General features: G+C 37.2%; 3 protein-coding genes across 3 annotated transcripts; 1 reads left to right on the top strand and 2 right to left on the bottom strand.

Annotated features, from left to right (window-relative positions):
- Nucleotides 1–21,894: 21,894 nt before the first annotated feature.
- Nucleotides 21,895–29,739, bottom strand: LOC129808614 (uncharacterized protein K02A2.6-like). The gene is made up of 3 exons (XM_055858400.1): nt 28,566–29,739; nt 27,672–28,475; nt 21,895–23,960 (listed from the first exon to the last, which is right to left on the bottom strand). Exons 1-3 carry the CDS (start codon nt 29,737–29,739, stop codon nt 21,895–21,897), a joined length of 4,044 nt encoding a protein of 1,347 aa, XP_055714375.1.
- A 10,209-nt stretch (nt 29,740–39,948) lies between these two features.
- Nucleotides 39,949–45,333, top strand: LOC129808613 (uncharacterized). Its single transcript, XM_055858399.1, has 2 exons — nt 39,949–41,056; nt 41,339–45,333. The coding sequence occupies exons 1-2, from the start codon at nt 39,949–39,951 to the stop codon at nt 45,331–45,333; spliced, it is 5,103 nt and encodes a 1,700-aa protein (XP_055714374.1).
- Nucleotides 45,334–46,148: 815 nt separating this feature from the next.
- LOC129808612 (actin-binding protein WASF2-like) lies at nt 46,149–58,491 on the bottom strand. Its single transcript, XM_055858396.1, has 3 exons — nt 57,860–58,491; nt 56,548–56,668; nt 46,149–46,174 (listed from the first exon to the last, which is right to left on the bottom strand). The coding sequence occupies exons 1-3, from the start codon at nt 58,487–58,489 to the stop codon at nt 46,149–46,151; spliced, it is 777 nt and encodes a 258-aa protein (XP_055714371.1). The 5' UTR covers nt 58,490–58,491.
- Between the last annotated feature and the right edge of the window lie 13,598 nt (nt 58,492–72,089).

Below are 72,089 nucleotides of genomic sequence, written 5' to 3'. Positions count from 1 at the left end.
GGTTTGGTGTCCGTTTAAGCCAATCTGGGCCATACCACCATAATGCTGAACTTGCAACTTCTTCTCCAGACATTCCTCTTGAAGGCAAATCAGCTGGATTATCGTTTGATGAAACATGTTGCCATTTCGCTTGTGGTATTGCATTATGTATCTTTGTCACTCTCGTGCCTACATAGGAGTCCCAGGTATAAGGATCTTTCTTCAACCATGCCAAAACAATTTCAGAGTCTGTCCATGCGAAAAGGTCAATATCATCAATTTCCAGACTCAAGGAAGCTATGAGTTCTGCAAGAAGTGTGGCTGCGCACAGTTCTAAACGAGGAAGAGTAACTTTACTTTTTAGTGGCGTCACGCGAGTTTTTGCTGTCAATTGATATATTTGAATTTTTTCTCCGGAACATACTCGAGCATATATTACTGCTGCGTATGCTTTTTCAGATGCGTCACAAAAACCATGTATTTGTATTTTAAGTCCCTCGTAAGTATTTATCCATCGTGGAATCTTGACCTCATTTACAGCTTTTAAATCGCTGTTGAAATTTCTCCATTGGATTTCCATGTTTTCTGGAGCCTTTTGATCCCACGTGATCCCTTCTTTCCAGAGGTGCTGCATAAATAGCTTGGCATTTATCATTATTGGTGCCAACCATCCTAGTGGATCGAAGATTGAGGCCACTGAGGATAAAATTTGACGTTTTGTGACTGTCTCATTATCATCAATTTGAATTCGAAAGGTAAAACTGTCAGTAGTAAGGGTGAAGCAGAGTACTGTTTTGTGGGCGTGGCTTTCCATGGAGCACGAGACTGTATTGTGACGCCACATCGATAACTCTGGTGGGTGGGCTACCTGCAGGTCGGTTTCCCCGCCCCCGCTCCCCCCTTCCTGGTCCTCTTTTGTGTTTAGGTTAATTATTTTAACTGAATATAGAGCACGATACTGATTTATGGGCTTGGCGTGTCCGTGGATATGAAGCACAATACTATTGCACGGAGCATTTTGATTGGTTATGAAGCACGATACTGTTTTGGGGCGTGGCTTGTCTGTGGATATGGAGTACAATACTGTTGCAGGAAGCATTTTGATTGGTTATGAAGCACGATACTGTTGACGGACGCATTTTCATTGGCTATGGAGCACGATACTGCTGAAGGAAGCATTTTCATTGGCTATGGAATACGATACTGTTGTTTGAATGTGAATCGTTTCAGTCGCCATATTGGACTTTTTAATCTGTGAACTTTAGACGGCCATCTTGAACTTTTTGGAACTTTGAACTTTTTGATATTGCGCGCGCTTTTTGATGGTCATTTTGAATATTTGAATTAACGGAAATTGCTTTGGTGGACTCTTTCTCATGTTTTTTTTTCTCCCTATATAATTTATATGAGAAAAGATCTGCCATCCATGGGAATTGATCACGGGGCCTCTCGGTTGCGAGTCCAATACCTTATCCATTACACCACTCGGGGGCATGATAGAAGGTTTGCCAGAAGTCTTTCCTATGCAGTAAGCGGGATTCTCTCTAGTCTCTGGCTTATATGCACTGTCCAAGTGTGGAAAAATGCAAATGCAATTTGAGACCTTTTCGCGCGCTCGAGACCATATGGGAGAGACTATTTATATGAGTCTTTGCGCGACAATTTGATTCCTTCAAATGAATGAAGCAACATGGAAAAAATGTCTTGCAGTGCGCAATATAATTGTAAAATTGAGTGGAATTTCGCAATATTCACTAATTTTACTGGCGATAAGAACTATTGATAATTTTCATTGGTTATTGAACAGCATGATGTTGATGCCGTCATGCAATTTAAACCATTTTCATTGGATATTGATCAATAGATATTGAAACGTCATTGAGTTGAGATTTGCATGTAAACAGTTTTTTTTTCAAAGCATGCAACTTTTGAGCTTGCGTATTTCAAAATTGTTTGCAATATTTGTCTTTTTTATTTAAATTGTAACATAAATTACCGAAAAATATCATACTTTTCCACTTACATGATTGTATCTCACATCATTCACATCTCTTGATGATATGATCAAACGATTTTTATGCAATTTGTCTAAAAAAATATTTTTCGTTCAGTGATTTCAGATTAGAAGTGATAAATTTCGTGAAATTGATTGAATTTCTGCTTATTGCAGATGGTGACTCCCATGAAATTTCAAGAATCTTTGTTTCAGATCCTCAATTTTCAAATAAACAAACTGATGATCAAAGATGTTGCTATGCATTTTTATGCAGTTGTGCGGGATTATTCGAAATTTGCACTCCTGTATCATGCATAAAATAAAAGAATTAAAAGATGAATGAAAAAATGTCAATGTGGGCAAAATTTCTTGTCTTGTGTATGAATCATTTAACTCTCTTGATCGCAAGTGGGAAAGTATGTAAAAAAATGTTAGATTTCTCATAACTTTGTATTACAATGTTCTTTTTCTCTGACATTAGAGAATTTTTACAACATTACAGAACAAAATTATTCAAAGTGAATTATTGATTTGTGTTTTCTCTTATTATAATTTAGCAAATATGAAAAAATCTGTAAATATATGTATAATATTTACCTAAGAATTTGATTATGTGGAGAAATGGCAGCAGAGTAAAATAAAATAGGAACCAACTTTTCATACAAAATTGATTTTTATGAATGAAATGTTGTATACACTTCTATAATTCGGTACCTGGGATGCTGAATTAACTTATGCATTTTTCATTGATGACTCATTATCAAATTTATGTATATTTCTGTGACACATATCACAAAATAGAAGATGAAATCCTCTTTCTTTAGTAGAAGATCATTTTTTTTTAAGATGACTCTCAGTAGAATAGGCATAAAAAATAAAATTCAAGCGATACTCACGAAGATAAAGTCAAACATTTGTGTTCTTACACTGATAAAATAAATTTAGCTTTGCACTCACTAGCACTTCATCACCGAATACTATTAATTTTAGTTCTTGACCGTAAAGCTTCATCCTCCCCTGAATAATTGTTAACAAAATTTTATTTATTATATTGAAAAACAATTTAAAAAAAGTAACTTCACTTGTTATTTAGAAAAATGTTCTATTTGCCCCTCGCATCCTACCTCTAGACTTTATTCTGAGATATGAACATGACATGACATGTCCAAACATGTTTCATCGTGTATGAAACAAACATTTTGCATACGTTTGCATAATTTTCTCGGGAAATTTCGTCAGTACGATCAAAAGATCCTAAAATATTTTATAGGAATTTGAACATTGGAAAAAAAGTCTCATTTGTATCCCTGATTTATTGATGAGTGGAAGGCATTTTCTTAGTGAAAAGTGATAAATCACAAAATAACTTATCTGAAAATATGGAGACAAAAGAAAGATCACATCAAGTTCCAAATGTAATGAAGGCAAAGCAGCACTTCAACAAATATAATCCTGATCCTGCTGAGGATCTTCGAAAGGATGAGGAACAACATGCAAGAAATCGACAACAAAATACAACTCCTGAACTACTGAATGCATACACCTACTTTCTAAATCGAACATGTACATTGTTTATCACGATCGGGTTTTCTCCAGAGAATTTTTCACCAGTTGCTAAAATATGTGCCGTAAGCTACTGGGATGGAATTGACGCTGTAGAATTCACCCAAAATACATGGACAACGTTCTGTGCCAATGAACAAACTTTAAGGAAATTATTGGGAGAGGATGCTGGAAAGGATGATGCCAACATGAAACTGGAGTTGCTGAATATTCAACTTGACAACTGCGTGAACATTCATAGTTACTGTGCTGTGGAAAATTCTGAACTACTTATTCTCAGTCAAAATAATGGAATTGATCGTTTATCTCTAAATATTGCAGAATTTGAGAAATTAATGTTACTTTCTGAATTTATAAATGCAACTTTGATTTACAATAGTTCTGTACAGTGGTATGTACAAGAATATTTTGAGAGATACAGCAATGTTTGTAAATCTTTAGGTGTGCAAAGATTGGAAAATTCTAATTTTTCAAACAGCAATACTTTTGATCCACCAATCAATTACTTTCGCTTGTTTCATGAAATCCCTTTTGTAGCAAGTAAGCCAAATATTTCTTAAAGTGTAGCACGCGTATAAAAATCATATGCTGTCAAATAAAAAAATATGAGAAGACATAAATGTCTGTTGTTTTAATCTTGTACATTTGGAACCTGAAACCTCTTAAGTTAAGAAGAATGAAGAAAAGCTGGAAGACCAATTACATAAAGTTATGCATTATGCATTTAACTATACGAACATTTTTTTTTCATCTCATCATATTTGTTATGGGAGATATTTGCTATTTAAGATCAATTCTTTCTACATCACAAAATGTTTCATCTATGCATCAAGAAAAGTGTTTCAGTTACGATAATGTTTCAATGATGCATCATGAAAAAATCAATATGCAAATGCATCATACATCAGTGAAAAAAACAAAACTGAAATTTTTAGCAACACAAAAAAATCTTCAAACTGAGATCACAACTTTTTTATAATCTTGCGATTTTTTTCTTGCAACCAAATACTTTCTTCATGTGAAAAAATTCTTCAAAGTGATGTCTGCATTTTTTTCTCAACATCTTTTGAGTCTTTTGCCCTAGACACACTTACGACTTAAGCCGAGAGACGACTTAGTGGAAAATGATGGAAATTATGTCGAGTATAATAACGTTAAGCCGTCTCTCGGCTAATCCTCAGGTATGTCAAGGCCCTTTTTTACTTCGCAGCAAAATATTTTACTAAATTTTTTTATCAGTATGGTTTTATTTTATAGCACAATCAAAATTGATTGTATCGAATTTCTTTATCAAAATCTACTCGATTGCATGCAACTACCTTTAAACAATATAAAACTCATTTAATTGTTTTACAATTAATTTTATTTAAAAGTTAATCAGTTGTGGTTTTCCATTACATAAAATATTTATCTTGAGACTCTTTTACGAAAAATATATTCTCGTAGTTTCGACGTATGGCTCTCGGCATATAGGACAATGCCTTGTTTTTGAAGCACATCCTTGACATGCAGCAACGTGTCCACATGGAATGAAGACAGTATCGTAGTCATTGGTGTAGCACATTTTGCAGATTTTATCTGGATGTTGTACAATATCGTATTCACCTTCTCCAGGATCCAGAATTTGATCGTCAAAGAATATCTCGAACAAATTTTCAAGAGTATTTTCGTCATTGGTGTTAAAGAATTTTACCAACAATTGTTTTTTTCTCAAAAATAGTTATGCCATATAGTGCCATCAAGACTTGTTCAAAACATGTCCTAGTGCACACAAAGAAGGAAAATCTCAAATTTCATCTTTTTATTGCGTATGGTGTTTTTCCGGTAAAATATTGCACAATTTTGAAATTTTTATGAGACATTTTTCATTGCACGAGTGAAAAATCATATTTCAATTTTCCATTATTGAATAATTTTATAAATGATACATAACTTGAACAGTATATTCCAGCCAAGTGTGTAAAATTATTGTTATTCTACAATCGTCAGTCAAACTAATAAGTTTGTTTTACAACAGTTAGATCAGGCTAATCCACGGAGAGTACATATTTCATCTCAGCTGATACACAATAAAATGGTGAGTTCCATATTTTTTAATAAAAAAAATGCATTAGAATTATATTTGATGTAAACTATTTCGCAGTTTTTGGTAAATCATAATCCTACAAAAGAAGAAGCTGAGAAAATTTTGGAAAGATTTACGCGAAAAAGACCACATTTAGATGAGTCACCATCTTGGATAGAAGAAAATTTAAATAAATTGAAACGTGATATAGTTTCTGAGAAGTTACAGAAATTTTCAAAGGAGTGAGGTAGAGGAGTCTAACAAAAAAGTTGAAGATCAACTATGTGTAAAAGAAAAGATAAACTTACAGAAAAATACTTTGAAAAACAGGAGAAAACCCTTTACCTTGTAGAATATATGACTGATTCAGAAGGAGATCAAGTACCTGCAGAAGATTTTTATCTGATTTTGAGGAACACACGTTGTATTATTCGAGGAAACCTGCTTTGGAGCATGTACATTCATCTGACAATTCTAATAATGATGTATAATTTTCTATATCATTTGCAATAAATAGTTAAAAGTATCAATTTAGAGTGTTTTTCACTTAATCAGTGTTAGGGCACGCCCCCCCTCCCTTTCTTTTTCTCTTTCGTTGAAAATTATTCACCACAAAAAAAACATTTCATATTTATTTAACATGATGCATCTTAAAAAAGGAATCAGAAGAAATCTTCATCGCCATGAGTACGTACAGCTTGAGACAATTAGCCGAAGCTTTGGCAAAAGATAAATCAGAGTCTGATTTGGTGCACCTCATTTTGCATAAAAGCATCGAACAGACTGGGCCATTGCTCTATTAATCGATTTTCAAAGAAGCAATGGAGAAGTGAATATGACACCTTCATTGTTTTCGATTAAATAATTCGCTGAGAACAGCGCCATCCAGTGTAAGTAAAATGTCCAAGGCGGGAAATATTTTCAATTGTTCAAAACAATGTAGTTCACATTATTCACATGTATTTTATACTCAACTTTAATTTTACTAAGCCTAGACTCATTTTAAATGTATTTCAAAGATTTTCACAAGAGTTTTATGAGTAAAATATCCTTTGTTTTGATTTTTCCTGGCATCAGCTGATTTCGATGGTGGTCGATGAAATTTCGAACAATGAATTCAAATAGAGAATGTTAACGGACTATGTGATATGGAATTGTCAAGAATAAGCAATTGACCGGGCAATTGCTCTTTGCTTTTTGTTCAAGTTATTTAAATTTGGCTAATTTTACTAAAATATCATTTTCTTTTAACAGAATATTGTCTCAGAGAATGGAAAAAGATCAAATTGATGCAAAAATTGGTTTGATGCCGCAATTTTCTGAATATTTTTTCCACGTGTAAAAAAGCAATGAAGGAGTAAAAAAGCAATGACCATGTAAAAAAGCCCAGTCTGTTCGATGTGAAAAAGTCAATTTCCCAAATGATCGAACTGATTCATGAAAACAACAATGAGATTTTACGTCGTGGTGTACTGGAGAAAATTTTGAGAAAGATGAAAAGCGGAAAAGGCATAACTATTTTTGAGAAAAAACAATTGTTGGTAAAATTCTTTAACACCAATGACGAAAATACTCTTGAAAATTTGTTCGAGATATTCTTTGACGATCAAATTCTGGATCCTGGAGAAGGTGAATACGATATTGTACAACATCCAGATAAAATCTGCAAAATGTGCTACACCAATGACTACGATACTGTCTTCATTCCATGTGGACACGTTGCTGCATGTCAAGGATGTGCTTCAAAAACAAGGCATTGTCCTATATGCCGAGAGCCATACGTCGAAACTACGAGAATATATTTTTCGTAAAAGAGTCTCAAGATAAATATTTTATGTAATGGAAAACCACAACTGATTAACTTTTAAATAAAATTAATTGTAAAACAATTAAATGAGTTTTATATTGTTTAAAGGTAGTTGCATGCAATCGAGTAGATTTTGATAAAGAAATTCGATACAATCAATTTTGATTGTGCTATAAAATAAAACCATACTGATAAAAAAATTTAGTAAAATATTTTGCTGCGAAGTAAAAAAGGGCCTTGACATACCTGAGGATTAGCCGAGAGACGGCTTAACGTTATTATACTCGACATAATTTCCATCATTTTCCACTAAGTCGTCTCTCGGCTTAAGTCGTAAGTGTGTCTAGGGCAAAAGACTCAAAAGATGTTGAGAAAAAAATGCAGACATCACTTTGAAGAATTTTTTCACATGAAGAAAGTATTTGGTTGCAAGAAAAAAATCGCAAGATTATAAAAAAGTTGTGATCTCAGTTTGAAGATTTTTTTGTGTTGCTAAAAATTTCAGTTTTGTTTTTTTCACTGATGTATGATGCATTTGCATATTGATTTTTTCATGATGCATCATTGAAACATTATCGTAACTGAAACATTTTTCTTGATGCATAGATGAAACATTTTGTGATGTAGAAAGCATTGATCTTAAATAGCAAATATCTCCCATAACAAATATGATGAGATGAAAAAAAAATGTTCGTATAGTTAAATGCATAATGCATAACTTTATGTAATTGGTCTTCCAGCTTTTCTTCATTCTTCTTAACTTAAGAGGTTTCAGGTTCCAAATGTACAAGATTAAAACAACAGACATTTATGTCTTCTCATATTTTTTTATTTGACAGCATATGATTTTTATACGCGTGCTACACTTTAAGAAATATTTGGCTTACTTGCTACAAAAGGGATTTCATGAAACAAGCGAAAGTAATTGATTGGTGGATCAAAAGTATTGCTGTTTGAAAAATTAGAATTTTCCAATCTTTGCACACCTAAAGATTTACAAACATTGCTGTATCTCTCAAAATATTCTTGTACATACCACTGTACAGAACTATTGTAAATCAAAGTTGCATTTATAAATTCAGAAAGTAACATTAATTTCTCAAATTCTGCAATATTTAGAGATAAACGATCAATTCCATTATTTTGACTGAGAATAAGTAGTTCAGAATTTTCCACAGCACAGTAACTATGAATGTTCACGCAGTTGTCAAGTTGAATATTCAGCAACTCCAGTTTCATGTTGGCATCATCCTTTCCAGCATCCTCTCCCAATAATTTCCTTAAAGTTTGTTCATTGGCACAGAACGTTGTCCATGTATTTTGGGTGAATTCTACAGCGTCAATTCCATCCCAGTAGCTTACGGCACATATTTTAGCAACTGGTGAAAAATTCTCTGGAGAAAACCCGATCGTGATAAACAATGTACATGTTCGATTTAGAAAGTAGGTGTATGCATTCAGTAGTTCAGGAGTTGTATTTTGTTGTCGATTTCTTGCATATTGTTCCTCATCCTTTCGAAGATCCTCAGCAGGATCAGGATTATATTTGTTGAAGTGCTGCTTTGCCTTCATTACATTTGGAACTTGATGTGATCTTTCTTTTGTCTCCATATTTTCAGATAAGTTATTTTGTGATTTATCACTTTTCACTAAGAAAATGCCTTCCACTCATCAATAAATCAGGGATACAAATGAGACTTTTTTTCCAATGTTCAAATTCCTATAAAATATTTTAGGATCTTTTGATCGTACTGACGAAATTTCCCGAGAAAATTATGCAAACGTATGCAAAATGTTTGTTTCATACACGATGAAACATGTTTGGACATGTCATGTCATGTTCATATCTCAGAATAAAGTCTAGAGGTAGGATGCGAGGGGCAAATAGAACATTTTTCTAAATAACAAGTGAAGTTACTTTTTTTAAATTGTTTTTCAATATAATAAATAAAATTTTGTTAACAATTATTCAGGGGAGGATGAAGCTTTACGGTCAAGAACTAAAATTAATAGTATTCGGTGATGAAGTGCTAGTGAGTGCAAAGCTAAATTTATTTTATCAGTGTAAGAACACAAATGTTTGACTTTATCTTCGTGAGTATCGCTTGAATTTTATTTTTTATGCCTATTCTACTGAGAGTCATCTTAAAAAAAATGATCTTCTACTAAAGAAAGAGGATTTCATCTTCTATTTTGTGATATGTGTCACAGAAATATACATAAATTTGATAATGAGTCATCAATGAAAAATGCATAAGTTAATTCAGCATCCCAGGTACCGAATTATAGAAGTGTATACAACATTTCATTCATAAAAATCAATTTTGTATGAAAAGTTGGTTCCTATTTTATTTTACTCTGCTGCCATTTCTCCACATAATCAAATTCTTAGGTAAATATTGTACATATATTTACAGATTTTTTCATATTTGCTAAATTATAATAAGAGAAAACACAAATCAATAATTCACTTTGAATAATTTTGTTCTGTAATGTTGTAAAAATTCTCTAATGTCAGAGAAAAAGAACATTGTAATACAAAGTTATGAGAAATCTAACATTTTTTTACATACTTTCCCACTTGCGATCAAGAGAGTTAAATGATTCATACACAAGACAAGAAATTTTGCCCACATTGACATTTTTTTCATTCATCTTTAAATTCTTTTATTTTATGCATGATACAGGAGTGCAAATTTCGAATAATCCCGCACAACTGCATAAAAATGCATAGCAACATCTTTGATCATCAGTTTGTTTATTTGAAAATTGAGGATCTGAAACAAAGATTCTTGAAATTTCATGGCAGTCACCATCTGAAATAAGCAGAAATTCAATCAATTTCACGAAATTTATCACTTCTAATCTGAAATCACTGAACGAAAAATATTTTTTTAGACAAATTGCATAAAAATCGTTTGATCATATCATCAAGAGATGTGAATGATGTGAGATACAATCATGTAAGTGGAAAAGTATGATATTTTTCGGTAATTTATGTTACAATTTAAATAAAAAAGACAAATATTGCAAACAATTTTGAAATACGCAAGCTCAAAAGTTGCATGCTTTGAAAAAAAAAACTGTTTACATGCAAATCTCAACTCAATGACGTTTCAATGTGTATTGATCAATATCCAATGAAAATGGTTTAAATTGCATGACGGCATCAACATCATGCTGTTCAATAACCAATGAAAATTATCAATAGTTCTTATCGCCAGTAAAATTAGTGAATATTGCGAAATTCCACTCAATTTTACAATTATATTGCGCACTGCAAGACATTTTTTCCATGTTGCTTCATTCATTTGAAGGAATCAAATTGTCGCGCAAAGACTCATATAAATAGTCTCTCCCATATGGTCTCGAGCGCGCGAAAAGGTCTCAAATTGCATTTGCATTTTTCCACACTTGGACAGTGCATATAAGCCAGAGACTAGAGAGAATCCCGCTTACTGCATAGGAAAGACTTCTGGCAAACCTTCTATCATGCCCCCGAGTGGTGTAATGGATAAGGTATTGGACTCGCAACCGAGAGGCCCCGTGATCAATTCCCATGGATGGCAGATCTTTTCTCATATAAATTATATAGGGAGAAAAAAAAAACATGAGAAAGAGTCCACCAAAGCAATTTCCGTTAATTCAAATATTCAAAATTACCATCAAAAAGCGCGCGCAATATCAAAAAGTTCAAAGTTCCAAAAAGTTCAAGATGGCCGTCTAAAGTTCACAGATTAAAAAGTCCAATATGGCGACTGAAACGATTCACATTCAAACAACAGTATCGTATTCCATAGCCAATGAAAATGCTTCCTTCAGCAGTATCGTGCTCCATAGCCAATGAAAATGCGTCCGTCAACAGTATCGTGCTTCATAACCAATCAAAATGCTTCCTGCAACAGTATTGTACTCCATATCCACAGACAAGCCACGCCCCAAAACAGTATCGTGCTTCATAACCAATCAAAATGCTCCGTGCAATAGTATTGTGCTTCATATCCACGGACAAGCCAAGCCCATAAATCAGTATCGTGCTCTATATTCAGTTAAAATAATTAACCTAAACACAAAAGAGGACCAGGAAGGGGGGAGCGGGGGCGGGGAAACCGACCTGCAGGTAGCCCACCCACCAGAGTTATCGATGTGGCGTCACAATACAGTCTCGTGCTCCATGGAAAGCCACGCCCACAAAACAGTACTCTGCTTCACCCTTACTACTACTGTCAATATGAGTGTTCCATCGAATTCCAAGGGTTTTGATAAAATTATTTTCAGAAAAATCAACATAATTTGTATTGATCATTTGTCTCGGAAGTTCTTTTAACATTTTATAATAGTTTGAGGCCTATATTCTTAAGTTAAAACCTCCCAGCTTTAATAATTCATTTAGCTGTATCCTTGCTTGGATTGCTTCTTCCACCGTATCTAAACCACTGAGTAAGTCATCAACATAAAAATCCCTAGTAAGGATCTTTTGTGCTAGAGGATATTTAATGCCTTCGTCTTCGGCCAATTGATGAAGTGCTCTGACTGATAAATACGTTGCTGCTGCTGTACCGTATGTCACAGTGTTAAGCACATACTCTTGGACTGGTTCAGATTCATTGAAATGCCATAGTATTCGTTGGTAATCCCTGTCTTCTTCTCTGACAAGAATTTGTCTAAACATTTTCTCAATATCTGCGGTGAAAGCGACCTTGTATTTGCGCCATCTGGTAAGGATTTTCGTTAAATCTTCTTGCAACTTAGGTCCAACGCATAGTAAGTCATTCAGAGATTTTCCATTTGTAGTTTTGCATGAGCCATCGAAAACTACTCGTGTTTTCGTTGTTGTACTATCTTCCTTCTTAACTGCGTGATGGGGAAGATAATATTTTCCATGTCCCTCTTTGGCTAGAGACATATGACCCAATGTTAAGTATTCTCTCATAAATCGATGATAATCTTCCCTTAGTTCGGGGTCCTGTTTAAATTTCTTTTCCATGTTTAAAAATCTGGCCATTGCCTTACGTCTGGAGTCTCCCAGAACAGGATTTTCCTCTTTGAATGGCAGGGCTACCACATATCTGCCATCCCAATTTCTCGTAAATGTTTTGCTTACATGTTTCTCACAAAAGTCATCAGTTAATTGTCTTTCCAGTGGTTGTGTATCCATTTCCCAGAATCTTCTGAGATTGGTGTCAATCTCTGCCATTGTTACCATGCTTGTAACATAGGCTTGAGGAGAGTCATGTTTATGATCTCCGAAAATTATCCACCCTAGCTGTGTCTTTTGTAGGGTTAAATCATTTATCTTCTTAATGCCATTTGTAATGACATTTCTATACACACCAACCCCTAGAATCAAGTCGATTTCTGAAGCTTTATTGAAGTTTGGATCCGCCAAGATCAAGTTAGATGGAATCAAGCCATCATCTAGCTTGAGATCTTGTGACGGAAGTAATCCAGTTAGTTTTGGGAGCACATACGCATTTGCTTGAATAGTGTATTGATCTGAGAAATGTGATTTTAGGCATATGTCTACAATGAAATTTGATGTATTGTTTTGTACATCTCCAATGCCTTTTATTGATGCTCTTATTCTCTGCTTCGGAAGTTTCAACATTTGAGCTACTCTACCGGTGATGAAATTGTCTCCAGCGCCAGAATCTAATAATACTCTAAAGACATACCATTTTCCATCATCTGCCTGAACCCTTACCGAAGCGGTTGGAAAAATATGGGCTACACTGTTTGTATGGAGAACGTGTACTTGGCCCGCGGAGTTATTATTTGAAGCCTCTGAATTTGTTTTTCCAGTATTATTCTTGACCTGGGTTACCAGACTTGTGGATTGTGCTGAATTGGAGTCCTTCTTTGGGGCATGCATAATACTATGATGCTTCTTTTTGCACGTTTTACAGCAATATTTACTGGTGCAATCTTTGGAATTATGCTTTCCAAAGCAATTAAAACACAATGAATTATTTTTGACGAATTTCTTTTTCTCGTCATAGGTCATTGATTTAAATTTTTCACACTTTGATAGCCAGTGTGATTCATTGCAAGCTGGGCATGATAGTGTCTCAACTGCAGTGCTGTGGTAGCTTGTCTTTTTTGCAGACTTGGACTTTTGTTTTGTTTTATACTCCAATTTTTTTTCTTGCGTAAGAACTTGGAATCTGGCTTCCAGAAAATCTAGCAAAGTATCGATAGTAGGCATTTCCCGTGCATTTTTCACGTTTTGTTCGAAAATGCGTGTGCTCTCTGAGTCTAATTTACGCAGAGCAAATGCTGTAATAAAGCTGTGTGGGCAAATATTTTTTATGCCATCCAAAGCTGTCACACATTCCTCCAGCACATCATGCAATTTGATTATATCTGCTGCACTCCTGTGTTCAACAGTTTTGAGATCTAAAATCGCATTGATGTATGATGATACGATTCTTCGGTCATTATTATATCTTTTTATAATCAGATCGTGCGCAACTTTGTAATTTCTCGCTGTTAGCGCCAAGCGTCCAATTACCCTCTTTGGTTCTGGGCCCAAATATGACAAAAGGTATTGGAATTTTTCAATTTTGGAGAGGGATTTATTCTTATGGATTATGCTCATATACAATTGTATGAATGTCTTCCATTCCTTTGGCTCTCCCGTGAAGGTTGATATTGTGATGGGCTCGAGTTTTGGTGGCCTTCGCTTTGCATGCATTTTGCTTCGCGTTCTTCTTGCTGAATCGGCATTATCATCCTCCTCGCTTGACTCTGAGTCAGAGTCGCTGGAATTGTCGTCAGTGTCTGTTTCATCGTCAGTGAGAAGTGAATGAATTTGTGCGTCATCAACAGGAATTTTGGTAAGTTCATCTGTTTTCGAAGAAAGTGCTTTCTTTGCGTGAGTTTTTTTTATTGCACCAGTGCCTTTTAATTGTGCAATCTTAAGTGTAACATACTCTTTGATTTTTTGTAAGATTTCTGTGCCTCTTTCGAAGTATTCGTTCTTGAAATACTCATCGTTTTTCTCTAAGTTTTTCTTAAGAGATTCTTCAGAGCGAACGAAAATATTATAGATATCTTGTGAGCTATTTAATTGCTTTTTTAGAAAGTCCTCTTTAATCTTCTCCTTCGGCAGTTTTTTAAGGTTACTGAGGACCTTTTCAAAGTACTCGACATAGTTTTTTTGTTCTTGTTGCACTGCCTCATAGAGTGCCTTCTTCACCGAACTTGATTCCACGTCATCATTTTCCTCCTTTTCCTGAGGAAGACTTACATCCTTCATACCATGCGCCATAGTAATTTAATCAGAAATACTTTTGAAAATTTTAGTTTATTTCCTTCTCCAATTTTTTAATACAACTGTTGCAAAATTCAAATTTAAAATGTTTTAATGTAGATAATGCTTTCGCGATTTTTCTCTCCCTCGTCTTCTTCCCAGCCCTTGTCCTCTTTTTCTTTAATGCAAAGAGCCGTGGTGGATTTGAATCATCCGGAATTTTAGTCAATTTTGCTTCTTCCTGAAGCTGCTTTCTCTGTTTCCACTCCTGAAGTGTGAGCCTTTGTGAGCCAATACGAATTGGCTCCGGGTCAGTTTGGTGAGATCTTGGGGGTAGAATCTGCAGGGATGGTGGAATTTCTTTGCTCCCTGCCGCGGCTTTAAGAAAATCTCGTAATGCATTCCTTCTTAGCCTATCCTCTTCTCCCTCACCCAGGGGTTTTGCCGTAAAATATGGCAAACTTTCCGGCTTCACTAAGATAAAAAGATTATTATCTCAAAAAATATCAATTTATGATTAAACACTCTGCGAGTGCTCAACTAAAAATTGATATTTTCACTTAATTTTGCACGAGGTGACAGGTTGCCAATGAAGGCAGTCTATGTGTGCAGAAATTATGTGGAGCGTTGCTTAAGGATAGGAATTGGGAATGAGGATTCTAAGGATTTATGAATTGTCTTACTTATTGTATTAAAATTTCTCAAACTACTGCGACTCTATGGCGAAGTGTTCCGGGTGTACTGACGGCGATGATGGCTGCACTGGCTGCGGTTGATGGCTGCACAGGCGGCGTCTTCTTTCTGGGTGCTCTAGTAGCGGATAATCTGGCTAAAATGGCGGTGCTCAGGCGGCGGCTAACGGTTGTACCGGCGCGGCTGATTTATGGTGCTCTAGCAGCAACTGGATGTCTGCACTAGCGGCGGTGGCTTCAATGCTCTGGCAGCGGCTGGATGGCTGCACTGGCGGCTTCAATGCTCTGGCAGCGGCTGGATGGCTGCACTGGCGGCTTCAATGCTCTGGCAGCGGCTGGATGGCTGCACTGGCGGCTTCAATGCTCTGGCAGCGGCTGGATGGCTGCACTGGCGTCTTCAATGCTCTGGCAGCGGCTGAATGGCTGCACTGGCGTCTTCAATGCTCTGGCAGCGGCTGGATGGCTGCACTGGCGTCTTCAATGCTCTGGCAGCGGCTGGATGGCTGCACTGGCGTCTTCAATGCTCTGGTAGCGGCTGGATGGCTGCACTGGCGTCTTCAATGCTCTGGCAGCGGCTGAATGGCTGCACTGGCGTCTTCAATGCTCTGGCAGCGGCTGGATGGCTGCACTGGCGTCTTCAATGCTCTGGCAGCGGCTGAATGGCTGCACTGGCGGCGGAGTGAGTAGAGACTGGTCGCTCTACCCGTAGTGGACTGTATGTGGATGGTGCTGCCGGAGGGAGGGTCTTCCGGAACGTCTCACGGGCTAATGAATGACTTCAGGCCTCCTGGGGTGCCTCACGGCCTCCTCTGGACACGCTTCTGGATGACGACAATGCGGAATCTTCCCAGGCACTGGAACCCATTTTGCCCAGGGTCTCGTCTGGCACTGACTCCTCTACTACAGGGATCTGACTCCTTCCTTGGGGGGTCCTCTCTGGAACTGACTCCTTCCTTGGGGGTCCTCTCTGGCTCTGGATACTGCTGCGCTCTGTTTCCACAGACTGCACCGTGCTGGATCTGGCACACCTTGGAGTACTCCTCAGGGATTGCTCCCGATAAACCAAGGCGGCACCGATGGACCAATGTACCGCAAGTAAAGACTTGGAGTTCTTGGTCGGTTGAACTGATTTATTGCCAAAAATCGATCACCTTTTATACATAAATTTTGCTTACACTAACAATTTGATTATTGAGGGGAAATTGGAAATATTGGGAAAATTGTGGGGAAATCTTAGATATTGCCGGAATTTATACTATTTACATTCATATAAACTAGCCGTTAATTAATATCACAATATATATTTTGATCTTATGCCTTATGCTTTATTCCTTGATCTTGCAATATAAAACTTATTACTACTGAATTTTATTATACTCTTAATACATATGATATTATATAGTATAACATTCGTAGTATAACATCTTAATAATTCTAATATCTGTTCATCTACTGAACACTCTTCCAATTTTCTTAATTTTTTTCAGTGAAATTTTGCACATATCAAGCCTGAAAGAGGCTGTAAATGGATGTAAAGTTTGAGGCCTCTATCTCTCATAGTTTCCGAGATAATCGACTTTAAAGATTTTCAGACACTTTTATGCATTTCTCGTCCAATTTTCTTAATTTTCCAGTGAAATTTTGCACATATCAAGCCTGAAAGTGGCTCTAAATGGATGTAAAGTTTGAGGCCTCTATCTCTCATAGTTTCCGAGATAATCAACTTTAAAGATTTTCAGACACTTTTATGCATTTCTCGTCCAATTTTCTTAATTTTCCAGTGAAATCTTGCACATATCAAGCCTGAAAGAGGCTCTAAATGGATGTCAAGTTTGTGGCCTCTATCTCTCATAGTTTCCGAGATAATCAACTTTAAAGATTTTCAGACACTTTTTGTAGTGATCCAAATCTTATGGATCACTCTGTAAAATTATTTGATGGAATTTAAGATGATCTGTAATGATCCATATTCTATGGATCACTCTGAGAAGATAATTTATGGGATTTGACGAAGATCAAGATCAAAGACAAATTAAAAAGAGTTCGATGGAGAAATTCTCACTTGGAGAATGACAAAAAAAAAATAAGGAGCCATCGCGCAGAGATAATTTACGATCATAATTTATGAGATGTCCACATCTCGTGGGTGCAGGTGCAGTACCAAAAATAGAGCCAAAAATAGCACACAACCAATAGTAAAATAAGAAAGGGAATAACGCAAACAGCAGTAAGAAAAATAGGGTTCAATGATTGGAGAATAGTGTCTTCTATAGCTGAGATTCTGGTATAAAAGGGCTGCCGAAATTAGTATAATTGTTCAGTTGCCAGTGACTTCTCTTGAGAGCACTGGTTGTAATTCAAGAAGTGAAATAAATACTATTGGTGCCAATACCTTTTGTTATTCACTATCTGCTGGACCGATCCGACTGAAGGATTTCCTGAGGTGGACGTGTACTTGGAGAAAAGTTTTCAATTTCCGAAAAAACCACGGCACTACATTGGTGTTTTCGCCCGGGAAGTGATTAAAGTGATTAAAATACCTTATCACCCCGTGAGGACAACGAACCGATAGGCAGGAAGACCAGAGGTTTCCAAGGGCCCATCAGCACGTAGATGCCCACTGAGCCAAAAATTCTTGAACTTCGCAATAGAAATATTAAGTGTGACGTCGTTCAAGAGCAGGAACTTGCAGAGGAAAACCAAAAGAGAAGCACTGAGAAGGAATTACTTCCCAGCCAGATAAGCCTTCCAGCGGAAAATCCCTCTGACCAGAAGGAACCTGAGGAGGAGACACTAAAAACTCCTGAAAAACTCGCCTTCTGGGAATACTCCGAGATTCAGCCCGGACGAAGCTTGTATCGCACCCCCATTCCAAAGAAAGAGCCAGAGCTACATAGTCAGTCTCGAACGTAATCTTTGGAAGAACCAGTGAGCCCTCTACCTGAAGAAACTACAGAGTCGAAGCAGACAACTGATATTCTTCAAGAAGAGTTCCATACACCAAGCCCCATCATGCAGGAAGACTTCAAGAATGGAGCACCCTTCATGCGGCTGGAGCAACGTGTGGCAGCCTTTCCAGAGCTCACGCGTAAGTCGATACAATTATTCTTTATGAACGCGGACATCACCTATTCCCTATACAATATAGAAAAAGATCCAAAAATGGATCAATATTTCACGTCATTATTACTTAGTAAAATGAGTGTAGAAATATATGATGAAATCAATGATAATAGTGTGTTAGACAAATATGACCAACTCAAAGGTTATATATTGAATACTATTTATAGAAGTATAGGGATAGATGAGGCAAGGGAAAACTTATACACATGTAAGAAGGAATCCCAAAAGACATTCAAGCAATTCACGCAACGAATTCAAAAAAGTCTCAATATTGCCATCAATGCATATGCGTCTGAATTTGGGCAACAAAACATCCCGGAGAAAATTAAAACGTCTCTCAATGCTCTTGCAGTTGAAACATTGACAAATGCAATAGCTGACCCAGAGATACGAATTTTAATACGTGCTGAAAAGACGGATAACTTACAACACGCGATGGTTTTGACTGAGAATCGTCTCAGAAGAGCGGGTTATTCAATTAACGAGATTGACAAAAGTAACGAAATTCCGCGGCAGAATATGTCCCCAAATTTCGGAGTCACCCGTTACAATAATAACTACACTCGGAATTCTTACCCACGCATCGCTGAAAGTATGTATCCAAGGTCATTTGTACCAAGAATGACGGGGAACAATATTGAGTCCCAATATCAACCCAATTACAGAAGCGGGAATATAAACAATCATGCTTTCGTTCCACAAACTCCGTTCAGAAATATTTCAAACCATCTCTCTAATCAACGAGTACCCCCCTATAACAATGATCCACCAAGAAGTAGCCAGGTAGACCCAACACCGTTCTATCCAAGCAACCCCAAAAGAAATACAATAGGGGCTTATATGGCTTTCGAACATCTGAGTGAAGAATATTACCCGCCAAAATATTTCGAAGACGATCATTGTCATTCTTCCTTTATTCCTTACAATGAGAAGATGTCTTTAAACACATCCCGGCCGCTTGGGAAAGCGTTGACAACCCAAGAATAAATAAACGGCCAGAAAAATTTATTAATAACTCCATCTCTTCAGTCAACAATGCAGAAACTGTACCACTCATCGAAGTCTATTGTACAGATTCAAGAAATTATGAACCCCTAACCTTATTAATTGATCTTGGTACTCGATCTTCTCTTATTAAAGCAGATTGTTTAAATAAAAATACTAGATTACTTCCATATATTGGAATTACCGAAGGATCTACTGAAACAATCGGTTCAGCTAACCTTTCAATGTAGTTTAACGATCATTCGCCTGGTTTTAATATAACAGTGAATATTCTACCTTATGGACACAACATTATATATGATGGTATAATTGGGTATGATGTCCTATCTCAATTAAATGCAATTGTAGATATGGACGACGGACAAGTTTTCTTCAGAAATTTAAACACCATTGTTAAGTTTAACGACAATTTTAAAATACCTGAGATATTCTTATCAAGTGATAATGAAAACACAGAAAACTATGAAACAAAATATAAAAATAAAATGAAAACTAATATTCAAAATGAAATGAATATTGATGAAAAACTCCGTAAAATAGTAAAACAGAATAATATTAAGCAAACAAGAACGTATAATGAAGAATTCAATGCATTTACGAAAATATTTGATAAGAATTTCTTAGAGGAACAAATTGAGGAAAATGAAACAATTGAAGACATAAGAAACTTGTTTGTTGAAAAGGTTGAAAACCACATGAAAGATGATTTCATAACTGAAAGTTTCAAACAGATACCTAAAGCTTCCAATATTCATGCAATTAATAAGGACTTAAACATGTCCTCTTACGATCACCCCAATTCAAATTTTCAAAAAACTCCACATCAATTAAAATCTTCTAATCATGAACAACTCCACAGCCAAAATCAAAAAGAAATACCCAAACCTTACAAAAATGTGAATTTTAAAGATAGTTTCAGGTCTGAAAAATGGAAATTCCGCCGTCGCAAAAGGAAGAATTGATAATTTTCAATGGTGTAGTGAACATTTTAAGAACAAATCAGGAATCGAACAATACCAAAGCACTATTTTTTAAACTAACTCTCAACAATTTTCACATTTGAAAACCTCTCCTTGTTACAGAAAACTTGAAAACATTTTACCTTTCCGAGAACTCTATTTAATTCTACCTGAAATAAATCGAACTGAAATTCAAACAAATATACTTTAAAAAAAAATCTCTCCAAAAAAGATTTTAGAAACACTAGCAAAATCATTAAAGCATACAAAAATGTCTGGATGTTGCGAAGACTTTTGCAATCCGTGAGTAAGAATTGATACTTTACAAGTCTTCAATCACTTTATTTCAATAAAGTATATTTAAAAAAAAAGAAGTTTCCTATTTTTAGCTAACTGTGGAGAATTACCTGTGGTAAACAATAATTTCTCTGTGATAGGATTCTGTGATATCTAATACCCTCTTCTTCCTGCCCAGTTTACCTATAAATATATTGTGGTGTTATAAATCTGTCAGGGACTGTGTGTTTCTTGGGCTTCCTTCTACCATTTGTGATATTCACGTACCTGGAAATATATATTCCTTTATTAAATATCTTCAACAGTGATCCGAAACGTAGGCGGCTGGATTTTCCAGAAGACGTTTCCTCGATGACCGCCAAATGCCCTTTTCCAAATCCACTGAGGCAGTGAAACACACTTTTCACCTTCACCAATTATTTTATTTACAAATATTCTCCTCTTAGATTGAACTGAACACGTTTAACTCTACGTCACGTAATTTTTTCTGTAGTTTGAACTAATATTTAATTTATAATTCACAAATAAATTTATACACTTTTCTCCTCACGTCTCTTTGATTTTCAAGTCTTCTTACGTAACTCTTTGACTAGTTCCCCCTCATTCCCCTACTTTCTTTCCAGCTGATCTTATTCACCACTTTTTCCTCCTTCTCTCTCCCTCCATGCATATTCAAAATCCAACCGTCTTTTGTCTCTTATTTTTAAGAGGTCCTATAGAATGGAAATTCTATACACTAACTTATATTCGAATTTCAGATTTAAGTAATACCGTTTTAATTTCTCTCTTGTGAGAAGAGTTCTAAGATCAAATACATTTTCAAATCTAAAGTATGATATTTCTTTCTGTTGTGGCTTACCTAGGGAAAGACGGAGGATTTAGTGAATACTGAAGATCCCATCCGCTTCGCCGGTTTGCACAACATAAATGATGAGGTGGTACGGTTTATAATGACTATTTATTGACTATATTACTTGAACTACAAACGATACTTTCACTTCACTTGACAAGATCCTCTACGGCCACTGGTTCGGTCCACAGTTGGTTGCAAAGTGAATCTGGTGGTAATTTTACCAGATCTTAAGTGGCCCATTTCTTGCAGATGCAAGAATGCATTTTGGCGGGAAATGGTTGTCCCAACATTGCTCCCTCTTTTTTAAAGAAATCTCCTGGTTGGTCGAGGACGCAATGATGGTGGTGTCTTCCTATCCGGTTTTCTCCAGTTCCTGCGCGGTTGTGGTCTGTCACCACTATCCTCTTCATCAACATCCATTTGCTCATCCTCACTCCCATCATCGAGCAAAAGATCGGTAGGAATAGGGCAATCCTGAGATGTATCGGAGTATCGCTTCTTGATCTGATTAACGTGAGAGCGAATAAGCCTTATTCTTCCACTCTTCAGCTGTACGAGAACATTGTACATGACTGCTCCAACTTTCTCAATGATTTCACCAGGAACCCAGAATGATGTGTTTCCTGTGAAATGTTTGGCATAGATCTTCTCTTTTGGCTGGAATACTCTCGGAAGATCTATTGGATCAGGTTGTTTCTCCTCCTGCTCCCCCTCTTTTGGAATCAAAAGTGACAGATTTGTGCGTATTTTTCTTCCAATAAAGGCTTCTGCTGGAGATAAACCATTGTGAGAGTTTGGATTCGGTGTTGATCTATAGTAGTGTAGGAATTTGCACAGATTCTCCTTCAATGATCCCTCATTCTCCATTTTGCGCAGTGATCTTTTGAGTGTATCCACGAATCTCTCAACCTGTCCATTTGATTGTGGATGGTAAGGGCTGCATCTCTCGTGCTGAATACCTCTTGATTGACAGAGCTGTTTGAAAACTCCAGAAGTAAATTGGGTGCCATTGTCGCTGACTATCAACTCTGGGTTTCCAAAACGAGAAAATATTTCTAACAGAACACTGATAGTTGCTTCAGCCGTGGTTGATTTCATCTGGATGATCTCTGGCCATTTGGAGAAGGAATCATTGATGAGTAAAAAGTTTTCACCTTTCCATTGAGCAAAATCCATGTGAATCCTTTGCCATGGTTTGTTTGATTTTGGCCATGGACAGAGAGGCGATTTGGTGGGGGCTTTGCATGCTAGCGCACAGTCTTCACACTCACGAACCATCGTGCGGATTTGACCATCGATGCCTGGCCAAAACACGAAACTTCTGGCTAGTGAAAGCATTCTTTGTTGACCAGGGTGTGCTTCATGGAGTGTGTGAAGTACTTTCTTTCTGAATGTGTGCGGAACCACCAATCGCTCTCTGTAAATCAAACAATCTTTGATCAGTGTGAGACAATCTCTGTATTGATAATAAGATTGTACTTCCCTGTCTTTGATATGGGATTTTGAAGGAGGCCATCCATTCACCACAAATTCCTTGACTGCTTGGAGTGTTGAACACTTCTGTGTAGCCGAAACCACCTTGAATGTCAAAGGAAGTCTATGGATGCCATTATCCAACGCAGTTGCTACATCTCTCTCAAGTTCTGTGCAGGCAATAATGAATTCTTCATCAGGCTTGGAGTGAGTGTTGATGAGTCTTGAAAGAACATCAGCGTGTCCAAATGAAGATGTGGAAATGAACTTGATATCGAATGTGTAAGACAACAAAGTCAATGCCCAGCGTTGTAAGCGGTTGGCTGAATGCAATGGAATTCCTTTCTTGGATCCAAATATTGAAAGCAGTGGTTTATGATCCGTGAAGAGAGTGAATCGTCTTCCAAAAATGTAACGATGAAATTTGGTGACACCGAAAACAAGTGCTAAACCTTCCTTCTCAATCTGGGAGTAATTCCTCTCGGCTGGTGAAAGTGTACGAGATGCATGTGAAATCACTTTCTCAGATCCGTCAGGATAAGTGTGGTAAATGCAAGCACCTATTCCAGTGTTGGATGCATCAGCAGCAATGGAAATTGGTAGAGATGGGTCGAAATGTGTGAGTAGAAGGTCAGAAGACAATATATCCTTGAACTTCATGAAAGCTCGTTGGCAATCCTCTCCCCAAATCCATGGTGCTCCATCTCGCAAGAGAGAATCGAATGGTGCTCGAAGAGTGCTCATCGATTTAACAAACTTGCAATAATAGTTGATTGCACCAAGAAAAGATCGCAATTGGGAAATATCCTTGGGAGGAGGCATGTCCTTGATAGCTGCGATTTTTCCCGGATCAGGTCTTAGTCCATGACAATCGAGAATATGGCCCAAGTACTTTACTTGCAAGATGAATAAAAACAAATAACAAAGTAATAAGGTGGGCCAGATCGCGCTGGTGATGACGTAGATACTTTTTGGAGGTTATGTCAAAAATCATCTGTTCGTGACTCGTGCCAAAATCTCATGCGAATACTTTTCTATAAAATGTTGGGAATATATCAAAATTATTAGTTTAATTGTTAACAGAAATGACTATTATTATCAATTAAACTAATATTTGATGTTGTTTCTGTTTTTCTCATACTTTTTTGCCACAAAATTCCACTGGGCAAAAATTATTTCCACGAAACCCGGCAGACCATATATTACATGAGCAAATCACAAATGTGTCAGAACTTTCAATACTAATGTATTTTCTTTGGAAAAAAATAATGAAGAATAAGCAAAATGATACAGAATTCTATAAATCACGTAGAATACCAAATTGATATAAAATGTTGAGTTCAGATATTCTAAACAAAAAGCAAATTAAATTTTCTATAATTTCGTAAGACTTCTACAACGGTTCTAAGGACTCATAAATCCATTTCCCCATTAAGATTTCCACATTTTTTGTTTTGTGTTAAACTAAGAAAAAAAACAAGAAAAATCTTAAAATTAGTTTTCTTTGATTTTATTAACAAAAAGCTATTTTATTAAGTTATTCTTTTTCCAACACTTTCTAAAATTTTCCTCTAAAATTGACATCGTTACGTATGTATCAGGAATGAGTTTTTTTCAGAACTGTCAAGAACAATTCAGAAAAGAAATTTAAGGTGGCATTTGAATTCTCAACTTATGGTTCTTTCAGTACAATTTTACGACTATTTTGGATCTTATATGACTTAATTTTTATCCATTATTTTTACATTTACAAGTATTTTGTGATTTTTAATCAATTTTCATGCCCCGAAACCTATAAAATGTCATCACCTGATGAAATTTTGCCAACGAGGGGAATTCACTAAGGCAAAATTGGCATTTTCTCGCCTTTAACGAGTTTTTTTTTTTTGAATATTGAAATACTTGAGAGATAAATATTTACGATATTCGGAATTTTTAAGAATTAATTGCGTTATTCGCATAATTTCTATTCTGGATTAAAACGTGACCTTTTTTGATCATTGTAGTCTTCATTGTGGTAAAACCCATTCAATTGTTTATTCATGTATGATGTTGTACTCTTTATAAAAGATTTGGCACTTTACCGCACTTTGGAATTATCTCCCAATATTCTGATTCTTGGTCTATTTTTTAAAATTTAAATCATAAAAATATTATCAAATAATTTTTTCACAAAGAGAAAGTTACGCTAGGGAAAATGCTCTCTGCAGTTCAGACTTTACCATCTTTTTCCGGGAAAATCGAAAATTAATCTTAATTTTTGCTACACAAAAAGAATCTCTAATTCATTAAGATCCATTGCTTACCTCATTTAGTATTTAAAGTTCTTAATTTTTTGTTACAAGACAAATAAAAAAGCAATATCGATTTGTTCCAAGGCATATGGTACAATTTTTACATTCGAATGTGAAGGTACATGCCTCTGAATCTCGAACAGTTTCTGAAAATATTGCTGTCGAAACATTAAACGAGGTATTATTTACAAGCCTGGGCCTAATACACTCATTGGAACTATCATTTTAGTGAAACAAACTATCAAAAAAAAATTTAATTTTTCTGAAGTGTTACTTTTTCTTTGGTAATAAAATTGTTGGAAAAACCATTTTATCGATATGGAAACTATAAAATCCAATGTAAAAAGAGAAATGTGGTGCTCCACGACCCCATACATTGAATTGGCCGGTAAGGCTAGCTTGCCTAGAATGCTGTGAATTTTTTTTCTGTATAGTCTATAATTTTTCAAAAAACTTTGTTGGCTCCAAACAGGCTGCAGGAGCCAATATAGAGGAGGAAGATTTCTCAGATCTCGCCAAGAAATTCCCTGCTCTTTAGACTGTTGATTTATTGAAGGTTTTCTACCCTTTCGGTGTCGCTCGGCGTCTTTTAAAGACAGCCCCTGGTAACGGCAATTGAATGCCACTGGGATACAGGCAGGAATGCCCCTCAGTGATGGCGACCAGACTAATCTGATGCCTCCAGAGCGTAAAACAGAGACTTGGTCTGTGCACCGGGCACGAATGCCTCAGGGAGAAAATATCTTCAATTCCTCAAAGTCCGAGCTGCCACTTAAGATAGGCTATTTAAAGCCGCAGTGGTAGGCAGCGGAGCCTCTTCTGGCTGCTGAAAGTAGGCAATCCTAATGTCGACGAACAAAGCCAGAAGATGTTGCCACTTTAGGTCCTTAGGCTTTATGTAAAGCCGCTGAGTCCAGGCAACAGAGCCGAGTGTCTGGCTGCTGAGAGAAAGGCACTTTAGATGCCGCTAAAGACAAGCCAGACTCTTTGGCCGCTGAAGTGGAAGGCACTGGAGTGCCGCTGGACTTGGCCAAAGTGGTCCTGAGAAATCGCAGAAGAGACAAAGGCAATTAAATGCCGAAAAGAAACGCTTGGTTCCCTGGTAATGCGAAGTCTAAATTTATTTACAAAAATTATGGGTTTTTATACAAAATTTGTGGTCTCCCACTATTGAGCATTGTTTGAAAATTGCTAAGTCCCTATATTTGAATATATGCCTGATATGCAGAATTGCATTTTCCTTGTTTGTCTTCTTCACTCAATGACGCACGTTAAATAGGTCGGTCATTCACTGGATGAATTGTCATATAAAAATGAATATCTTAAATATATCCTGAAATATATTGATTTGAAGGATGAATCCTTTAGAAAGTGGTAATCGGCTTTAGTACGATTCTATTGATGGTAATTTCCATCTGAAATTCGGATTAACAGTGCATTTAATCTTAAATTGAAGATGCTATGAGACATGATAAAGGATTCATATGGTTTTTTCTTACACTATAAGAATTGGACTAACGATATCAAGTATATTTACAGCTTGATAGTGTAGAAAAATGATCTTGCATATATGAATAATAAACTACGGATATTTATGATAAAAAACTATCCCTAAAAATATGCAATTTAGTGTTCAATGAGAAATTTCGTATCTGAATGTTATGCCCAAGGATTGGCATGATTATTAAGTAAACTAATGATCCTTAAAGGATGAAACTATCTTAAAGCATATTTGGATTATATATCTGCTTGATGAGACGGATAATTTCTAATTTTGGATCACTTATAGTGCAAAAATCTAAGCCTAAACTTTATCATTTTTGCTCGTGGGGTTTTACATACAATTTCTCATATATTGAAGAAAAGGCATGTTCCTATCCGGAACAACTTAATAAAATTGAAAATTGACTAAGAAGTGTACAATGAATACAATTTTTAAACATATTAGCTGCAAAATAAGATTAAATTTTAAAATTTAACAATGGAAAATCGATTTAAGGAAATGATTGAGTTTAATGGCATATATGGACGATATTTTATCCTAGACAATTTTAATATCATACCCAATGTGGTCATATTAGTAAAAAGATGTTTTTTTTAAATCAAAATGTATCATATTATACTTATTTGAAGTTCATTAGCCGAGGAACAATAAATATATTTTAACTTATAAAGAAAATTAATTAATATTTGCAATATTATTCGATTCTTATTTTTCTATTACAAATGTTTGACAAATCTGAGTTGTCGACACTGTACCAGTCGGGTAAAAGTATCTACGTCACTGGCGGTTCGATCTGGCCCACCTTATACTTGAAACATCTTGCTTTACTTGTGTTTGGAAAAAGTTGCACTTCTCCAATTTGATGTGAAAACCATAATCCTGGAGACGCTGAAGTACCTGTTTGACTGTACTGATATGCGAATTTATGTCTGGTCCTGAGACACAAATGTCGTCAAAATAGACTGCAACATTGTCGATCCCTGAGAGCATACCTTCGACAATGCATTGAAATTGGCCTGGTGCGACTGAAACCCCAGGTGCGAGTCTTGTGAAATGATATAAACCTCTGTGTGTGTGAATGATCAATAGCTTCTGTGAATCTTCATCGACAGGAATCTGTAAGTATGCATCAGACAGGTCGATATTGCTGAATATCTTGCCAGAAGCAAGTTTTTGGAAAATATCGTCAGGTGTAGGAATTGGATATTTGTTGTCTTCCAATACCTGATTGAGACCTGTTGAATAGTCACCACAGATCCTTACAGAACCATTTGCTTTTCTTGCCACTACAATTGGTGCTGCCCACTCAGAAGATGTGACTGGTTTGATGATGCCCTTTTGTTCTAAGCGCTGTAACTCATCCTCAACTTGAGCCATGACTGGATAAGGCACTGGTCTTTTTGGTCTGAAAATGGGTTTTGCACCTTCCTTGAGCTTCAATGAGGCTGTTGCTTTGGTACAGAGTCCTAAACCGCTGTCGAACACAGGTTGAAATTCATCTTTGAGCTGCTTTACAATCTTTTCCTTGTTGAATGTCCCTGACTGAATGGCTTCAACATTGCGGCAAAAAGAATTGGCTGGTTTCGACCATAAGTCGAACAATTGAATCCATTCTATGCCAAAAAGATTACAATTTGATGTGGTCACAAAACATCTTCCCGATTGGGTGTTCCCATTGAGTGTAATTGAGCATGAAAACTCACCTAGTATCTTCATACTGTTGAATTGCGCGTCTTTTACTTTGATTTCTGAAGGTAGAAGAGCAGGTGAACCTATTTGTCTCCACAATTGTTTTGAAACTATTGTGAGATCGCTTGCAGAATCATATTGCAATGCAACTGGTTGCGAGTTGATTGAAACATCGATGAAACGTCGTGTTTCATGTGTCGTACAATTGACAATGCGAATGACATTTGATCTCGAAACATGCTTCTTCTTCGCCCTACTCGCGCTCTGGCAGTAGCCATCTTTATGCCCGAAAATACCGCAAGCCTTACACTTATGTTGTTTGAAAGTGCAATCGCGAGAAAAGTGCATATTTCCGCAAAACCAGCAAGGTGTTCGTGGCGTATCTTTGGGTGGATCGTGTGAAGTGGAAGTTTTTGAGGACTTTTTATTATTGAACTTGGGTTTGGTGAATTTCTTGACTATTTTCACTGAGGCTGGTGGAGTGTTTGAACCCTCGGAAGATCCCACAAGTGCAGAGTCTTTCTTGAGATTGCTAAGACGTTTAGCTTCTTCAAGGAGATATGAAAGAGTGACTCCCTCAGTTTTCGAATCTAATTTGTGCAGCAAACGCGTACGAATTTCAGCAAAACGCGCATTTTTCAAGCCCAAAACAAAAATAAGTGCTTTGAATGAGTCCAATGTGAGTGTATTGAATTGGAAATCCTCACAAAGTTGATTTACACGTCCCATGTAGTCAATGAAATCTTCTGTCTCGTTCATGTCCACTTGCAGACATTTCCAACGTTTGGAGAAAATAGACATTGGCGCAACAAAAATCTCTTTGAGAATCTTGACAGTGGTCTCAAAATTATTATCACGAGGACTTTTGGGCAAAATATATTTGGAATAGCGAGAAAAGGAAATTGCATCTAGCTTTCTGAGAAGAAGACGTACCTTGGCATCGTCACTGAGAGATTTGCCGTCGATTCTGATGATGTCTTCATGGCGCCTGTACCAATCTTCAAATGTAATTCCATTCTCAGGATCGAATGAAAAATCGCTGCAGGTCTTGGCAAGTGCATCTACAAGGCCTTCATGTCCCTCATTTCTCTGCATCATAAGCTCGATCTGCTTTTGCTGCAAGGCTATTTGTTGCTGGGTTGCCTTGAACAGTTCTCCAAGTGCTTGAAATGTATTTGACTCAGCCATCGATCAAGGTCCAATGTAGGTCGTTGAACTTAACGGAATCCAAATTGGTGATGAGTAATGGTGATGCTCTGACTTTGGCGCGCAAACTTGATGTGCCCAGAAAATTTTTCTCAATGGAATGCCCTGATTGGTGAAAATGCCTCGGATTTTCGCTGCTTCGCAAGTCCGTCAGCCTGTCGTCGCCAAGATGTTTTGGCTTACCTAGGGAAAGACGGAGGATTTAGTGAATACTGAAGATCCCATCCTCGTCGCCAAGATGTTGTGGCTTACCTAGGGAAAGACGGAGGATTTAGTGAATACTGAAGATCCCATCCGCTTCGCCGGTTTACACAACATAAATGATGAGGTGGTACGGTTTATAATGACTATTTATTGACTATATTACTTGAACTACAAACTATACTTTCACTTCACTTGACAAGATCCTCTACGGCCACTGGTTCGGTCCACAGTTGGTTGCAAAGTGAATCTGGTGGTAATTTTACCAGATCTTAAGTGGCCCATTTCTTGCAGATGCAAGAATGCATTTTGGCGGGAAATGGTTGTCCCAACACTTTCATTAATAAAAATTATTAAGGACCAAGTCCTCTGGGTCAAATAAATTCAAGAGTTAGTAAGGTATATTTGTTTTTTATCAAGGGATTCATTGGATTCACTCGTGATGAACTCCGATGACTTGAAACAGAATGGCGACTGACTTAATGACTGAGTAACTATTTTGCGCGTTGATTGTCACTCCAACATAAACCCACATTTCAATTCATTTCTTCAGACTAGATAATTCAATTCTTACTTAAATTTCAAATGGACTCCGTTTGCTTCCACAAATCTCAAGCTATTTTACGAGTTTACAACTTGTAATTTAGTTAAAAAAATTCATTCTATCGCCATACTGAAATTCTTCAAATTAACCTACGAAGTCAAATAACTCTTTTTCCTGACTAAAGACTTAGCTAGATCTTCTCCCAAGCAACAGTTAAACCTATCCAAAAATTAATAATAATGATCATCAACATCATCATGTTCAACCGCTTATCCCTATTATGGTCGCGAGTCCATGACATCCAATTTAGCAGCCCACACTAATTAACCCTGCGCCACTTCAGGAAGATGTTTAGGTTCGATCCAAAGGCGCTCCAGAGCAAGATTCTGAAATTAATTCATCCACCTTGTCCTGGGTCTGCCTCGAGGTCGACGCCTCCTGACAATAACAATAACAAACTTTCAAATTCATTCGCCAGTTAGCGCTCGCGTTTCCAACAATAATAATAAAATATTAAATTAAATTGCAGTAAGAGAATTCACCTGTAAAAGTGAAGCTTTATTTGAAAATATTTGTCATCTTCTTTCATTTGTTTTAAAAATCGGAAGTACTGTAAGGCACAATGCTTTATAAATTCATTTTCATATATTATATGAAGTCATATAAAACTTAAAGATTTTCAATATAAAGTCCGGATTCGTATCTGAAGCTCAAGAAAAATACATTTATACAGAAATATTTCTCATATTTGCGAAAATATTCAAAACTATCAAGATCGAGAGCTAAGTTTGCAATAATACAATGGAATAAAAATTCTTAAATTATATAAAAATTTCAGTAAAACATAACAGATAAGAATTTTTGCTTCAATCATAATCTATAACTAATAAATGATATCAGTTACCCGAAAATATTACTATCTTTTACCTTGAAGACAGAACAGTTCAATTAACGTACTGTACTGAAGAAAGCCCGTATATACAATTTAAAAAAAGTCTACCCACTTCACGCACCCTTTCGTGAAATAATAACTAACCAATGACCATGATAGTGTATTCAACACCTTTGAAAGAAATTACTGGACTCAGATGCAAGATTTAGATTTAGTGTATCGTAAAAGATGATACTTTAATTCAATATTCCTGCAGTCAGAAAACAAAATTTATTGCATATCCAGTAAAGAATTCCTGCATAAAATAGATGCCAAGCAGTTAATGATAACGTCCATCGCTAACATTTGTTCCCTGTAAATTCTGTTAACGTTTTCTACACCATTTAACAAATAAATGATTACAAGCCTTCTACATGGACTTTCCTATAAAAGGATACTAATAACTTTTAGTAAAAAAGAAAAGCATCTCAAAATCTTAAAGAAACAAATTGACGACTTAAGAAGTTTACCAAATACTTTTTGAATTTTCAAAAGTATGGAAGCCTCCAAGAAAAAAAAATAATAAAACTATTGTCGTTTCCATTATCGGAATATTGCTCACATGCTTATCCGAGTCATTTGTGTTCTTAGAAAATGTTTCTGCTATACAAAAAAACAAAAAACAAAACCTACCCCTGAATTATCTGACTACGAAAAATATTAACTCAAACATAGCATTTAACTTCATATATTCTCCCACACCTTCAATGGGCACTCAATGGGTCAAGTGGTAGAGCACTCACTCTATGATGCAAGTGTTCCGGGTTCGAGTCCCCTAGATCACCAGGAATTTTCTTGGCATTAAATGTTCGAATTGCATCCAGTAAGCTACACTGCACTTGATTCCATGGGGCATGAGACTGACCCGTATAAAAAAAAAAAATAAAACGTGTCTATAAATCTCCTTGTGGCAAGGCCTAGATCCTTCTTGGAATATTGTGCCAGCATTATATATTATTATTATTATTCTCCAACACTTGAATGAAATAAAATTCACTAAATCCTCCTTAAACTCTTCGCAGTTATATGATGCTTAAACTCTTCTCGATCGCAGTTATATCCTGCATGCCCATTTCATCATTTTATCAAGATTATTTTAGCCCAGAATTTAATCGGATTCTAGAAAAAAATTATTAAATTTAAGCGTCCTTTTGTAATCATCCACAAGAATTTGATTATTTCTAAATAATTAGAAAAAAAATGTTTTTCCCAGAACATCTATATTTTCCCACTATTACTCAGTGGCACCCAGAATCCCAAAAGATGCGTGAGGGTTAAATAACTGTAAACATACTAATCAGCATCTCTGGCGAACAGTTTTCAAAACAATTTTCGAAAAGAATTACAATAGAAATGCTACTTAGAAAAGTAGTACTACGCAGCTTAACAATATAATGAAAGCTCGTTTGTACGCAAATTCAAAATTCAATAATTTTAAATAAGAATCGCTTAATCATCCGATGTATTCGCTTAATTTTGTTTCTATATAATCTGGATTAATCTTGGATGCGCTATAAACTGCCCAAATTCGGACCAAAAAAGAGAAAAAGAAAAACAAAATCTCAATATAATTAAAGGAGATAGTTGAAAACATTAGTATACAGGAGTAATATATACATAAATGTAAATATATATATAGATATGTGAAAGCATAAATGCTTTTCTTATGGGGGGAGGAGGTTCCCCGGGATATATTTATATATATATATATATACATATATATATATATATATATATATATATATATATATACAAGTTATAAACAAATTATCACATATTACTATCAAATATCGGTTATACAAAGACATTATAACGAAGAGTGAAAATTTGTTATGAAATAATTTAAAATTAATGAAAAAGTCTCAAATAAATGTTAAAGTGGCAAAGTGTATTGTTAGCAGACTAAGGACAAAATGTCAAATTGTAAGATGACTGTAATTTCCAGCGAGGAATACCCAAACCAATAATCGAAAGTTTTGGTAAAAATTCAAAGTCTTTCAATTCGAAAAGAAACGAGTTCTCTGCTGCAACTACAAAGCTGTAACTACATAAAATTCCTTAGATGCACATTACATAGTATCACATACTTCTAATAAAATATATGTATCAGGGAAAACCATAACTCTTATAATCAGTTATAAAAAGAGACACATTAATCTCAAGACCTTATACCTCAAAAATACATAATCATATGCTAACCAAATTTTATATTCAACATTTTCAATATATTATACTAACACCTCTATATAAATAATAAAAAAAAATAAACCAAATGATTGTAACAGCAGCCATAAATATATGAACTGTAAACACAATTATGTAATCTTAGATATATTTGTAATGTAAAAGACACTCTTCCCTAAAACAAAAAACAAAGAAACACCCGAACCTCCTTCTTTAAGGGGAAAGGAATGTAGTGATCCAAATCTTATGGATCACTCTGTAAAATTATTTGGTGGAATTTAAGATGATCTGTAATGATCCATATTCTATGGATCATTCTGCGAAGATAATTTATGGGATTTGACGAAGATCAAGACTAAAAGGAAATTAAAAAGAGTTCGATGGAGAAATTCTCACTTGGAGAATGACAAAAAAAGGGACAGATAATCCTAACCGGCTTATGTAGGTGAGATTCTTAACGTGAGCTGACTCGGAGTGCACGCAAATTCAATTTGGAGCTGAAATTGTGAGTCGCCATTCAGTTATCTTGAATCAAATTCGTGAAATTATACAAATTTTGTATTTAAACCAAAATATCAAGGATTTGGATGAACTGGCACAAAAGTGATATATGGGTGAAATGTAGAACAGAATGTACTCTATAATTTTGAGTGAACTCTTTTGACTCTGTAATCTGAATGATTTCAAAGCGTTATTATGGGAAAAATCAATTTTTTCACACTTAAACGGCAAAATCGGAGTGATAGCGTAGTCTGAGCGGAAAATGATGTATGAACGAAATGTAGAGACAAATGTCCTCTACAATTATGTTGAAGTAATCATCAAAATCGGTTCAGCGACAGTCGAGATAATTGAGGTTATGTGATATTGAAATTGGTTTTTCGACTGTGGCGCCCCTGGTGTTGATCCCACGAAGTTCAAGTGTTCCAGAATATTATAGCATTTGGTGAGATCTTTCGTTTAAGCCCTCATTCATCAAAATCGGTCACATAGAACCGGAGATATGATTTTTTGAATTTTGTGAACTTTGACCCCTCATATCTCCGGTTCTGTTTTAACCACAGCGCACATTTGCACCATTTTGGAAACGTCCTAGACTGGACTACAACATACTAAAATTTCATTAACTTGAACAATGCCGTTTTTGAGAAAAGTGACTTTGAATTTCGATGAATTTTGACGCTATCACAGCGCCACCTGTGGTGACTTTTTGGACTTCTATCTGAAAGTGCTCATCGAGACGAAACCAAAAAGGTAAAATTTAGGTCGCTATGTTAGTTAGAACCGGAGATAGAGGCCGGTCAATGTTCAAACTTTGACCCCTTATAGCTCGGGTCAGGGGTTATGGATCGACTTAAGGTTTTTTTTGTTTGATAGGTATAATCAACGGCTACAACATACTAAAATTTCAGCCCGATGCACAATGGAATTTTTGAGTTATTTAACTTATAAAATTTAAAAATTTTCTTTTTAATAATAGCGCCCCTAGCGGTGGTTTTATGAACTTGCGATGTTAGAAGGGAAAGTTGCATTCCAGGAGAGCTTTCCAAAAAGCCCTCACTTTTTAAATTCTGGCAATTAGAACAGGAGTTATGGCCATTTTAAGAATTTTTTTTTGGACCCTTATAGCTCGGGTCAGGGGGGTCGGGGGACCTTAAGTTTGGTATTGATGGAAAGCTCTAAGGCCCAGCTATAACATACTAAAATTTGAGCCCGGTCGATGCCATAGGGGCGGAGCTATTGAGAAAACAAAAAAGGGGGGTCTTCAAAATGGCGGAAGGAGGGGTGGGGGGTGGGGTGGGGGGTGGGGGGTCAATGCACCAAGTTGCAATTTTCACCCGATATATAACCTTTGCCGAAAACCGCAAGTCGATATCTTTTTTAGTTTAGGAGCTATTAAGCTCCAAAGAGCGGCCGGCCGGGAACGTAACTTAACCACATATATATTCGGAATCAGGAAGTGGCGAAACATATTTTGGCCAAATTTGAGGTCGATCGGACGACATGAAATTTTGTTAGGATTATAGTAGGTGAGATTGTTAAGAATCTCACCTAATAAGGAGCCATCGCGCAGAGATAATTTACGATCATAATTTATGAGATGTCCACACCTCGTGGGTGCAGGTGCAGTACAAAAAAGGGACAGATAATCCTAACCGGCTTATGTAGGTGAGATTCTTAACGTGAGCTAACTCGGAGTGCATGCAAATTCGATTTGGAGCTGAAGTAGGGAGACGCCATTCAGTTATCTTGAATCAAATTCGTGAAATTGTACAAATTTTGCATTTAAACCAAAATATCAAGGATTTGGATGAACTGGCACAAAAGTGATATATGGGTGAAATGTAGACCAGAATGTTCTCTATAATTTTCCTATAGAACATGATCTCATCGATTACTCAGAAGCCAAGATAATCGAGGTTTTTTGTTTCTTAACTCGTTTTTTCATCCAGAGTGCCCCAAGTAGTCATTTGTTGAACTTCAACTATATCAAAGAATTGTTGTATTTTGTGGGACTTTCCATTTAAAACCCTATTTTAAGTGTCTTGGTGGAGTAGAGGCAGTCAAATTGGCATCTGAGTGATTTCAAAGCGTTATTATGGGAAAAATCAATTTTTTCACACTTAAACGGCAAAATCGGAGTGATAGCGTAGTCTGAGCGGAAAATTATGTATGGACGAAATGTAGAGACAAATGTCCTCTACAATTATGTCGAAGTAATCATCAAAATCGGTTCAGCGACAGTCGAGATAATTGAGGTTATGTGATATTGAAATTGGTTTTTCGACTGTGGCGCCCCTGGTGTTGGTCCCACGAAGTTCAAATATTCTAGAAAGTTGTAGCATTTGGTGAGATCTTTCGTTTAAGCTCTCATTCATCAAAATCGGTCACATAGAACCGGAGATATGATTTTTTGAATTTCGTGAACTTTGACCCCTCATATCTCCGGTTCTGTTTTAACCACAGCGCGCATACGCACCATTTTGGAAACGTCCTAGACTGGACTACAACATACTAAAATTTCATTAACTTGCACAATGCCGTTTTTGAGAAAAATGACTTTGAATTTCGATGAATTTTGACGCTATCACAGCGCCACCTGTGGTGACTTTTTGGACTTCTATCTGAAAGTGCTCATCGATACGAAACCAAAAAGGTAAAATTTAGGTCGCTATGTTAGTTAGAACCGGAGATAGAGGCCGGTCAATGTTCAAACTTTGACCCCTTATAGCTCGGGTCAGGGGTTATGGATCGACTTAAGGTTTTTTTTGTTTGATAGGTATAATCAACGGCTACAACATACTAAAATTTCAGCCCGATGCACAATGGAATTTTTGAGTTATTTAACTTATAAAATTTAAAAATTTTCTTTTTAATAATAGCGCCCCTAGCGGTGGTTTTATGAACTTGCGATGCTAGAAGGGAAAGTTGCATTCCAGGAGAGCTTTCCAAAAAGCCCTCACTTTTTAAATTCTGGCAATTAGAACAGGAGTTATGGCCATTTTAAGAATTATTTTTTGGACCCTTATAGCTCGGGTCAGGGGGGTCGGGGGACCTTAAGTTTGGTATTGATGGAAAGCTCTAAGGCCCAGCTATAACATACTAAAATTTGAGCCCGATCGATGCCATAGGGGCGGAGCTATTGAGAAAACAAAAAAAGGGGGGGTCTTCAAAATGGCGGAAGGAGGGGTGGGGGGTGGGGGGTCAATGCACCAAGTTGCAATTTTCATGCGATATATAACCTTTGCCGAAAACCGCAAGTCGATATCTTTTTTAGTTTAGGAGCTATTAAGCTCCAAAGAGCGGCCGGACGGCCGGCCGGCCGGCCGGGAACGTAACTTAGCCCCCCATATATTCGTGATCAGGAAGTGGCGAAACACATTTTGGCCAAGTTTGAGCGCGATCGGACGACATGAAATTTTGTTAGGATTATAGTAGGTGAGATTGTTAAGAATCTCACCTAATAGAGACAAAAATAGCACACAACCAATAGTAAAATAAAAAAGGGAATAACGCAAACAGCAGTAAGAAAAATAGGGTTCAATGAATGGAGAATATTGTCTTCTATAGCTGAGATTCTGGTATAAAAGGGCTGCCGAAATTAGTGTAGTTGTTCAGTTGCCAGTGACTTCTCTTGAGAGCACTGGTTGTAATTCAAGAAGTGAAATAAATACTATTGGTGCCAATACCTTTTGTTATTCACTATCTGCTGGACCGATCCGACTGAAGGATTTCCTGAGGTGGACGTGTACTTGGAGAAAAATTTTCAATTTCCGAAAAACCACGGCACTACATAATATCTTAATTTGCGTTTTGAATTAACTTAATTATGTGGAAAGTTAATATTGTTAATCAACTTATAGATATGCAAATTAGAAGCTTTCGTATTCTCATCAACTGTAGACACAGTAGATATTAAAATATTAATTTTTTTTACACAGGAGCGACAAATTCTGAGTTGACTTCTTTAAATATCCACCCTGACTTGTTGTGAAATCCTCGAGGAACTTGGATGCAGACATTTCAATCCTCATACTCAAAGAAAGTGTAAAATACACTGCATATCCGGCCTGATTGCCTTTAGAGTCTGCTCACTGCCCAACGGACAAGGAACTCACATTCAATTTATAAAACCAATTTTTCATGAGACAGCTGATTAAATTCGTGACGATCCGAGGTACAGAGTACATAGTTGCAATTACACATATTTTTTTTTATAATTTTGTTGTAAAAATTTAAAATTCTTAATGCAAAGATATAGTTAGATTCTGATTAGCATACACAAAAATACCAAATAGTATTTTGAAGCTTATATTTTCAATTAAATATTGCACATGTGTAATATTCCGATCCGGGGTGCTCTTCCCTTAAATGTAAAAGATAAGTGAAAATATATCGACCCTGAAGGTTGGATTGTCACTTCAAAATAAAATGATTTTTTCATGTACAAATTGCACATACTATAAGTTTTATAAAAAAAAGAAATATATAAGCAAAAGTTTTTATTCAGTAAGTTATAATTGATTTTATGGCTAATAATTATTTAATTTAAAGTCACTAATAATTACAATAAATCATTTATTTTTTAAATGTAAACTTAAAAACTTAAAATTTTTAAATGTAATCTGTAAAATAAATTCAAATCCTAAGATAGCGTTAAATGATATTGAAAATGAAATTCAAAAAACTATTTCAGTTTGTATATTTTACTAATTATTGAGACATCTTGTAATATGAATTTTGTCATAAGGGAAACTATCCACTGAAAGATGTCCTGTCAGTAAAGTTAATAATAATAATGAAGTAATAATATGTAGTCATTCATAATACTAGGTTTATGCCTTTTTTAAATGAAAGAAAAATAGAAGAAAATAAAAAGAAATAGAAAATGAAGAAATTCAATAAATTAATAAAAAATAATAAAAATAAAAGCAAATAAGAAACATTTTTGAATTTTATTGTACTATGATAAATGATTTCATCTGAATTGCAAAAAAATTGAATGGTACATACTGGTGGTAATTTTATGCAGAAATGTAAGTTTCTCAATCAGATAATAACATCAACCTTTATTTTGCTTTACTTATTTACCTTTTTTGGAATACCAGTGTTGCAACTTTTCACAAATTATAAAAATTGAAATAGCCTAATTGTGAAGTTAGCTGAGTTTCAGTTCGGCTTGTTGCATCCTAGCGGTGAGTGAAGAAAATAAACAAGGAACTGTCAAAAAAAAGATCACTTCCTGAAAAAAAAGTGTGTGAAATTAGCGTGCAAAAGTGTGGCAATTTAAAAAAGTTTAATAAAAAGGCATTTACATCAAGAGAAATTTGGAGTTTAATTTAACAAGTGAAAACGTGAACCTTCAAGTCCGGATTGGACAAATCATATTAATTTTCTGGTATTTTCCTACAGGTAAACTGAGGATTTTATTCACCTATTCCTGCCAAGGAGGCTTTCTATTAATTCTATTGTTGAATTCCATAGGTAAACTGAGGATTTTATTCACCTATTCCTGCCAAGGAGGCTTTCTATTAATTCTATTGTTGAATTCCATAGGTATTTGACATTAGTGAACCTTCAAGTCCGGATTGGACAAATCATATTAATTTTCTGGTATTTTCCTACAGGTAAACTGAGGATTTTATTCACCTATTCCTGCCAAGGAGGCTTTCTATTAATTCTATTGTTGAATTCCATAGGTAAACTGAGGATTTTATTCACCTATTCCTGCCAAGGAGGCTTTCTATTAATTCTATTGTTGAATTCCATAGGTATTTGACATTAGTGGTCCTTCACCCTTTAGAAGACAAGTCGATCTTCACCCAGCAATATGCCCTCAAAGGAATTGAGTCGTCGCTCCTACAAAGGGCAACTTACTACAGTCAAGAAGGTCATTGAAAAATATCAACAAGATCCGTTACAACTTGAGAATGAAAATGCCGAAACGGAATTACGAGCCAATCGGGAGATGATTGACAGAATTGAGAAGAAGTTTGTGTCCATTCAGTCAGAAATCATCAATGAGGCTCCTCCAGAGACAAAGGAAAAGGAAAAGGAGGAACTTCTTGGGTTCTTAGATGAGGCACTGCGTGCTGAAATGGAGATCAATACACTTATTGCATTGTTTCAAACAAAAGTGGCTGATCAATCTGTGAGTTCCCCAGCTAATGCATCTCATCAAGGTGATGATATTTCCAAATTAGTCACTTTGATGTCGCAGCAGCTGAAGGAACAGCGCCAGCAGAGACTCAGTGAAGAGACTAAATTGAAAGACATACTCGAAGCTCAGAAGGAAGAAATGCAGAGACTGTTAGAAATCTCCCGGAATGAGCTGGCCAACACATCTTTGGACTCAAGTCTCCTAATGTCTCCCATCGAGCAAAAATCGAATTTAGAACCCATAAAACTTCCGAAATTCAGTGGCTCTTACACCGAGTGGCCCACATTCAAGAATCTTTTTTTGTCCACTGTGGATAGCAAACCACGTCTCTCAAAAGCGGAAAAGATGCACTATCTGCGCACTTCTACCCAAGGGGAGGCTCTAGGACTATTCAACCAGCTTCCACTGACTGAGGAAAATTACGCTATCGCATGGAACAGGCTTGTGAATCGTTATGATGACAAGATGATCATCTTCAGGAGTTATATGGAGAGTTTCTTGAACCAGGAGCAAATCACCAAACCAGATGTTACTGCCCTACGGAAGCTTCAGTCAGCTACTTCCCAAGCTTTGGAGGCAATTGACGCTCTGGGGGTATCTGAGCGGGATCCCTGGCTCATTCATCTAACCCTGAGGCATCTTGATCGTCAAACGCAGACCTTGTGGAGTGAGAAAAAACCAGAGGGGATTCCAACTTGGACCGATTTCGACAATTTTCTCAACACAAGATGTCGTGTTTTGGAGTCATGTCCTGCAGCAGCACCCCAGCAGCTACGGAGTAAGTCCAATACCAAAGGTTCCACGTGTGTCACTTCAGATAAGAACAAAGAAAATTGTCAATTTTGTAAGATTAATCCACATAGATTGTACAAGTGTAGGAAGTTCTTAGGGCTCTCTCATGAGCAAAGGTTAGAGATTGTCAGAAGTCTTAAACTTTGTGAGAATTGTCTCATTGAATCTCACCCTATAGAGTCATGTAATTATCAAAGTTGTAAAGAATGTTCACAAACCCATAATCACTTGCTCCACCTTGCATTTCCTAACTCAATAACTCAGACAGTTGCCAATGTTGAAGCCCAAGAGATTGATGATCTTGAGAATTTTGATCTCCCTTCCAATAACAGTGCTACCCTAAGTTGTTCTGGAGCATCTGGCGGAGTGCGATCAAATGTATTATTTGCAACTGCAATCGTGAAGTTGTTGGGGCCCCAAAACACTTCCCAGCTGTGCCGAATTGTATTGGATCCTGCATCCCAAATAAATATAATCACAAATCACATGTGCCAGCTTCTTAAGCTTAATCCCAAGCGTACAAACTTTGTGATTGATGGTGTCGGATCAATTTCTCAGGCAAGTCAGCAGGAGGTACAGGTGAAGATGCAGTATCAGAGGGGCCAAGGAGTGGAGGTTGAGAACTTAAGTTGTATTGTCATGAAAAAGGTTGTTGGTGATCAGCCCAATTGGGATGTGGATGTTAGCAAAATTCCTCTACCCTCTCACTTCAAATTAGCTGATCCCAAGTGGCATGTACGCCAAAAAATTGATCTTCTAATTGGGGGAGGGCACGCTTGGCAGTATTTGGGAGCTGAAAGGGTGTCCTTGGGAGTTGGATTGCCAATGCTTCAGCAAAGCGTGTTCGGCTGGCTGGTGGTTGGGCCTTGTTTCGAAGCCCGGAAGGAGGTTGCGTCCTGCGGCATTACGACCCTGTCAAGTATTGACCGTACCCTAAAAAAGTTTTGGGAAGTGGAGGAAATCCCCAAGAAACCACAAGTCACTGTTGAGTACCAGGAGGTTGAAAATCACTTCCAAAAGACAACATTTCGTGGTGCCGAGGGGCGTTATGTAGTGCAACTTCCCCTGAGATCTGAGATTCAAGATCTCAACAATAACCGGCTGGTGGCAATCCGCCAATTGAATTACCTTTTCCCAAGGCTGCAGAGAAATCCGAAGCTCTTTGAGGATTATTCTAACATTTTTCGAGAATATCTGTCACTGAACATTATTGAAAGAGTCCCGTCTTGTGAGCTGCACAATCCTTCATACTACTTCCCACATCATGCGGTGGTAAAAGAGAATGCTGTCTCAACAAAGACAAGGGTGGTTTTTAATGCCAGTTCTCAGTCAAGGTCAGGGTTAAGTCTAAATGACTGTCTGAAAGCTTGCCCTGTGGTTCAGCCCACGCTCATTTCAGTATTGTGGAGATTCCGGATGAATGAGGTTGCCGTTACTTGCGATATAGTAAAGATGTATTTACAAGTCATGATGCATCCCCAACACCAAGACTTCCACAGATTTGTTTGGAAGGAAGAGGATGAGCTGATTGATTTTCGCTTTACTAGAGTTTGCTTTGGAGTAGCGGCTTCACCATTTCTAGCTACTCGAGTGCTGAACCAGATAGCGGAGGATGAAGGTCAGAAGTTTCCCTTAGCCAAACCTGTATTGAAGGAAAACTTCTATGTTGATGATTGCTTGTATTCAGCTTCATCCTGTGAGGAAGTTCTGGAAGTCAAGCAACAGCTGATTGACATGTTGAGAACAGGAGGAATGGAACTGTCGAAATTTCGCTCAAATCGACCTGAAGTGGTTGCAGGGGAGCATGATGAGCATGAATCGACGTCACTCATTCTCGATCAAGAAGCTAAAACTTTAGGGGTTATTTGGACTCCACAAACAGACGAGTTCCAGTTTCGTATTGCCAAAGATTTGGGATCTCAGCCAATGACAAAAAGAAACATCTTGTCCACAATTGCCCGGATATTCGATCCTTGTGGTTTTATTGGCCCAGCAATAACCACGGCCAAACTGATCATGCAAAACACATGGCAAAAGAACGTGGGTTGGGACGATGAAGTTCCAGAGGACTTGGGAAAGAGATGGAAAAAGTTTGTAGCAGATGTAACGCATGTAGAGAAACTACGCATCCCCAGATGGATATGCCCAATTTCAGACCCTTGCGTCAAGGAACTGCACGCATTTTGTGATGCGAGTCAGTTGGCTTATGGTGTGGTGATTTATGTAGTCTATGAAGACAGCATGGGAAACCGATCCTCCGGCTTATTGACTGCTAAGTCAAGAGTGACTCCAATCAAAGCTAAGGATGACGGGACAAGGCTTCTCACCATTCCAAAGGCAGAACTTGTTGGAGCAGAGCTCGCAGCTCAGTTAATGGCTATTGTGGGGGATTCATTGGGAATAAAAAACCAGTACTTTTGGACCGATGCTATGGTTATTCTCCATCAAATCCACTCCAAGGAGATCAAGGAAACATTTGTGAGAAACAAAATTTCCAATATCAAGAAAACCTCGAACGCTGAACAATGGAGACATATCCCAACCAGTCAAAATCCTGCGGATGTATTGTCGAGAGGTACCTCCATGCAATTATTGATCTCAAATACTCTATGGTGGCAAGGACCATCGTGGTTAGTCAAAAGCAGAGAACATTGGCCACCCAAGTTCTCTCCAATCTTCTTTTCAAAACCAATTCCTCAGACTCTTGCATGTACTGAAAGTCATGCAGACCCGTCATCAGTCACCCTGTACGATTACTTCATATCTAAATTCAGCTCATTCATGAAAGCGACAAGGGTGCTTGCTTGGGTTAAGCGAGGAGTGGAAAATTTCAAATATAACCTTCTAAAACGTCGTACAACCCGAAGTGTGAGCAATAGCACAAAATCTCAACAATTCTTGCAAGTTTCAGAGCTGCAAGCAGCAGAGAAGATCCTTATCAGATGGGATCAGGAACGCCATTTGAGTTCAACAATTCGCCTTCTCAAGTCTAACCACAGCAACAATGTGATAACACCCATACGCAAACTACACCCATACATGGACAGTAATGACATTTTGCGAGTTGGTGGGCGGATTCAGTTTTCCGAAAATTCCTACGATGCTAGACATCCCATAATACTTCCACAAGGAACGTTAGCTCTTTGGATTGCCAGAGCTGAACATTTGAGACTCTTGCATGCAGGTCCACAGCTTACGTTGGCATCAATGCGTCAGAAGTATTGGGCGATACACGGTAGGAATCTTGTGCGTAAAATCGTGCGGGAATGCATTGTTTGCATTCGGGCTAAGCCAATTACGTCTCAGCAATTGATGGGCTCCCTTCCTGAGTGCAGAGTAAATCTAGTTCGACCATTCTTGCATACTGGGGTGGATTTTACAGGGCATGTGACGATTAAGAGAACACCAAGAGGCTCTAGCCATGAAAAAGCGTATGTATGTATTTTCATCTGCATGTCCTCGAAAGCAGTGCATTTAGAAGTGCTGACATCTCTTTCTTCCAAGGCCTTTATCAGTGCCTTTCGGAGATTCATAGCACGACGTGGGATGCCTTCCCATATGTACAGTGACAACGCCACAAATTTTGTCGCTGGGGAGAAGGAAATTCGTCAAATCTTGAACGATCACAACATGCAACAGGAGATCGTGAATATAACATCTGGTCTGAACATCCAATGGCATTTCAACCCCCCATCTGCACCCCATCAGGGAGGACTTTGGGAGGCCGCTGTGCGCAGTTTCAAACATCACTTTAAACGAGTCATTGGTACTATGATACTTACTTACGAAGAACTCAACACAGTGGTCGTACAAATTGAAGCGGTTTTGAATAGCCGCCCTCTGGTCACCATTCATGACAATCCAGGTGATTTGCAGTGTCTTACACCTGGAGATTTCCTGATTGGAAAGGCACCTACCCAGCTACCAGTTGAACAAAACGACTTTGAGCAAGTGGATCACCTTCGTAGATGGCAACTGTGTACAAAGTTGCGAAACGATTTCCTAACACGATGGAAGAAGGAATACATCCACACTTTGCAACAACGCCAACGTTGGAACAAGGAAAGCCCCAATCTTTCACCTGGAGATGTAGTTCTATTGAAAGCTGAAACTACTTCCAACATTGAATGGCCAATGGGACTCATCGAAAAGGTCTTTCCAGGGGAGGACGGCAAAGTGAGGGTAGCACTGGTGAAGGTGAATTCCAAATCGCTCTTGAGGCCAATTACCAAACTAGTAAAACTCCCTGTTAAATTAGATTAAAGTAGATTTATTTGGAATGAATTCTAAGCTTTTAAGGTAAATGGGAAAAAATCTAAAAAATCAAAATTTTGAAACGCCTTCTGAAACTGGGGAGAAAATGTTGCAACTTTTCACAAATTATAAAAATTGAAATAGCCTAATTGTGAAGTTAGCTGAGTTTCAGTTCGGCTTGTTGCATCCTAGCGGTGAGTGAAGAAAATAAACAAGGAACTGTCAAAAAAAGATCACTTCCTGAAAAAAAAGTGTGTGAAATTAGCGTGCAAAAGTGTGGCAATTTAAAAAAGTTTAATAAAAAGGCATTTACATCAAGAGAAATTTGGAGTTTAATTTAACAAGTGAAAACGTGAACCTTCAAGTCCGGATTGGACAAATCATATTAATTTTCTGGTATTTTCCTACAGGTAAACTGAGGATTTTATTCACCTATTCCTGCCAAGGAGGCTTTCTATTAATTCTATTGTTGAATTCCATAGGTAAACTGAGGATTTTATTCACCTATTCCTGCCAAGGAGGCTTTCTATTAATTCTATTGTTGAATTCCATAGGTATTTGACAACCAGCATATCTGTTTTGTAGATTGTAGATTTGAGACTTTCCAATTGATATTGGACAACTAGGCTCGCAAAAGCCCTTTGTGTCCCCCATTTCCATTAATTCCTTATATTTCTTTCCTCTCCCTTCCTTTTCTAACCCTTCCTTTCCTTTCCTTTGCTTTCCTTTCCTGAATTATTGAACTCTAGGGATTTTAGCCTAGTTTGGCTGCTTCCAAAGATTCCTCATCACTCCCCACTGTATCGTAAAGTACCGTAATCTCACTACTGTAGAGTGTAGAGCACGGAATCTTCAAGAAGAAAAAAACTCACGCACCTCCACACCAGAGTTCCATAAAACACAATTTCTTTTCACCAGTTAGAGTTCCAGAAACGTCCTGCATTTCTTCCATTATCTTCAAATGAAGACATGCGTCAAAAAGGAGTTGAAGGGGGACGATCATTAATTTAACCAAAAACAATCTACAAAGCCTCAACTCCAAACTCCAACGATGAGATGAAGTGGCATGGTGTGAGAGCGATGCAAATTAAATGTGTTGGTGCTACACAATGAATCTCTGCTCGATGATTGCTCACAATTATTGAATACCGCTGTCTCCTGCCAGACTATCTCACAGAAGAAAATCGGGATAAATCGCCTCTTCTGTAGCTTTCCATGGATTTCCTTCACAAATCACCCATTCGGCTTATAGTACTGCACATAGTAGTGAATTTGTAGAGTTTCCACTAAGAAAAACCACGGAAACTTCTTAAAATTTACTACGCCTGAAGAAACGTGTCTATCACGTCCGATAGCTCAAACCGGTCCTCAGCATATCTGTTTAAGTTACTTACTAAAAAAACAACAAAATCTAATTGTTCAAGGATTTTGTTTATTAATTTGTGTATAATATACAAATTATTTTAACTGCTCGAACTCCAAGAGAGAGCAGTTTTCACAATCGACTTTTTTTTTCAAATTTGCAAAATTCTAGCTGCTAAACGGTAAGAGATATTGACTTCCGGTCTTCGGTGACCCCCCACAATGTCAACACCTTATATCGAACTAACTTACCCAAATTTCCCCCCACCCCTTCATGCGCTCCCTATCCCCAAAAAATAGGCAAAAAATGAGGTTTTTCTAATTTTAAAAATAATTGGCCCTGACGATTTCCTTCATTTTTGGATATGTTATGGAGGTAGTCCATCTGAACATTTCGTCCTTAGACACCTATCACCGAAAAAATCGCCATCTTGAATTATTCAAGGTCAAAGGTCAACTACCCTAGAGGGCCTAATTTTCAACGGATTTGGACAAATTTGGACATTTTTGAAAGATCTTTTAATTCTGAATCAGACTGCATCGGTCACAACCGGTGATGGATCGGGAAAGTAACGGTAATAGTCCTATTTAAAAAAAAAAACAGTTTTTCGCAATCTTCAGTCTTTTGACCCATTTAAAAAATCAACGGTAAGAGATATCATCTTCCGGTCTTCGGTGACCCCACCTCAAATGACATTACCTCGAACGTAATTTTTTTGTTTTCACCCCCTCCCCCTTCATACGCTCCCTATCCCCCAAAAATAGGCAAAAAATAAGGTTTTACTAATTTTAAAAAAAATTGGCCCTGACGATTTCCTTCATTTTTGGATATGTTATGGAGGTAGTCCATCTGAATATTTCGTCCTTAGACACCTATCACCGGAAAAATCGCCATCTTGAATTATTCAAGGTCAAAGGTCAACTACCCTAGAGGGCCTAATTTTCAACGGATTTGGACAAATTTGGACATTTTTGAAAGATCTTTTAATTCTGAACCCGACTGCATCGGTCACAATCGGTGATGGATCGGTTAAGTAACGGTAATAGCCCTATTTAAAAAAACAGTTTTTCACAATTTTCAGTCTTTTGACACATTTAAAAAATCAACGGTAAGAGATATCAACTTCCGGTCTTCGGTGACCCCTCCTCAAATGACATTATATCGAACGTAATTTTTTTGTTTTTACCCCCTCCCCCTTCATACGCTCCCTATCCCCCAAAAATAGGCAAAAAATGAGGTTTTTCTAATTTTAAAAAAAATTGGCCTTGACGATTTTCTTCATTTTTGGATATGTTATGGAGGTAGTCCAGTTGAACATTTCGTCCTTAGACACCTATCACCGCAAAAATCGTCATCTTGAATTATTCAAGGTCAAAGGTCAACTACCCTAGAGGGCCTAATTTTCAACGGATTTGGACAAATTTGGACATTTTTGAAAGATCTTTTAATTCTGAACCCGACTGCATCGGTCACAACCGGTGATGGATCGGGAAAGTAACGTTAATAGTCCTATTTAAAAAAAAAACAGTTTTTCGGAATTTTCAGTCTTTTGACCCATTTAAAAAATCAACGGTAAGAGATATCAACTCCCGGTCTTCGGTGACCCCTCCTCAAATGACATTATCTCGAACGTAATTTTTTTGTTTTTACCCCCTCCTCCTTCATACGCTCCCTATCCCCAAAAAATAGGCAAAAAATGAGGTTTTTCTAATTTAAAAAAAAAAAATTGGCCCTGACGATTTCCTTCATTTTTGGATATGTTATGGAGGCAGTCCAGCTGAACATTTCGTCCTTAGACACCTATCACCGGAAAAATCGTCATCTTGAATTATTCAAGGTCAAAGGTCAACTACCCTAGAGGGCCTAATTTTCAACGGATTTGGACAAATTTGGACATTTTTGAAAGATCTTTTAATTCTGAACCCGACTGCATCGGTCACAATCGGTGATGGATCGGGAAAGTAACGGTAACAGTCCTATTAAAAAATACTGTTTTTCGCAATTTTCAGTCTTCTGACCCATATAAAATTTAAACGGTAAGATATATCAACTTCCGGTCTTCGGTGACCCCACCTCAAATGACATTACCTCGAACGTAATTTTTTTGTTTTCACCCCCTCCCCCTTCATACGCTCCCTATCCCCCAAAAATAGGCAAAAAATAAGGTTTTACTAATTTTAAAAAAAATTGGCCCTGACGATTTCCTTCATTTTTGGATATGTTATGGAGGTAGTCCATCTGAATATTTCGTCCTTAGACACCTATCACCGGAAAAATCGCCATCTTGAATTATTCAAGGTCAAAGGTCAACTACCCTAGAGGGCCTAATTTTCAACGGATTTGGACAAATTTGGACATTTTTGAAAGATCTTTTAATTCTGAACCCGACTGCATCGGTCACAATCGGTGATGGATCGGTTAAGTAACGGTAATAGCCCTATTTAAAAAAACAGTTTTTCACAATTTTCAGTCTTTTGACACATTTAAAAAATCAACGGTAAGAGATATCAACTTCCGGTCTTCGGTGACCCCTCCTCAAATGACATTATATCGAACGTAATTTTTTTGTTTTTACCCCCTCCCCCTTCATACGCTCCCTATCCCCCAAAAATAGGCAAAAAATGAGGTTTTTCTAATTTTAAAAAAAATTGGCCTTGACGATTTTCTTCATTTTTGGATATGTTATGGAGGTAGTCCAGTTGAACATTTCGTCCTTAGACACCTATCACCGCAAAAATCGTCATCTTGAATTATTCAAGGTCAAAGGTCAACTACCCTAGAGGGCCTAATTTTCAACGGATTTGGACAAATTTGGACATTTTTGAAAGATCTTTTAATTCTGAACCCGACTGCATCGGTCACAACCGGTGATGGATCGGGAAAGTAACGTTAATAGTCCTATTCAAAAAAAAAGCAGTTTTTCGGAATTTTCAGTCTTTTGACCCATTTAAAAAATCAACGGTAAGAGATATCAACTCCCGGTCTTCGGTGACCCCTCCTCAAATGACATTATCTCGAACGTAATTTTTTTGTTTTTACCCCCTCCTCCTTCATACGCTCCCTATCCCCAAAAAATAGGCAAAAAATGAGGTTTTTCTAATTTAAAAAAAAAAATTGGCCCTGACGATTTCCTTCATTTTTGGATATGTTATGGAGGCAGTCCAGCTGAACATTTCGTCCTTAGACACCTATCACCGGAAAAATCGTCATCTTGAATTATTCAAGGTCAAAGGTCAACTACCCTAGAGGGCCTAATTTTCAACGGATTTGGACAAATTTGGACATTTTTGAAAGATCTTTTAATTCTGAACCCGACTGGATCGGTCACAATCGGTGATGGATCGGGAAAGTAACGGTAACAGTCCTATTAAAAAATACTGTTTTTCGCAATTTTCAGTCTTCTGACCCATATAAAATTTAAACGGTAAGATATATCAACTTCCGGTCTTCGGTGACCCCTCCTCAAATGACATTATCTTGAAAGTAATCTCTTTGGTTTTACCCCCTCCCCCTTCATGCGCTCCCTATCCCCCAAAAATAGGCAAAAGTGAGGTTTTTCTAATTTAAAAAAAATTGGCCCTGACGATTTCCTTCATTTTTGGATATGTTATGGAGGCAGTCCAGCTGAACATTTCGTCCTTAGACACCTATCACCGGAAAAATCGTCATCTTGAATTATTCAAGGTCAAAGGTCAACTACCCTAGAGGGCCTAATTTTCAACGGATTTGGACAAATTTGGACATTTTTGAAAGATCTTTTAAATCTGAACCCGACTGGATCGGTCACAATCGGTGATGGATCGGGAAAGTAACGGTAACAGTCCTATTAAAAAACACTGTTTTTCGCAATTTTCAGTCTTTTGACCCATATAAAATTTAAACGGTAAGATATGTCAACTTCCGGTCTTCGGTGACCCCTCCTCAAATGACATTATCTTGAAAGTAATCTCTTTGGTTTTACCCCCTCCCCCTTCATGCGCTCCCTATCCCAAAAAAATAGGCAAAAATGAGGTTTTTCTAATTTAAAAAAAATTGGCCCTGACGATTTCCTTCATTTTTGGATATGTTATGGGGGTAGTCCAGCTGAACATTTCGTCCTTAGACACCTATCACCGGAAAATTCGCCATCGTGAATTATTCAAGGTCAAAGGTCAACTACCCTAGAGGGCCGAATTTTCAACGGATTTCGACAAATTTGGACATTTTTGAAAGATCTTTTAATTCTGAACCCGACTGCATCGGTCACAATCGGTGATGGATCGGTAAAGTAACGGTAATAGCCCTATTTTAAAAAATACTGTTTTTCGCAATTTTCAGTCTTTTGACCCATATAAAATTTAAACGGTAAGAGATATCAACTTCCGGTCTTCGGTGACCCCTCCTCAAATGACATTATCTTGAAAGTAATCTCTTTGGTTTTACCCCCCCCCCTTCATGCGCTCCCTATCCCCCAAAAATAGGCAAAAAATGAGGTTTTTCTAATTTAAAAAAAAAATTGGCCGTGACGATTTCCTTCATTTTTGGATATGTTATGGAGGTAGTCCAGCTGAACATTTCGTCCTTAGACACCTATCACCGGAAAAATCGCCATCTTGAATTATTCAAGATCAAAGGTAAACCATCCTGGAGGGCCTAATTTTCAACGGATTTGAACAAATTTGGACATTTTTGAAAGATCTTTTAATTCTGAACCCGACTGCATCGGTCACAATCGGTGATGGATCGGTTAAGTAACGGTAACAGTCCTATTAAAAAATACTGTTTTTCGCAATTTTCAGTCTTTTGACCCATATAAAATTTAAACGGTAAGAGATATCAACTTCCGGTCTTCGGTGACCCCTCCTCAAATGACATTATTTTGAAAGTAATCTCTTTGGTTTTACCCCCCCCTTCATGCGCTCCCTATCCCCCAAAAATAGGCAAAAATGAGGTTTTTCTAATTTAAAAAAAATTGGCCCTGACGATTTCCTTCATTTTTGGATATGTTATGGAGGTAGTCCAGCTGAACATTTCGTCCTTAGACACCTATCACCGGAAAAATCGCCATCTTGAATTATTCAAGGTCAAAAGTCAACTACCCTAGAGGGCCTAATTTTCAACGGATTTGGACAAATTTGGACATTTTTGAAAGATCTTTTAATTCTGAACCCGACTGCGTCGGTCACAATCGGTGATGGATCGGGAAAGAAACGGTAATAGCCCTATTTTAAAGATACTGTTTTTCGCACTTTTTCAGTCTCCTGACCCATATAAAAAATTAACGGTAAGAGATATCAACTTCCGGTCTTCGGTGACCCCACCTCAAATGACATTACCTCGAACGTAATTTTTTTGTTTTTACCCCCTCCCTCTTCATGCGCTCCCTATCCCCCAAAAATAGGCAAAAAATGAGGTTTTTCTAATTAAAAAAAAAATTGGCCGTGACGATTTCCTTCGTTTTTGGATATGTTATGGAGGTAGTCCATCTGAACATTTCGTCCTTAGACGCCTATCACCGGAAAAATCGCCATCTTGAATTATTCAAGTTCAAAGGTCAACCATCCTGGAGGGCCTAATTTTCAACGGATTTGAACAAATTTGGACATTTTTGAAAGATCTTTTAATTCTGAACCCGACTGCATCGGTCACAATCGGTGATGGATCGGGAAAGTAACGGTAACAGTCCTATTAAAAAATACTGTTTTTCGCAATTTTCAGTCTTTTGACCCATATAAAATTTAAACGGTAAGATATGTCAACTTCCGGTCTTCGGTGACCCCTCCTCAAATGACATTATCTTGAAAGTAATCTCTTTGGTTTTACCCCCTCCCCCTTCATGCGCTCCCTATCCCCCAAAAATAGGCAAAAATGAGGTTTTTCTAATTTAAAAAAAATTGGCCTTGACGATTTCCTTCATTTTTGGATATGTTATGGAGGTAGTCCAGCTGAACATTTCGTCCTTAGACACCTATCACCGGAAAAATCGCCATCTTGAATTATTCAAGGTCAAAAGTCAACTACCCTAGAGGGCCTAATTTTCAACGGATTTGGACAAATTTGGACATTTTTGAAAGATCTTTTAATTCTGAACCCGACTGCATCGGTCACAATCGGTGATGGATCGGGAAAGTAACGGTAATAGCCCTATTTTAAAAAATACTGTTTTTCGCAATTTTCAGTCTTTTGACCCATATAAAATTTAAACGGTAAGAGATATCAACTTCCGGTCTTCGGTGACCCCTCCTCAAATGACATTATTTTGAAAGTAATATCTTTGGTTTTACCCCCCCCCCCCCCTTCATGCGCTCCCTATCCCCCAAAAATAGGCAAAAATGAGGTTTTCTAATTTAAAAAAAATTGGCCCTGACGATTTCCTTCATTTTTGGATATGTTATGGAGGTAGTCCAGCTGAACATTTCGTCCTTAGACACCTATCACCGGAAAATTCGCCATCTTGAATTATTCAAGGTCAAAGGTCAACTGCCCTAGAGGGCCTAATTTTCAACGGATTTGGACAAATTTGGACATTTTTGAAAGATCTTTTAATTCTGAACCCGACTGGATCGGTCACAATCGGTGATGGATCGGGAAAGTAACGGTAACAGTCCTATTAAAAAATACTGTTTTTCGCAATTTTCAGTCTTTTGACCCATATAAAATTTAAACGGTAAGAGATATCAACTTCCGGTCTTCGGTGACCCCTCCTCAAATGACATTATTTTGAAAGTAATCTCTTTGGTTTTACCCCCCCCCCTTCATGCGCTCCCTATCCCCCAAAAATAGGCAAAAATGAGGTTTTTCTAATTTAAAAAAAATTGGCAATGACGATTTCCTTCATTTTTGGATATGTTATGGAGGTAGTCCAGCTGAACATTTCGTCCTTAGACACCTATCACCGGAAAATTCGCCATCTTGAATTATTCAAGGTCAAAGGTCAACTACCCTAGAGGGCCTAATTTTCAACGGATTTGGACAAATTTGGACATTTTTGAAAGATCTTTTAATTCTGAACCCGACTGCATCGGTCACAATCGGTGATGGATCGGTAAAGTAACGGTAATAGCCCTATTTTAAAAAATACTGTTTTTCGCAATTTTCAGTCTTTTGACCCATATAAAATTTAAACGGTAAGAGATATCAACTTCCGGTCTTCGGTGACCCCTCCTCAAATGACATTATCTTGAAAGTAATCTCTTTGGTTTTACCCCCCCCCCTCCTTCTTCATGCGCTCCCTATCCCCCAAAAATAGGCAAAAAATGAGGTTTTTCTAATTTAAAAAAAATTGGCCCTGACGATTTCCTTCATTTTTGGATATGTTATGGAGGTAGTCCAGCTGAACATTTCGTCCTTAGACACCTATCACCGGAAAATTCGCCATCTTGAATTATTCAAGGTCAAAGGTCAACTACCCTAGAGGGCCTAATTTTCAACGGATTTGGACAAATTTGGACATTTTTGAAAGATCTTTTAATTCTGAACCCGACTGCGTCGGTCACAATCGGTGATGGATCGGGAAAGAAACGGTAATAGCCCTATTTTAAAGATACTGTTTTTCGCACTTTTTCAGTCTCCTGACCCATATAAAAAATTAACGGTAAGAGATATCAACTTCCGGTCTTCGGTGACCCCACCTCAAATGACATTACCTCGAACGTATTTTTTTTGTTTTCACCCCCTCCTTCTTCATGCGTTCCCTATCCCCCAAAAATAGGCAAAAAATGAGGTTTTTCTAATTTTAAAAAAAAATTGGCCCTGACGATTTCCTTCATTTTTGGATATGTTATGGAGGTAGTCCATCTGAATATTTCGTCCTTAGACACCTATCACCGGAAAAATCGCCATCTTGAATTATTCAAGGTCAAAGGTCAACTACCCTAGAGGGCCTAATTTTCAACGGATTTGGACAAATTTGGACATTTTTGAAAGATCTTTTAATTCTGAACCCGCCTGCATCGGTCACAATCGGTGATGGATCGGGAAAGTACCGGTAATATATTTATTTTAAAAATACTGTTTTTCGCACTTTTTCAGTCTTTTGATCCATATAAAATTTAAATGGTAAGAGATATCAACTTCCGGTCTTCGGTGACCCCTCCTCAAATGACATTATTTTGAAAGTAATCTCTTTGGTTTTACCCCCTCCCCCTTCATGCGCTCCCTATCCCCCAAAAATAGGCAAAAAATGAGGTTTTCCTAATTAAAAAAAAAAATTGGCCCTGACGATTTCCTTCATTTTTGGATATATTATGGAGGTAGTCCATCTGAACATTTCGTCCTTAGACACCTATCACCGGAAAAATCGCCATCTTGAATTATTCAAGGTTGAAGCTTAATTTTCACCCGATTTGTTCAATTAATTAATTAAAATATTAATGATTTTGTGAAGCCCTCTTCTTGAACAATTTTCAACTTCAATATGGTTTTGTGGTGATTTATAGTCAAATTTAATTCGACAATAATTTTCTATACATCAGAATGCTTGCGAAAAGGTATATAAGGCAGAGCTCTTTCTCGGGAGTTCGAGCAGCTCGCAAAGCCTCGGACGCTTTTGCCACCCCTTTTTTTATAATATTCCTCATAAATTGCTAAATATAATTATTTGTGCGCAAATCAAAGGTCTTGCCTATTTTGAAATATTTATTTACTTTTATTTATTTATTCATTTATTTATAAAGATACACGTTACGTTAATTAATTAATTACTTAATTAAATTAATTATTTGCGTTAATTAATTTTATATAACAGATTAAAAATATTTCTGATAGAAACAAAAATGTTTCATCTTGTATTTACACTTAGAAATTTAATATCAATTTTATTTGTACAGTAGAGTCATTTATTGTCAATCAATTATTTAATATATTTTCTTCTTATTTTCCATCTACCTTTCTTTTCTCTATTCTAAATATTCTTTATTCTAAATATTGCAATCATGATTATCAAGTCAGTTTTGAACTCATTGATGGATTCCTGTTTGATATTACGACAACTGCATTGTACCTGTTTTCTCAATATTTCTCTGAATTAGCTCTCGCCTGGCCTTTTTTTCTGGAGAACTTGTTCGAGAAATTTTCGAAAAAAATAGTTTTTAACTAGATTGGGCAAAGATCGAATATCCTCTGAAAAGGAATTATTGATTTCCAAGACAATGATGGTTTAATTGTCCCTGTAGTTAGAGAAATCTGCTCTACTGGTAAACTTTGCACAAGAGGGAGATTTCCAGTAGAAACTGGGCATTACTCTTCATTTTGACAATAAACAATTGCATACCACCTACAATCTTGTCGAAAATCAACGTCCCATTCATCTCCTTTCAGGTGTCCCAAACATTCCCACGTGTAGTTTTGCTATTGAAAACCTTTAAGTAAAAAACAAGAGCGTGTAATCTCTGAAACTTTTATAAAAATATTTTCCCAGATTACACTGCTACCTAATGAGATAAAAAAGTTTATATTATATATCGCTGATATAAAATACAAAGAGGAAAACTGAGACTTCAAAATATGCGATTTTTATCAATTTTTAAAAAAAAATGTTCATAGAATTAAAACAATAAAACTGAGGATATCCATTCTTTTAGTCAAGATTAAGATACATCTTAATATTGCCTACAATACAGTAATGCTTAAATCCCATTTATTTCAAAAATTAATTCAAAAAATCGCCTTGTCCCACACTACCCCTGTCCCAAACCTCCCCGGTCTCCCCTACATTTCCCTCGGTCTCCTCGGTGCTTCCCATCAATTTTTTTTAGATGTGAGTAATATGTAGTTTGTTTCGAATGAGTTGTTTGTCTGAAAATAAATGAATAATAATAAATTAAATTTATTTAAATTATAAGTAACTAATAAATTAATTATTAAAAATAATAAATATTCACCTCTTGGAGACATAGCAGTGCAATTTGACATGTCTTTTAAAATTTCACGTCTTTCAGCAACCGTGCTCTCGAAACGGCCGATGTCGTCCGCATGGCGCCTCATCCAATTCGTGGCCCTCGTCTAGATAAAACAAACAAATGAATAAATAAAAATCTCTCTGTAGGGTTAGAGTAATAAGAGATGGCAGAGCGTCCCAGCTTTGCGGAACGATCGAACTCACGAGATAGAGCTCATCGTGAATTAGCTTTTCGCATGAACTTTTGGTGCTTACTGGTTTGCTAGCGACTAAATTGATTCCGAATTCACAAAAGCATTTGAAAATCAAAAAATTGCTACTTAACCGATTCTTTACAGTCGAAGACCAACGCAGTCGGGTTCGAAATTACAAATTCCAGAAAATCTAAATTTAACCAAATCGGTTAAAAAATGGGCCCTCCAAAGTAGTTGACCTTTGACCTTCAATAATTCAAAATGGAGAATTTCCGGACATAGGTATGTTTGGGCGAAATGTTCGCCTGGGCTAGCTCTAAAACATATCCTATAAAAATATCCTATATAAATCATTGAAAAAGCTTGGGCCAATTTCGAGAAAAAACGAAAAACATGGTTTTTGATGGGGATAGAGAGGCGGGGTGGGGAGGGCGAAAACAAACGTAGAGATTTTGTTTTTTATTGGGGGTCACCGAAGACAGAAAGTCGATATCTCTTACCATTGCATCAATTTTGGAAAATAAATAGGCAAAAATTGATATTTTTCTACAAAGTAAATATTTGAAAAACAGGGCTAAAAATTTCAATATTTTATATTTTCTAAATTTCTTCCTGAAATTCTAAGAAACTTACGACATTTGAGAAGGTCCATGGAGGCTATCTATGTAAAAAAATTTCAAGCCGCTATCTTCTTTATCTTGGAAGATGCTGAATTTTGAAATTTTCGATTTGCGACTTTTTACCCCAGTCTCCCCTACATTTTTTCAAAAAGTCTTAAAATAGTATCCTTTATTATCGTCGTACATTCTTTGTGTTTTGAGAGAACTTGTAGAGGATAAAATTACGCGTCTTTCAGGCTCATTAAGATTAACACGGGATAAATGGAACCGCAGATAAAAAATGTTGAATTTTGGAAAATAATAAAAAAAAAATCTAAATGCAGATAAAAACAAATGTAGGAGTGACCCTGATGAACGGATTTCAGATTTAAAATCCTTAAAGGACTCCCTAACAAGTTTTGTAAATTTCATTGAATACATTAAAAAAAGGGGAATTTTGTCGCACATTTAAAAAAAATTAACCCTGGTAGCTCATACATACCAAAATACGCTGTCGTTCGACGTGACTGTCTGCCGCAGCTCGGGCCACATCAGCATAAGCCTGCACTGGCGGAGGTTGGGCCACGGCCCGAGGTTGAGCCACGGGCGGAGGTTGGGCCACGGGCGGAGGTTGAGCCACGGCCGGCGGTTGGGCCACGGGCGGAGGTTGGGCCACGAGCGGAGGTTGGGCCACGGCCAGAGGTTGGGCCACGGCCAGAGGTTGCTCCACGGCCGGAGGTTGGGCCACGGGCGGAGGTTGGGCCACGGCCCGAGGTTGGGCCACGGCTTGTTCCAGCAACTCGGCAGCTACTCCTGCCTGCGGTTGTGCCACGGGTGCCGGAGGCTGGACTGCCGCTACCCCCGGTGGCTGGGTCGCTGGAACTGGTGGAGGTGGCGGTGGCTGGGCCGCTGGCAATGGTGGAGGTGGCGGTGGCAGTGCCGGATTTGGTGGCAGAGGTACGCGTGGCCCCTGATAAAAGTTGTATACAGGGGGGTAATGGTAGTACCCTTGCCACCATTGATTGTAATATCCATTCCACATAAAAGGGACGGCAGCTTCTTGAAAAGCCATGCCATCTTCTTCTTCACCTTGGGGTTCATTAACAAGCTCTTCCTGTTGATTATCAGCCATTTTTTTTACTGAAATAATAAAAATTAAAAACAAATTTCATAAGACTGCTTGCTTTTCAACTTGTGCACAATAATAAAAGCGAGAGATAATCCTAACCGGCTTATGTGGTGAGGTTCTTAACGTGAGCTAACTCGAAATGCTTGCAAATTCGATTTAGAGCTGAAGTTGGGGGACTCCATTTAGGTCGATAATGGGAATATTTCGATAAGGGAAATTTAGTTCGATATGTTAATTAGAACCGAAGATAGAGGCCGGTCAATATTCGAACTTTGACCCCATATGGCTCGGGTCAGGGGTTATGGATCGACTTAAGTATTTTTTCTGTTTGATAGGTGTGATCTGCGACTACAACATACTAAAATTTCCGATCAATGCACAAAGGAATTTTTGAATTATTTAACTTAGAAAATTGAAAATTTTTGTTTTTAATATTAGCGCCCCTAGGCAGTGGTTTTATGAACTTGCGATGTTAGGAAAGGATGTGGCATTTCACGAGAGCTTTCCAAAACGTCCTTATTTTTTTTAAATTCAGACAATTAGAACCGGAGTTATGGCCAAATTAAGAAATCTTTTTTGATCCTTATAAGCTGGAATCAGGGTATCAGGGCACCTTAAGGTAAAAGGTATTTTAAAAGATTTACTCACATGTTTGCAGATTGTAGGCGATGAAATTTTGCGACAAACACAAACTTCGCTATCAAATTCCAAAGGGAAAAAGAAAGAATTACTGAAAAATAGGGTTGGCATAAGAAAAGGGACAGATAATCCTAACCGGCTTATGTAGGTGAGATTCTTAACGTGAGCTAACTCGGAGTGCATGCAAATTCGATTTAGAGCTGAAGTTGGGACACGCCATTCAGTTATCTTGAATCAAATTCGTGAAATTATACAAATTTTGTATTTAAACCAAAATATCAAGGATTTGGATGAACTGGCACAAAAGTGATATATGGGTGAAATGTAGACCAGAATGTTCTCTATAATTTTGCCGTAGAACTTGATCTCATCGATTAATTAGAAACCGAGATAATCGAGGTTTTTTGTTTCTTAACTCGTTTTTTCGACCAGAGTGCCCCAAGTAGTCATTTGTTGAACTTCAACTATATCAAAGAATTGTTGTATTTTGTGGGACTTTCCATTTAAAACCCTATTTTAAGTGTCTTTGTGGAGTAGAGGCAATCAAATTGGCATTTGAGTGATTTCAAAGCGTTATTATGGGAAAAATCAATTTTTTCACACTTAAACGGCAAAATCGGAGTGATAGCGTAGTCTGAGCGGAAAATGATGTATGGACGAAATGTAGAGACAAATGTGCTCTACAATTATGTCGAAGTAATCATCAAAATCGGTTCAGCGACAGTCGAGATAATTGAGGTTATGTGATATTGAAATTGGTTTTTCGACTGTGGCGCCCCTGGTGTTGGTCCCACGAAGTTCAAATATTCTAGAAAGTTGTAGCATTTGGTGAGATCTTTCGTTTAAGCTCTCATTCATCAAAATCGGTCACATAGAACCGGAGATATGATTTTTTGAATTTCGTGAAACTTGACCCCTCATATCTCCGGTTCTTTTTTAACCACAGCGCACATTTGCACCATTTTGGAAACGTCTTAGACTGGACTACAACATACTAAAATTTCATTAACTTGCACAATGCCGTTTTTGAGAAAAATTACTTTGAATTTCGATTAATTTTGACGCCATCACAGCGCCACCTGTGGTGACTTTTTGAACTACCATCTGAAAGTGCTCATCGAGGCGAAACCAAAAAGATAAAATTTAGGTCGCTATGTTAGTCAGAACCGGATATAGAGGCCGGTCAATGTTCGAACTTTGACCCCTTATAGCTCGGGTCAGGGGTTATGGATCGACTTAAGGTTTTTTTTGTTTGATAGGTATAATCAACGGCTACAACATACTAAAATTTCAGCCCGATGCACAATGGAATTTTTGAGTTATTTAACTTTTAAAATTTAAAAATTTTCTTTTTAATAATAGCGCCCCTAGCGGTGGTTTTATGAACTTGCGATGTTAGAAGGGGAAGTGGAATTTCACGAGAGCTTTCCAAAAAGCCCTCACTTTTTAAATTCTGACAATTAGAACAGGAGTTATGGCCATTTTAAGAATTTTTTTTGGACCCTTATAGCTCGGGTCAGGGGGGTCGGGGGACCTTAAGTTTGGTATTGATGGAAAGCTCTAAGGCCCAGCTATAACATACTAAAATTTGAGCCCGCTCGATGCCATAGGGGCGGAGCTATTGAGAAAACAAAAAAAGGGGGGTCTTCAAAATTTGGGAAGGAGGGGTGGGGGGTGGGGGGTCAATTTACCAAGTTGCAATTTTCATGCGATATATAACCTTTGCCGAAAACCGCAAGTCGATATCTTTTTTAGTTTAGGAGCTATTAAGCTCCAAAGAGCGGCCGGCCGGCCGGCCGGCCGGCCGGGAACGTAAATTAGCCACATATATATTCGTGATCAGGAAGTGGCGAAACACATTTTGGCCAAGTTTGAGGTCGATCGGACGACATGAAATTTTGTTAGGATTATAGTAGGTGAGATTGTTAAGAATCTCACCTAATAATTCCAAAAAGTTATAGGCCAAGGCCGCTCTTTGGAGCTTAATAGCTCCTGAACTAAAAAAGATATCGACTTGCGGTTTTCGGCAAAGGTTATATATCGGGTGAAAATTGCAACATGGTGCATTGGCCCCCCACCCCCCACCCCTCCTTCCCAAATTTTGAAGACCCACCTTTTTTGTTTTCTCAATAGCTCCGCCCCTATAGCATGGAGCGGGCTCAAATTTTAGTATGTTATAGCTGGGCCTTAGGGCTTTCCATCAATATCAAACTTAAGGTCCCCCGACCCCCCTGACCCGAGCTATAAGGGTCCAAAAAAAATTTCTTAAAATGGCCATAACTCCGGTTCTAATTGTCAGAATTTAAAAAGTGAGGGCTTTTTGGAAAGCTCCCGTGAAATGCCACTTCCTCTTGTAACATCGCAAGTTCATAAAACCACCGCTAGGGGCGCTATTATTAAAAATAAAATTTTTAAATCTTATAAGTTAAATAACTCAAAAATTCCATTGTGCATCGGGCTGAAATTTTAGTATGTTGTAGCCGTTGATTATACCTATCAAACAAAAAAAAACCTTAAGTCGATCCATAACCCCTGACCCGAGCTATAAGGGGTCAAAGTTCGAACATTGACCGGCCTCTATCTTCGGTTCTAACAAACATAGCGACCTAAATTTTACCTTTTTGGTTTCGCCTCGATGAGCACTTTCAGATGGAAGTTCAAAAAGTCACCACAGGTGGCGCTGTGATAGCGTCAAAATTCATCGAAATTCAAAGTCACTTTTCTCAAAAACGGCATTGTGCAAGTTAATGAAATTTTAGCATGTTGTAGTCCAGTCTAGGACGTTTCCAAAATAGTGCAAATGCGCGCTGTGGTTAAAACAGAACCGGAGATATGAGGGGTCAAAGTTCACGAAATTCAAAAAATCATATCTCCGGTTCTATGTGACCGATTTTGATGGGTGAGGGCTTGAACGAAAGATCTCACCAAATACTGCAAATTTCTAAAATATTTGAACTTCGTGGGACCAACACCAGGGGCGCCACAGTCGAAAAACCAATTTCAATATCACATAACCTCAATTATCTCGACAGTCGCTAACCTGATTTTGATGATTACTTCGACATAATTGTAGAGCACATTTGTCTCTACATTTCGTCCATACATCATTTTCCGCTCAGACTGCGCTATCACTCCGATTTTGCCGTTTAAGTGTGAAAAAATTGATTTTTCCAATAATAAGGCTTTGAAATCACTCAGATGCCAATTTGACTGCCTCTACTCCACCGAGACACTTAAAATAGGGGTTTAAATGGAAAGTCCCGCAAAATACAACAATTCTTTGATTTAGTTGAAGTTCAACAAATGACTACTTGGGGCACTCTGGATGAAAAAACAAGTTAAGAAACAAAAAACCTCGATTATCTTGGCTTCTGAGTAATCGATGAGATCATGTTCTATGGGAAAATTATAGAGTACATTCTGGTCTACATTTCACCCATATATCACTTTTGTGCCAGTTCATCCCAATCCTTGATATTTTGGTTTAAATACAAAATTTGTATAATTTCACGAATTTGATTCAAGATAACTGAATGGCGACTCACAATTTCAGCTCCAAATTGAATTTGCATGCCCTCCGAGTTAGCTCACGTTAAGAATCTCACCTACATAAGCCGGTTAGGATTATCTGTCCCTTTTTTGACTTGCCACAGATTTGTATGACTGAATCACCCTATTTTTTGTGAGCTTTAAATAAATTGAATTGAATTGAACTGAATTAACTAAATAGACAAATTACACTGTGCGACAGAATTTACCTTTTTGTGGGTGTCTTTGACGAGAGTGCCAAAACTTGTTAGAGGGTCATTTAGGGACCTCAAATCTGCAATCTGTTTGTCCGGGTCACCTCTAGATTTTTTTGGAAAAGCATTTTTTGTTTTTTGCTGTTTTCTAAAATTCAAAAATTCATATCTCCGGTCCTATTTATCCAGTGGCAGTCACATAAAGCTAAAATAACGCGTAATTTCATCCTCTATAACTTTTGTGAACATATCAAGAACCTACGATGAAAATAAAGTGTATTTTTTAAAGATTTTTTGAAAAAGTGCACCCAAAATTATGCATTTTTCTGTGTTTTTCCAACTTATAATAATTCTCCCACTTAGATAGAACATTTTATAAGCCAACTACTATGCCTAAAAGTGAGTAAAGCTGGGTTCACATGATGAAAAGTTGCATAAGAAATTTTACTTTGTAATTCTCAGTTTAATTCTCAACTGTTCCCAATTTTATTTGAATCGAGAGCGCGCGAAAGAATCGGCTGTCAAATCAGCTGTGCGGCGCGTCAAACAATTGTTTACTATTTTCTTTCGTGAAATTTTGCGAGAAAACGTGAAAAATATGTGCCGCAAAGTGTCCGGCTAGTGCCTTTGTGCGTGACATAAAAATTATTAATATGTTTGGTGTGACAGTGATGAATTTTAACCCCATGGATAAATCAGCAACAGGAAAACTGGGAAGCTCTAATCACTCCTACACTAGCGATTTGAGGAATCAAGACTTCAGAATCCAGCAGAAACCTTGAGATATCAGATGGCGAGGAAGTTTCTGTGGTTCCTGTGGCTCTACGACATCCCATCTCCTTTAAGTACCCTGTCAGAGATGTGCTGAATTGAGAATAGGAATATCCAGGAGGATCTGGACCTAGAGCGATCAGATGTCGAAAGAGCTTCTGTCTACGGCTATAATCTCGTGAGGATATCTTCTTCAAGCACCCTGCTACTCTACACGGAGCTGTGCTGGATCGAGGATTCGATTATCCCGGAGGATCTTGAGAGATCAGATGGCGAAGGAGCTTCTGTGGGTGTCAAGACACCTTCTTTAAGTACCTGGCCTGCAGGATCTTGGAAGAACATCTCACCAATTGTGACAAACAAGTAAGTTATTACAATATTTCAAAATGGAAAGTCGGAAAAAGATCCAAGGGGAAAATAATTGGTGGGATGTGGTGTACAAGTAATATTGAAGGGTATTCCCCTAATATCTTTCTCTATTTAATGTGTTTAATCACTATGTTTTTGAGCATATAGAATTTTGATACATCCAAGTGTTAAGGGGTTTCTTAATCAGAAAAAAAATCTGAATTTTTGGATAATAGAAATATAATAACGAATTCAACCATTTCTGAGTTCATCAGAAAACCCCTTTACGAATTTTCCGGAGTTTACCAAGCACAAAAAAATCTCATAATTTAATAATAATAATAATTTATAATACTATTGCGCAATTAAAAAATAAAGGAATTCTGTGATATTTTTTCTGACCTTTCCTTGTATTATGCTCTAAAATTGAATATATTATATCTATATATGTTTAAATTGCTCACTTTTCTCTTTTGCAGGAAAGCGCATCCATGAGTAACAACGATTTACACAACGAAAAGATTTTACAAAAATATTTCTTTGTGATTTTATTTAAATAAATATTTTCTCATTTTTTTTCTTGGTTTTTTTTTTATAATAGTAGGGTAAAGTGATATAATTTGGAATTAGTGTTACAAGTTGGACAATTCGCCGGTACAAGTTGAACATGGCTTTTTTCTTGATAAATACAATACAAAATTTGTTTTTAAGCACAAGGAACCAAATTATAAAACTAAAGCATTAAAAATATGCAAATAAAAATTAAGTACTAAATTTATCAAGACAAAAGGCCCTGTCCAAATTGTACCATTGTCCAAATTGTACCACTGGCCAACTTGTACCACTTTACCCTAATAATATAATTAAATGTTACAAATAGGAACTAAAAATAAAAAAAAGGGGTGGCAAAGCGTCCGAGGCTTTGCGAGCTGCTCGAACTCCCGAGAAAGAGCTCTGCCTTATATACCTTTTCGCAAGCATTCTGATGTATAGAAAATTATTGTCGAATTGAATTTGACTATAAATCACCACAAAACCATCTTGAAGTTGAAAATTGTTCAAGAAGAGGGCTTCACAAAATCATTAATCTTTTAATTAATTAATTGAACAAATCGAGTGAAAATTAAGCTTCAACCTTGAATAATTCAAGATGGCGATTTTTCCGGTGATAGGTGTCTAAGGACGAAATGTTCAGATGGACTACCTCCATAACATATCCAAAAATGAAGGAAATCGTCAGGGCCAATTTTTTTTTAAAATTAGAAAAACCTCATTTTTTGCCTATTTTTGGGGGATAGGGAGCGCATGAAGGGGGAGGGGGTAAAACTAAAGAGATTACATTCGAGATAATGTCATTTGAGGAGGGGTCACCGAAGACCGGAAGTTGATATCTCTTACCGTTTAAATTTTATATGGGTCAAAAGAGTGAAAATTGCGAAAAACAGTATTTTTTAAAATAGGACTATTACCGTTACTTTCCCGATCCATCACCGGTTGCGACTGATGTATTCGGGTTCAGAATTGAAAGATCTTTCAAAAATGTCCAAATTTGTCCAAATCCGTTGAAAATTAGGCCCTCTAGGGTAGTTGACCTTTAACCTTGAATAATTCAAGATGGCGATTTTTCCGGTGATAGGTGTCTAAGGACGAAATGTTCAACTGGACTACCTCAATAACATATCCAAAAATGAAGGAAATCGTCATTGCCAATTTTTTTTTTTAATTAGTAAAACCTAATTTGTTGCCTATTTTTGGGGGATAGGGAGCGCATTAAGGGGGAGGGGGTGAAAACAAAAAAATTACGTTCGAGATAATGTCATTTGAGGTGGGATCACCGAAGACCGGAAGTTGATATCTCTTACCATTGATTTTTTATATGGGTCAAAAGACTGAAAAAGTGCGAAAAACAGTATTTTTAAAATAGGGCTATTACCGTTACTTTACCGATCCATCACCGATTGTGACCGATGCAGTCGGGTTCAGAATTAAAAGATCTTTCAAAAATGTCCAAATTTGTCGAAATCCGTTGAAAATTCGGCCCTCTAGGGTAGTTGACCTTTGACCTTGAATAATTCAAGATGGCGAATTTTCCGGTGATAGGTGTCTAAGGACGAAATGTTCAGCTGGACTACCTCCATAACATATCCAAAAATGAAGGAAATCGTCAGGGCCAATTTTTCTTAAATTAGAAAAACCTCATTTTTTGCCTATTTTTGGGGGATAGAGAACGCATGAAGGGGGAGGGGGTAAAAACAAAAAAAAATACGTTCGAGATAATGTAATTTGAGGTGGGATCACCGAAGACCGGAAGTTGATATCTCTTACCGTTAATTTTTTATATGGGTCAAAAGACTGAAAAAGTGCGAAAAACAGTATTTTTAAAATAGGGCTATTACCGTTACTTTACCGATCCATCACCGATTGTGACCGATGCTGTCGGGTTCAGAATTAAAAGATCTTTCAAAAATGTCCAAATTTGCCCAAATCCGTTGAAAATTAGGCCCTCCAGGCTGGTTTACCTTTGACCTTGAATAATTCAAGATGGCGATTTTTCCGGTGATAGGTGTCTAAGGACGAAATGTTCAGCTGGACTACCTCCATAACATATCCAAAAATGAAGGAAATCGTCAGGGCCAATTTTTTTTTAAATTAGAAAAACCTCATTTTTTGCCTATTTTTGGGGGATAAGGAGCGTATGAAGGGGGAGGGGGTAAAAACAAAAAAATTACGTTCAAGATAATGTCATTTGAGGAGGGGTCACCGAAGACCGGAAGTTGATATCTCTTACCGTTGATTTTTTAAATGGGTCAAAAGACTGAGAATTGCGAAAAACTGTTTTTTTTTTTTAAATAGGACTATTACCGTTACTTTCCCGATCCATCACCGGTTGTGACCGATGCAGTCGGGTTCAGAATTAAAAGATCTTTCAAAAATGTCCAAATTTGTCCAAATCCGTTGAAAATTAGGCCCTCCAGGCTGGTTGACCTTTGACCTTGAATAATTCAAGATGGCGATTTTTGCGGTGATAGGTGTCTAAGGACGAAATATTCAGCTGGACTACCTCCATAACATATCCAAAAATGAAGGAAATCGTCAGGGCCAATTTTTTTTTTAATTAGAAAAACCTCATTTTTTGCCTATTTTTGGGGGATAGGGAGCGCATGAAGGGGGAGGGGGTAAAACTAAAGAGATTACATTCGAGATAATGTCATTTGAGGAGGGCTCACCGAAGACCGGAAGTTGATATCTCTTACCGTTTAAATTTTATATGGGTCAAAAGACTGAAAATTGCGAAAAACAGTATTTTTTAAAATAGGACTATTACCGTTACTTTCCCGATCCATCACCGGTTGCGACTGATGTATTCGGGTTCAGAATTGAAAGATCTTTCAAAAATGTCCAAATTTGTCCAAATCCGTTGAAAATTAGGCCCTCTAGGGTAGTTGACCTTTAACCTTGAATAATTCAAGATGGCGATTTTTCCGGTGATAGGTGTCTAAGGACGAAATGTTCAACTGGACTACCTCAATAACATATCCAAAAATGAAGGAAATCGTCATTGCCAATTTTTTTTTTAATTAGAAAAACCTCATTTTTTGCCTATTTTTGGGGGATAGGGAGCGTATGAAGGGGGAGGGGGTAAAAACAAAAAAATTACGTTCAAGATAATGTCATTTGAGGAGGGGTCACCGAAGACCGGAAGTTGATATCTCTTACCGTTGATTTTTTAAATGGGTCAAGAGACTGAGAATTGTGAAAAACTGTTTTTTTTTTTTAAATAGGACTATTACCGTTACTTTCCCGATCCATCACCGGTTGTGACCGATGCAGTCGGGTTCAGAATTAAAAGATCTTTCAAAAATTTCCAAATTTGTCCAAATCCGTTGAAAATTAGGCCCTCTAGGGTAGTTGACCTTTGACCTTGAATAATTCAAGATGGCGATTTTTCCGGTGATAGGTGTCTAAGGACGAAATGTTCAACTGGACTACCTCCATAACATATCCAAAAATGAAGGAAATCGTCATGGCCAATTTTTTTTAAAATTAGAAAAACCTCATTTTTTGCCTATTTTTGGGGGATAGGGAGCGCATGAAGGGGGAGGGGGTAAAACTAAAGAGATTACATTCGAGATAATGTCATTTGAGGAGGGGTCACCGAAGACCGGAAGTTGATATCTCTTACCGTTTAAATTTTATATGGGTCAAAAGACTGAAAATTGCGAAAAACAGTATTTTTTAAAATAGGACTATTACCGTTACTTTCCCGATCCATCACCGGTTGCGACTGATGTATTCGGGTTCAGAATTGAAAGATCTTTCAAAAATGTCCAAATTTGTCCAAATCCGTTGAAAATTAGGCCCTCTAGGGTAGTTGACCTTTAACCTTGAATAATTCAAGATGGCGATTTTTCCGGTGATAGGTGTCTAAGGACGAAATGTTCAACTGGACTACCTCAATAACATATCCAAAAATGAAGGAAATCGTCATTGCCAATTTTTTTTTTAATTAGTAAAACCTAATTTGTTGCCTATTTTTGGGGGATAGGGAGCGCATGAAGGGGGAGGGGGTGAAAACAAAAAAATTACGTTCGAGATAATGTCATTTGAGGTGGGGTCACCGAAGACCGGAAGTTGATATCTCTTACCATTGATTTTTTATATGGGTCAAAAGACTGAAAAAGTGCGAAAAACAGTATTTTTAAAATAGGGCTATTACCGTTACTTTACCGATCCATCACCGATTGTGACCGATGCAGTCGGGTTCAGAATTAAAAGATCTTTCAAAAATGTCCAAATTTGCCCAAATCCGTTGAAAATTAGGCCCTCCAGGCTGGTTTACCTTTGACCTTGAATAATTCAAGATGGCGATTTTTCCGGTGATAGGTGTCTAAGGACGAAATGTTCAGCTGGACTACCTCCATAACATATCCAAAAATGAAGGAAATCGTCACGGCCAATTTTTTTTTAAATTAGAAAAACCTCATTTTTTGCCTATTTTTGGGGGATAGGGAGCGTATGAAGGGGGAGGGGGTAAAAACAAAAAAATTACGTTCAAGATAATGTCATTTGAGGAGGGGTCACCGAAGACCGGAAGTTGATATCTCTTACCGTTGATTTTTTAAATGGGTCAAGAGACTGAAGATTGCGAAAAACTGTTTTTTTTAAATAGGACTATTACCGTTACTTTCCCGATCCATCACCGATTGTGACTGATGCAGTCGGGTTCAGAATTAAAAGATCTTTCAAAAATGTCCAAATTTGTCCAAATCCGTTGAAAATTAGGCCCTCCAGGCTGGTTGACCTTTGACCTTGAATAATTCAAGATGGCGATTTTTGCGGTGATAGGTGTCTAAGGACGAAATATTCAGCTGGACTACCTCCATAACATATCCAAAAATGAAGGAAATCGTCAGGGCCAATTTTTTTTTTAATTAGAAAAACCTCATTTTTTGCCTATTTTTGGGGGATAGGGAGCGTATGAAGGGCGAGGGGGTACAAACAAAAAAACTACGTTCGAGATAATGTCATTTGAGGAGGGGTCACCGAGGACCGGAAGTTGATATCTCTTACCGTTGATTTTTTAAATGGGTCAAAAACTGAAAATTGCGAAAAACTGTTTTTTTTTAAATAGGACTATTACCGTTACTTTCCCGATCCATCACCGATTGTGACCGATGCAGTCGGGTTCAGAATTAAAAGATCTTTCAAAAATGTCCAAATTTGTCCAAATCCGTTGAAAATTAGGCCCTCCAGGCTGGTTGACCTTTGACCTTGAATAATTCAAGATGGCGATTTTTGCGGTGATAGGTGTCTAAGGACGAAATATTCAGCTGGACTACCTCCATAACATATCCAAAAATGAAGGAAATCGTCAGGGCCAATTTTTTTTTTAATTAGAAAAACCTCATTTTTTGCCTATTTTTGGGGGATAGGGAGCGTATGAAGGGGGAGGGGGTAAAAACAAAAAAATTACGTTCAAGATAATGTCATTTGAGGAGGGGTCACCGAAGACCGGAAGTTGATATCTCTTACCGTTGATTTTTTAAATGGGTCAAGAGACTGAGAATTGTGAAAAACTGTTTTTTTTTTTAAATAGGACTATTACCGTTACTTTCCCGATCCATCACCGGTTGTGACCGATGCAGTCGGGTTCAGAATTAAAAGATCTTTCAAAAATGTCCAAATTTGTCCAAATCCGTTGAAAATTAGGCCCTCTAGGGTAGTTGACTTTTGACCTTGAATAATTCAAGATGGCGATTTTTCCGGTGATAGGTGTCTAAGGACGAAATGTTCAACTGGACTACCTCCATAACATATCCAAAAATGAAGGAAATCGTCACGGCCAATTTTTTTTAAAATTAGAAAAACCTCATTTTTTGCCTATTTTTGGGGGATAGGGAGCGCATGAAGGGGGAGGGGGTACAAACAAAAAAATTACGTTCAAGATAATGTCATTTGAGGAGGGGTCACCGAAGACCGGAAGTTGATATCTCTTACCGTTGATTTTTTAAATGGGTCAAAAGACTGAAAAAGTGCGAAAAACAGTTTTTTTTAAAATAGGGCTATTACCGTTACTTTCCCGATCCATCACCGGTTGTGACCGATGCAGTCGGGTTCAGAATTAAAAGATCTTTCAAAAATGTCCAAATTTGTCCAAATCCGTTGAAAATTCGGCCCTCTAGGGTAGTTGACCTTTGACCTTGAATAATTCAAGATGGCGATTTTTCCGGTGATAGGTGTCTAAGGACGAAATGTTCAACTGGACTACCTCCATAACATATCCAAAAATGAAGGAAATCGTCAGGGCCAATTTTTTTTTTAATTAGTAAAACCTCAATTTTTGCCTATTTTTGGGGGATAGGGAGCGCATGAAGGGGGAGGGGGTGAAAACAAAAAAATTACGTTCGAGATAATGTCATTTGAGGTGGGGTCACCGAAGACCGGAAGTTGATATCTCTTACCGTTGATTTTTTAAATGGGTCAAAACTGAAGATTGCGAAAAACAGTTTTTTTTTTAATAGGACTATTACCGTTACTTTCCCGATCCATCACCGGTTGTGACCGATGCAGTCGGGTTCAGAATTAAAAGATCTTTCAAAAATGTCCAAATTTGTCCAAATCAGTTGAAAATTAGGCCCTCCAGGCTGGTTGACCTTTGACCTTGAATAATTCAAGATGGCGATTTTTCCGGTGATAGGTGTCTAAGGACGAAATGTTCAGCTGGACTACCTCCATAACATATCCAAAAATGAAGGAAATCGTCAGGGCCAATTATTTTTAAAATTAGAAAAACAAAATTTTTTGCCTATTTTTGGGGGATAGGGAGCGCATGAAGGGGTGGGGGGAAATTTGGGTAAGTTAGTTCGATAGAATGTATTGACATTGTGGGGGGTGACCGAAGACCAGTAGTCAATATCTCTTACCGTTTAGCAGCTAGAATTTTGCAAAGTTGAAAAAAATAGTCGATTGTGAAAACTGCTCTCTCTTGGAGTTCGAGCAGTTAAAATATATTTTTAACTCTAAGCTTACCGATCGTTTTTTAGTGACTTTTTCTCGCTTTGGGTTAAATAACAGACTGTAGTAAAGTAGTATACACAATAAATTTTTCTTGGAAAAGAGGAAAACTAAAATTCAAACACTGAAAAATATATTACATGCATATTTTAAGAAATTCATAAAGTTTGATAGTGACAATGTACCGTTTAAATATGTGTAAATTAAAAAAAAAATTAAAGCGGTCAGTTTAAGTAGGTCTTGATACACTGTAAAGATAACAGAGTCAAATTCACCCTTTTCATCAAAAATGGATCATATTTGATCCTTTGAAAGGTTCATTTGAATATTTTGAAATTTTGTATGCATATTTTTCACGATAGATTGTGTTTTATCGTAAATTTATTACTCCTATCATATTTCTCACATCCGGGCGAACACCAAAGATAATTTTTTCATTGTTTTTATTCGTTTATTCTGGAGTTTAATAGGTGTCATAACAGTGACCCTTTTAAAGGATCATCTGTGACACTTCCGTTTTTACCAGTGCAGGTTTAGTGTTAAATAGAATAGAAATCAGAAGAAAAATTCATCAATATTAGAAAAGT

Source organism: Phlebotomus papatasi, chromosome 4 (assembly GCF_024763615.1).
Source record: "Phlebotomus papatasi isolate M1 chromosome 4, Ppap_2.1, whole genome shotgun sequence".
NCBI classification, from domain to species: Eukaryota; Metazoa; Arthropoda; class Insecta; order Diptera; family Psychodidae; genus Phlebotomus; species Phlebotomus papatasi.
This window is presented reverse-complemented; position numbering and strand designations above follow the sequence as displayed.

Excerpts from the sequence above, each read along its gene's own strand:
- LOC129808614 (XM_055858400.1), bottom strand. The coding sequence starts at position 29,739 with ATGGCTGAGTCAAATACATTTCAAGCACTTGGAGAACTGTTCAAGGCA. Across the intron at positions 28,476-28,565 it reads CAACAGTATGAAGATACTAG|AATGGATTCAATTGTTCGAC; the intron begins GTGAGTTTTCAT and ends TTTTTGGCATAG. Across the intron at positions 23,961-27,671 it reads AGTAAAGCAAGATGTTTCAA|TAAAGTACTTGGGCCATATT; the intron begins GTATAAGGTGGG and ends TCATCTTGCAAG.
- LOC129808613 (XM_055858399.1), top strand. The coding sequence starts at position 39,949 with ATGCCCTCAAAGGAATTGAGTCGTCGCTCCTACAAAGGGCAACTTACT. Across the intron at positions 41,057-41,338 it reads AGCACCCCAGCAGCTACGGA|TTGCCAATGTTGAAGCCCAA; the intron begins GTAAGTCCAATA and ends TAACTCAGACAG.
- LOC129808612 (XM_055858396.1), bottom strand. The coding sequence starts at position 58,489 with ATGGCTGATAATCAACAGGAAGAGCTTGTTAATGAACCCCAAGGTGAA. Across the intron at positions 56,669-57,859 it reads TCGAACGACAGCGTATTTTG|ACGAGGGCCACGAATTGGAT; the intron begins GTATGTATGAGC and ends TGTTTTATCTAG. Across the intron at positions 46,175-56,547 it reads CACTGCTATGTCTCCAAGAG|ATTCCGTGCTCTACACTCTA; the intron begins GTGAATATTTAT and ends TTCTTCTTGAAG.